Source organism: Numida meleagris, chromosome 10, assembly GCF_002078875.1.
Source record: "Numida meleagris isolate 19003 breed g44 Domestic line chromosome 10, NumMel1.0, whole genome shotgun sequence".
Taxonomy (NCBI): Eukaryota; Metazoa; Chordata; class Aves; order Galliformes; family Numididae; genus Numida; species Numida meleagris.
In genome coordinates this window covers 2118330-2187689 of record NC_034418.1, presented here as the reverse complement: position 1 = coordinate 2187689, position 69360 = coordinate 2118330, and the positions used below count along the sequence as shown (strand labels likewise).

General features: G+C 48.6%; 4 protein-coding genes across 6 annotated transcripts in view; 1 reads left to right on the top strand and 3 right to left on the bottom strand.

Annotated features, from left to right (window-relative positions):
* On the bottom strand, positions 14314-35497 carry AMFR (autocrine motility factor receptor). Of its 2 annotated transcripts, none has more exons than XM_021407971.1 (14): positions 35265-35497; positions 34814-34906; positions 33461-33625; positions 31711-31863; positions 28543-28583; positions 27664-27796; positions 27000-27133; positions 25225-25335; positions 23187-23377; positions 22308-22411; positions 20462-20596; positions 19365-19448; positions 17288-17472; positions 14314-15883 (listed from the first exon to the last, which is right to left on the bottom strand). In XM_021407971.1, the coding sequence occupies exons 1-14, from the start codon at positions 35454-35456 to the stop codon at positions 15736-15738; spliced, it is 1869 nt and encodes a 622-aa protein (XP_021263646.1). In that variant the 5' UTR covers positions 35457-35497; the 3' UTR covers positions 14314-15735. The 2 variants fall into 2 exon arrangements, with proteins under 2 accessions (XP_021263646.1, XP_021263647.1); XM_021407972.1 differs by lacking the exon at positions 35265-35497 and adding an exon at positions 35076-35094.
* NUDT21 (nudix hydrolase 21) lies at positions 36202-42393 on the bottom strand. The gene is made up of 7 exons (XM_021407975.1): positions 42189-42393; positions 40339-40539; positions 39049-39112; positions 38312-38401; positions 37759-37834; positions 37272-37386; positions 36202-36481 (listed from the first exon to the last, which is right to left on the bottom strand). Exons 1-7 carry the CDS (start codon positions 42302-42304, stop codon positions 36460-36462), a joined length of 684 nt encoding a protein of 227 aa, XP_021263650.1. The 5' UTR covers positions 42305-42393; the 3' UTR covers positions 36202-36459.
* Positions 42534-51501, top strand: OGFOD1 (2-oxoglutarate and iron dependent oxygenase domain containing 1). Of its 2 annotated transcripts, XM_021407973.1 has the most exons (13): positions 42536-42716; positions 42791-42936; positions 43380-43426; positions 43493-43593; positions 44297-44413; positions 44850-44941; positions 46869-46997; positions 47368-47481; positions 48108-48187; positions 48317-48612; positions 49447-49569; positions 50242-50300; positions 50790-51501. In XM_021407973.1, exons 1-13 carry the CDS (start codon positions 42563-42565, stop codon positions 50949-50951), a joined length of 1620 nt encoding a protein of 539 aa, XP_021263648.1. In that variant the 5' UTR covers positions 42536-42562; the 3' UTR covers positions 50952-51501. The 2 variants fall into 2 exon arrangements, with proteins under 2 accessions (XP_021263649.1, XP_021263648.1); XM_021407974.1 differs by lacking the exons at positions 50242-50300; positions 50790-51501 and having other exon boundaries at positions 42534-42716; positions 48868-49563.
* Positions 55570-69360, bottom strand: part of BBS2 (Bardet-Biedl syndrome 2) — a 14806-nt gene continuing 1015 nt past the window's right edge. The window contains exons 3-17 of the mRNA XM_021407970.1: positions 68659-68784; positions 68327-68389; positions 67698-67775; positions 65366-65470; positions 64787-64873; positions 63422-63557; positions 62359-62498; positions 61665-61809; positions 60676-60847; positions 59619-59748; positions 58648-58779; positions 57974-58111; positions 57413-57525; positions 56618-56766; positions 55570-56021 (exon numbers count right to left, since the gene is read on the bottom strand). Of these exons, the coding sequence (XP_021263645.1) occupies positions 55915-56021; positions 56618-56766; positions 57413-57525; positions 57974-58111; positions 58648-58779; positions 59619-59748; positions 60676-60847; positions 61665-61809; positions 62359-62498; positions 63422-63557; positions 64787-64873; positions 65366-65470; positions 67698-67775; positions 68327-68389; positions 68659-68784 (1821 nt within the window). The 3' untranslated portion in view covers positions 55570-55914. The remainder of the gene's footprint in view (positions 56022-56617; positions 56767-57412; positions 57526-57973; positions 58112-58647; positions 58780-59618; positions 59749-60675; positions 60848-61664; positions 61810-62358; positions 62499-63421; positions 63558-64786; positions 64874-65365; positions 65471-67697; positions 67776-68326; positions 68390-68658; positions 68785-69360) is intronic.

The window sequence follows — 69360 nt, the reverse complement described above, 5'->3', positions numbered from 1 at the left end:
AGAAGCATTGGTTACAGAGGCAGCAATAGGAGTATGTTCCTTTACATAACAGCACAGGTTGCTGAAATCTGAAATATGTGCTGAGTTGTCCAGTGGGCTTCTAAATCCCTTGGGTCTTGGCACAGCAGGACACTGATGTCCCTTCTGTCTCCCTGCTCAGTTTCTGCCCACCCCATTAGCCCCGCAGGGAGCTGAATGTCTCCCAGTAACCTTGGTGGTTGCACTGGGTAGAGGAAGTCCAACAAAACCCATAGCTTTATGGGAGAACTGGAAAGGCCAAAGAAAACCTGAGCCAGTTTCAGCTGCCTTAGATTCTTCTTCATGCCATGTTTTATGTTTCCTCTTTCCTCCCTGCCATCTTTCTCCATCCGCTCCCTTCACACTAACCACCTGTCCACATTTCCCTGTGCTGTTCCCCAGGCTTGGCTCCTGCTTTGGATTCCTGCTCCCCTGCAGGAGAGCAGACAGGGAAAGCAGTTGGGCTGGAGATTGCAGCCCGCACCCTTTCTGTGCAAGGCTGGGACCAGCCTGTGACCCCCAGATAAGAAGCCCCACGTGAGTTCCTATTTCAGTGTGAGCTCCAATTTCAGCATGGCATGGGGTGCCGTGGCCACCAGTGAGCAGGAGCCCTGCTATCGGAGCATGTCCTTGCTATATCTGGGAAGCTTTTATCTTCCAAATGCCTCCAGCTTAAATTTTTTGCACATCCCGTGTCTCCTTGCTGGGCAGTTTTCCTCGCTGACGTCCCTGGGTGGAACGGCATTGGGGCACAGCAATTTCCTTTCCAGCCAGGGCAGCTCTGTGCGCTGCCATTGCTGGCACCAAGGGCCCCACTTATGCCCTGCGGGGAGGGGAGCTGGAGGGGCAGCAGTTACCCAGATCTCCTGGTACATTGCTTCTCTTGCAGAACACTGAGCTTTCAGACCATGCAGGCTGCATCAAGCTTCATCAGCCAGCGTCAAACCTTTTTGAAGTTTCAATTGCTTCCTTGCCCGAGATGGAGCTATCATTTTTATTGCTTTGGTTGCTTAGGCAGGGAGAGGGAGAGATGAACGAAGCAGTGCAATCCTCTTGAATTAGGATTGATTTTCGCAAATTCTTCATGTTGATTTTTTTCCAAAGCATTTAATTGATTGCCATTTTTTTCCTCCTTCCTCCTTTTCAGTAGTGTTTGTCCTCAGCCGTTTGCCACTGCTGGGAGAGAGAGAGAAAACAGAAAGCCCCGTGCGAGATCGAGATTTCAGGGCATTACGCACCAAAACATTTGTTGCTATTTACTTTTGGAAGTGCTGTTCTGCGGCGGCGGGGCCGCAGCGACCATCTGTTCGGGATTACGCTGCCAAGCGAACCTGGCGCAGGTGTGAGCATCCTCCTGATGGGTACTGCTCGGGCACCGGCAGTCCAGGATGGAGAGGAAATCTTCCCCTCCCTCACCACAATGCGTGCTAATTATTAACAGGGCAGTCACCGCTTTGCAGCTTCAGGCTGCTTGTATCTTGTCCCCTTACCCCGTGCCAGCCCCAGGACAAGCAGCTGGGGCGGGCAGCAGCTCTGCAGGGCTGGAGATGGGGCTCCATCTCTGTGCACTATCGTACACGCTTTTCACCTACGCAGGAATTGTTTGCAAGGTTAGCAGAGGGTTCGCTTCCCATGGAGGGGCAGGGAGAACGCCATGTGCTGCTCTTTGCACAAGGGATGTGCTCAGGATTTGGGCACGCAGCACAGCTGCCCCCGGAGCTGGGCCAGCTCCATCCGCGCTCCGCATCATTCATCGGTTTATTGCTGATCACTTTATGTAAGCGCGGGGGAACATGTGCGAGGCTGTGGGTTTGGCAGGGTTTAACTGTCATAATGCCCCTGAACACAGAGGGAAGGAATCATGAATTCATCCCTTCTCCTTCCCACTGGCTGCACACAGCTGGGATGAAGCATTTTTCAGTCAGGACTGACCACATTGGGCAGCAGAACATACCCCAAGGAGTGCACAGCACCTGCACATCCCAGGAATTTTGGGCACAGCCCGGGCATTCTGGCCATGCCAGCAGGACGCTGTGCTGCAGCCCGGGAACCTGCTTGACAAGGTTATGAAATCAAGGCTGGGGTTGTGATAGGGAATTAATCTTTTCCAATTGCCCTTTAGCCTGTACAGTTCTGACCATCTCAGTATTAATATTTTAAGTGGATTTTATAAGCTTGTTGGAAAAACTGTGCTGAAGGGGGGGGGGAGATTGCTTTCCCCTTGCTGGGACACGATGCTGTTTAACCCTTTGTGTTCCTTCATTGTCAGGCAGTGCTTAAATATTTAATTAGTTTTGCAGCTTTGGCTGGAGGTTTTTTGCACATCCAAGCCATTGCTTGAGCAATTAAGAAGCTGCCCTGATGAGCTCCCAGCTCTGGTCTGTGTTGGATGAAGAAGGGGTGTTGGATGAAACTGAATCCCTTAGAGCATTATTGATGTCAGGGTGTCAGGGGGGGTTCCTGCACAGGACACACTGTCAGCTGTCAAACTAAGCAGAAAGCTCCAAGTTCTCAGCTGAATGCTGGAAACGTTGTGTTGGTGCTTTAGGGGCAGGAATGGCCCTCTGGGCAGAGCAGCACAGCCCGCAGAGCTGCTGGGTGTTTTGGTTCAGGCCAGCATCAGAGGGCCCAGAGTGAACTCAAAAGCTTTGATTATTGGTCCTTTGGAAACCAATTCACCCCGCAGATTGCCCTTATAAAAGTGTTTTGTTTTGGTTTTTTTTCTCAGCTCTTAATTGCTTTAGCTTGTCAACTTTTGTTTGATGGGAAATCAATCTCATTGCTTTTGCTATTGCTTTTCCAAGGAAGCCTCGCCATTCTCCAACTTACTCCATTAATATTTATTTCTCTGGCAGGTAGGATCCTGAATTAACGTTTCTGTTATTTCCCCGTCTCCCTGATGCTTTCTCTGTACTTTTGATCAATGTTCAAGTGCTTTCACTCTATACATTTATTGCCCTACATTTCCTCTAGCAGACTCTGAGCTGCAGCTGTATTTTGCTTGCAGGTCCCTTAACCCACGTCTCCAAGAGCTGCCTCTTCTTTTCAGATCCCCCATAAAGAAGCAGCTGCTCTGGACCCTGTCACCCACAGCTGTGATCAGTGTTTGAATCAATGCTGGATTTGAGCCACGTGTCCATCAATGTTGGAGACAGATTTCATGTACAACGGTGATGAAGACATCTCCTTGGGGGTGGCTTTGCTTTGAGATGTGTTCCTGCCCAAAACAGAAACCCCATGTCAGGCACAGGATGGATTTTGGCATAGGTGACTGGAATGGTCTTGGTGAGGACAGCGGTCCTTGAGATAGGTGATGGGAATGTGGAGATGCCCTCAGGGAAGGCTTCGTTGCTGTGCCTGCAAGATGCTCTCTAATCCACCGTGGGAACAATACTTTGTTCCTCGTGGAAATCCTTCTGTTGGGCTGGGAAGGGGAGAAATATGCTAGGTGAATCTGCTGGGAAAATTTGCAGAGTGCAAAAATACAATTCCTGCCCTTTGGAGCCAAACAAGATCCTGCCTGTGGGCACCTGAAGGTCCTGAGCACCAGGACATGGATGCTGTAGCCCCAGCTCTGGACATGGCGTTTCCCCATTCATGCTGTGGGCTGGGACCCCAGGAGACATGGCGTCCCAAAGCATCCTGCAGCTTATTGTTTGGCTCCGCTTCCTTCCTCTCGATGGGGCCATCAGGGTGTGGTGCCCACCTCGGGGGAAGGCATCTTCCTGCACAGGATGGGGATTTGTCACAAAAGTCAGCTGCACCAGGCTGAGGTTGGGCTCCTGCAATTAGGGGACAGACTTTACATGGTCTGATAGTGATAGGATGACGGGGAATGATTTTGAACTAAAGGAGGGGAGGTTGAGGTTAGGTGTTAGGGGGAAAATTTTCATTCAAAAGGTGGTGAGGCACAGGAACAGGTTGGCCAGCAAAATTGTGGATGATCCATCCCTGGAAGTGTTCAAGACCAGGCTGAATGGGGTCCTGGGCAGCCTTATCTGGAGGGGAGGGGCAAGCCTGCCTACAGAGGAGGGGGTGGAACTAGTTGGTCTTTGAGGTCCCTTCCAACTCAAGCCATTCTATGATTCTGTGGTTCTATGACGATCCTGTCCCAGTGTTGGATGCAGTCCCGCAGGCTGGTGGATATTGCACACTCACCCATGGCCATGGGGAGGTAATGCAAGCTGGCATGATCCACAGAGAGAGGAACTGGGAGGTTGGTTCTTCCTCCCTGAAAGTTCTCTCTGAGCACAGTGTTACTCCAGCTGTACTTTTCAGTGTTTAATATCATATTCCTTAATAGAAAGGAAAAATAAAAGCAAAAACATTTTGTCCATCTTGCCTCGTGCTTGTTTTGTTTTCCATTTCCTCTCTTTTTGCCTCTCCTCGCACTGCAGTTTTGCCACAGAGCAGCTCAGCGTGCCCCACTGAAGAAAGTTCTTTTAGAAAAATAAAATGCAAGACTTTACTGTGCATCCATCCTAAAAACCACTCTGTGTGTCAGAAGCATCTTGGAGCTGCTGGTTGCAAAGCTATTTGAAATCCTCAACGAATGGAGCTCCCAGCTGGGAGCACTGGGCGTGGCTTACTGGTGGGACTGGGTATGTCAGGGAAGGGCTGGACTTGTTAACCTCAGGGCTCTTTTCCAACCTAGATGATGCTGTGATTGCTGACCATGAGAAGGCCGTGGTGTGTTCCCCAGCTGCAACCAAGTCTCTATTTCTAGATCTAAATTGGCAGGTTTGGTTCCATGCATCCTACCACTGGTTCCCATCTCATCTTTCACTTGCAGGACACAGCCTCACCTTCTTGCTTTGCACAGCAGTGGGCACAACAAGGCTTTCTCTAGAACCCCACAAAAATAAGAATGCCCTAAAATTAGTGTTCTTCCCTAGAGAATGTCATGTTTTAGTGGAAGAGGAGCTGATTCCCATGCCCCATGTGGCAGCAAAGCAGTGCGAGCACAGATCCACAGGCAATGTGGAGGTGTACAGACCCTCCCTTGCAGCACTGCATCTGCATGAAAACAAGAGAAAAGAATTCAGCATCTGTGCAAAAGCCTCAGAATGAATTGCATGTACCAAACAGGCTTGCAGAGGTTTGTTTCTTTCTTTCTTTTTCTTTCTGCATAAAGTGCCCGGCACAAGGCATTGCAGGCTCCTTGGAGCACCCAGGCACTGCTGGGTATTGGGTTGGGGTTTTGGTGAGTGAAAACGTTTGGGGAAAATGGTCTGCCTCTCACAGAGGAAAACATGGATTTTTCTTTGTCTCAATAAATGCCTGGAAAATAAGATATTTTTCTCTAAACTCAACCGTCCCCTTCCCCATACCAATCAAACACTAATACTTGTGTTACATCCTAGTCAGTGATAACAACGCTTACAGAAAATGGCCTTGAAGTGGCACTTCAGAAGTGAAATATTTTCTTTGATTCTCTGTGAGATGCTCAACATTTTCCATGCATTTTTGTTGTCAGAGGCCATAAATGCTGGGGTTGGAACACTCAGTCCCTCTTTGGGGCATGAAGCACACAGTGGGTGCAGATGTCATCCACCCACTCACCCAACATTCATCTGTCCATCCATCCATCCATCCATCCACCCATCCATCCATCCATCCATCCACCCATCCATCCATCCACCCATCCACCCATCCACCCATCCATCCATCCATCCATCCACCCATCCATCCATCCATCCATCCATCCATCCATCCATCCATCCATCCATCCATTCCACCATCCATGCATTCACCCATTCTTCCATCCACCCATCTCCTCCATCTGTGCCTGGAGAAGAAGCAGAAAGCTGGTGTTCCAATCACAATTTAGCCGAAATCTGGTAACAGAGATGGAGAGAAGGAAAGCTTTTAAGGGGAAAAAAATCCAGGCTGCTATGGTCAGACACAAAAACCAGAGGGGAGAAATTTGGGGAAAGCAATTTTTTTTTTCAAACCTGATTTTCTGAATTATTTTTAGAGCTAACGCATGGATTTGACTCACGGGCCTAGCCATAGGAGACATCCCTTTCATGTTTGTACCTTATCGTTATTCTGACAAGCTCAATTTTATCTGCAGTTTGACATCTTTTATATCTGGCCTTGAAGACGGTAGGAACAAGGGAGAATCCACTCACTTGCACTTGGAGTGCTGCATATTCAGGAAATGCCAGTTATAAATTAAAATCCTTTTTGTCATATTTCTGCCTTGTATATTGTTACCGCATCTGCTCCTTGCTGTTTCAGTTATTCTAAAAGTTGTGGCTGCTGCCCTGGGTCTGTGTGGCTTTTCTGTGCTGCTGGCTCGTCATTATCGTGTCACTAATTGCCATGCTGCCTGGAGGGTTTGCATGGCCTTTCCCCCCTGCAGTTCAGCATAGAGCAAAAATATCCCAAATGTGTTGCTTGTCCCTAATTCGGACAAGCCCCACTCCGCGCACTGCCATCCCAGCTGGATGTGGGGAGCTGGGTGCCGCTTCCCAGCAGCACTGCAGGACCTCCGCCTCCTCCCATCGCGCTGCTGGGAGCTGTGGGCTGGGATTACACTCCTCCCATGGAGCCCATCACCGTAATAACAAGGAACTCTGCTTGCCGACTGCCCATTTAGCAGATTACCATTTTTCCAATCTCATTTCTCGCAAAAGAGGATTGCTGGCTGCTCCCCCTTGCTGCTGGCGGACACGGGTGGGCTCACGCTGGAGAAGTGGGGAATCCCCCCTCAAAAACATTGTGCACGCACCAGATCCACACAAAGTCAGCGAGCACCCACCAAGTAATTTCTGGGTGGAGAGGGATGGTTTCCGCAGCTCCAGAGAACTTCTCCATTTCTCTGTCCAAGGAGGACACAAGGGCTCTGGCTGCCTCTCAGCCCTCATTCCAGGCAGGGGGAGCAGCACGCGGTGTGCGTTCTGAGGTGCAAACAGAACCCGATCCATGGAGTAATTAAAAAAATTCATCTCCTGGGATCAGGCTGCGCAAGGACATATGCAGGGCATGGGGCAGCAGTGCTGCCAGCAAAGGGCACTGTAAGAGAGGTAATAAGGGAGCGATGAGACTCATGTTACTGATGTACAAGCATGGGAAGACAGAGATATACATTGCCTGGATATTAATTGCCTCTAAAATGTCTTTTTTTTCCCAGTGAGTGGTACTTTAGGGAACTGGATATGCATTGGGAAGGAGAATGTGCTGGGCAGCAGGAGGATGAGCTGCTTGGGATGCAGCCAGACAGCGCCGAGACCCAGGGGAAAACTGTGAACCTTTGGATTTAAGCACACACTGATACCTGTCCAGAGGGGAGGAAGGGCCCCACAAGCTGCTGGAGCAACAGTGGCAGTGGTGGGAGATGTGTGCCACCTCCCGAGCTCCCACTTGGACATCCTCAGAGTGGGCATTTTACAGCACCGGGGCTGCACTGAGTGCAGGCATTGGAGTTGCCTTCCCCATGTGGTTTGGAGTGACATCTTCCAGTGCATGGCATTGCAGGGCTCACGTCAACTTGGCTGGATCAAACTTGCAGGGTTTTTTGGCTTAGCTTGGCATAAAATGCCTTCTGTGCTGGGGCCAGCACGCAGAATGTGGAGTGAATTGTTTGCTTTTACCCATGGAAGTGTGGGGTTCTTTTTGTTGGTTTTTTTTTTTTTTTTTGGATGGCAGTGGAAACACTGAAAACACAAAGTTACATTGGCTCACCCTGAGCTGACTTTTTATTTCAGCTTCCCGTCATTAAATGTCAGTGAGCGAAAGAAAGCAATTATTTGAAGAGCATTTTTGTGACATTAAAGCAATAACAAGCGCATGCACAGGTCCCTATCTCTCCCAGGCATCGTACTTGTCCACAGGGCTTCCAGAAAGATCTTCCTTGTCCTTGGACACAGCTCAGAGTTCCTGGGGGATGCTGGTATACTGCTTCTCTGTGCACCCCTCTGGAGCACCCTGCCATGCAGGTAGGCTTGTTTTTCCCATGCAAATATGGCAAACGTAGCTGGCAGTGATTATAGCAGCAGTGCTACGCCGGCTATTTCTGTCTCCCTTCATTGCTGTCGAGCGTATGGCTCGCTGCCACTTCCCACCAGCAGCATTAGTCAGACCCAGATTTCAGCGCCCAGGAATCTCTTTGCATGGCTATTTTTATGGGATCCCAGTTATTGCAGGGATAAAAGCTCTTCTCTGCACCCAGAGCAGTGCTGGCAGGGCATGGACAGGAGGGACGTGCCGTGAGATGGATGTGCCATGGGACGGAAGCAATGAAGATGCAAGGAGATGGAATTTGCCATGGGATGGATGTGCCATAGGATGAACATGCCCTGAGATGGATGTGCCATGGGATAGACAGGATGGAGATGCAAGGAGACAGATTTGCCACGGGATGGATGTGCTGTAGTATGGACATGTCATGGGATAAACAGGATAGATAGGATGGACCTGCTATGGGATGGATGTGTGATGGGATGGACAGGATAGATGGGATGGACCTGCAGTGGGATGGATGTGTGATGGGATGGACAGGATAGATGGGATGGACCTGCAGTGGGATGGGCACGCTATGGGATGGATGTGCTATGGGATAGATGTATTATGGGACGGATGTGCCATGGCATGGATGGCCCAGTCTGCAACTGAATGGTGCAGCTCATGCTCCAGCCTGGGTCACCCCAGGCTAAATCCATCTGAATAAGCTGGCCCAGAGAGATGTAAGCACAAAATCCCATCCTGACCCTGAAGATGGATATTCATATTTCACTCAACACAGATATTTACCTACTTAGAAAAAATAATACAGCGCTAAGTGCTTTCTTCCACGGGCATGCTTTTGTCTGTCAGTATGTAATCCTAATCTTTTGGCATGGCTCAGCCTGTGTCCATGCAGGCAGGTGACTGACACAGAGGGATTGTGTGGGGAAGTGGGAGTGGGGAGGGCACGAAGGTGGGCACTGGGAGAAGTGGCTTCAGCAGGAGGAAGAGGAGGATTGGCTGTAGCCAGGGGCTCTGGGTCCATCATCAGTCCTGTAGGGATGAGAGAATTCAATGTGCTGAGTTGCGTTCCTTGTCTTCCGAGCATTCTAGCACCTAAATCTGAACACCCTTTTACATCCCAGCCACAGTTTATGATATGGAGGGGTGTGGATCTGCCCAGAGTGTTAGGATTCGACCCTTGTCTTACATTTCCAAACCTGCTACTGATGAAAGGCAATGTAGCAGTAACCGGATGTGTTAGCCCAGGCAACACCAGCAGAGCCTCCTTGTGCTGCATGGGGATCCCAGATGGAAGTAGCCTGACAAGAAATGACAAACCCATGCGAAATCATGGTTCTTTGAGTTGGCAGAAAGTGAGCTAGCTCCTCAGCCCACTGGGGAGATGAGAATAGCATCCTCTGGGCTCTGCTTTGGAAAATATTTGGAATATTTTTAGAAAAAAAAAAATAGGAAAACTCAGAGTTATGTTTAGTAGCAGAAGCCAGCCTGCTCCCAGGCTGGAAAACAGCATGGAAATAATTTCTGTGCTCCACCATCACACGCAGGCACCCGGCAGGACTCAGGTCATGGCCCAGTGAGGCCATGAGTGTGGTGCCAACCTGCGAAGGGACAGCGGCGACGGGTGGCCCTGGGGGGACATGCAGCGGAGCACGGGGTGGTGGCATGGGCAGCCAAGTGCCAGCAATGCCAGGATGCTCCTCGGCATCAGCCGAGCGTTTCTCATTAAGGTCATTCATATTTTATACCTGTTTCAAGGCTAATGGTGCGGGAATCCTGTAGGCTCATAAATAATGTCTGCTGATGCAAAGCAGCATTAAAGCTTTACGAACTTCCTTCTGTGTCAAGCAAGTGGCCTCGACCACAAACTGCATCCTCCATCGCTGCCCTCTCATTCCACATCACCACCCTCTGCATCCTCCATCATTTCCCCCTCAGTCCTCCACTGCTGCCTTTTCAGTCCTCTATCCCCATCATTTCCCTCTCCATCTCCATCATTTCCCCTTCCATCCACCATCATTTCCCCCTCCATCCTCCACCACTGCCTTTTGCATTCTCTATCCCCATCATTTCACTCTCCACCCTCCGACCCTCCCCTCCCCATCCCCTTTGCTGTTCACTCCAGCCTCCATCACGTTCCCCCCATTCTCCATCATGTCCCTCTGCATCCTCCATCCCTGCCCTCTTCTGACCCGAAATCCAGGGCTGTCTCCTGGACTCATTTACAGGGAAGCAGAGCCAACTCACTGCAGTTCCCTAGCAACACCGCTCACTCTCACTTTTTCCTTTTGGGATCCTTTGGGCGTTGTGCCCTGAGCTGCAGCAACACATGGCCCCTGGCACAAGACCCGCAGCCCACGGTTTGTACCCGAGATGCCTGCTTTTGGGAACGGATGCCATCCATGGGATGGGGTCCCACAGCAAAGGTGGAGGATGCAGAGGATGGTGCTGCACTGGGGGATGCATTGTTCTGATTTTTACTCCTTTCTGCTGGGCAAAGCCACAGGGCAGGAGCTGGGGATGAAATTTTCAGCAGTCATGGAGAACGGGGTCTTCCCCTACCTCTGCACCCAATGCCACAGCTCTTGAAAATATAAGTTTGGAATTTCATCGTGGCTTCCACCCCAAAACTCAGGATTTCCTCAAGGAGCTCAGAGGCTCCTGCTCCGTCTGCCTGCCCAGAAAGTAAAACCAGCCCCAAGCCAAGGCATTCCCATAGCCTGGACTACTTTCTGAGCAACGTAATGCACTTTAGTACAAAACCATATCCTTGCTGTATATTTCTGCTCTGCGCTATCTATAACAGCCAGCCAAAAATGTCTGGCTTTCCTCTTTCAAATGTGTAAATAGGCATTTGCATGCAGACTTGTAACTAAAAATTGCAAAGGTAAAAGTGCATTTTGCCTTTGCTGGCATTGTTTTCCTCAAGTCAACAACATTATCCCAATCATCTGACCAAAACCTGCTGGGATTTTCGTAAAATAGAATCACTAAGGTTGGAAAAGACCTCCAAGATCATCCAGTTCAACCATCCGCCTACCGCCAGTATTGCCCAGTGACCATGACCCTAAGTGCTACATCCACCCTTCCCTTGGACACCCCCAGGGACAGTGACCCCACCTCCTTGGGCAGCTGTGCCAGTGCCTCACTGCTCTTCGCGAGAATAAATTCTTCCTAATTTTCTGCCTATGGAAGAAATGTTTCAGCAAATTTGGGTTAATTTCACAAGAATCGCACCTCCAGCACTTTGCGTGTGTGCACGTGGAAGTGAAGCGCCAGTAATTACCGGGAGAAGAAAGACAGAAAAACAATCAGACGCTCACATTTCTCTGAGAGGGTCTTGTGGTGATTAAATATTTCAGTGCGTCTCTCTTTGGTGATGCAAAACTCATCGGCCTCCAGGTGATACTGAAAAGGCTCCAAGCTGTGTCTGGTTCGATGTCCCAATTTCAGCAGGTGGTGATGGCAGCGAGCGATGGGTTTGAGCTCAAATATCCCCAAATGACCCCAAACTCAAACAGGTTGGCCGGGGGATTTACAGGGCTGCGGGAGCCGCTGGGTGAGGCACTGGCTTGCAGTCACGCTTCTATGGTCAACAAAGTCAATACTGTGGAATCAAATCACCATTTTGCAACCATGCTCAGGCACTTGGACTGCAGAGAGTGTGAATTTTGCAGACTTCGGGAAAAAAGAAGATAGCCATTTGTTGCTGTGCGCATGGGGCTGTGCAGCACCTTGGGTCAGGGCCACTGCTTTGGGGCCGAACCCCACTCCTGCTCGCAGGAATTTGCCCTTTCTTATCTGCAAGGCCACTGCTGGCGTTTTTTACACCCCATGTCATGCAGATGGGAGAGAGCATGGGGGGCACTGCACTCAGCCCCACAGCAGGATGTCACGGCGTTCTGCCGATGTGACACGTCATGACCGTGTTACTTATGTTTATTATTTTGATTTTGATTATTCTTATTCATTTTTATTTTTGCTTCATTTCCACAGGACACTCCAAGGCACAGCTCCTTTCCATCTCGAAAGCCCATCTCTGGCAGCCAGCCCGCAGCCTGCTCCATTAATCCGCTCCATAGATGCCACCAAGGAGCAGCTCTGGCTGCAGATTTGGGTCCCGTAACAGCCCGGCAGTACCCAGCACAACCCAGTTTTTCCTGCGTGCCCGCCTTCAGAAACCTATTCTCTGCTCCCCCTCAGCCCTGCAGTGTGCACACTTGGGGTGCTAACACAAACCAGTTCCCCCTCAGTGCTGGGGCTGCTGGCCTTGCTGGGGGACTGCTGGGCACCATTTACCAGCGGGGCTGAGGGGGTGGGACTACAGCATCCCCAGGGCTCATCAGGCCTTGGGAACTTCCCCAGGACCCTCCACCCTGCTGGCTGCCGGTGGCCCCCTTCACCCCCACTGCAGCGGGGCCAGGAGCTGCTCCAGGATATCCTGCATCTGGATCCAGGAACCATGCGCAGCACTGGGACGTGACCTTGGATCTGGGCTTCCTCCCCAGGCCCCACCCGCTCCAACCACTGGCTCTGCGCAGCCTCATTCCAGCCCATTCCCATCCCCAACCCCATTTCCATCCCATCTCCTTTTCCATCCCATCTCATCCTCATTCCAATCCCATGCCATCCCAATTTCATCCCCATTCCAGGAAGGGAGACCAACATTTTACACCATCTAGCAGTGAGAGAACAAGGGGGAAAGGCTTTAAACAAACAGAGGGGAGGTGTAGGTTAGATGTGAGACGGAAATCCTTCCCTCAGAGGGTGGAGAGGAGCTGGCACTGCTGCCCAGGGCTGTGAGTGCCCCATCCCTGGAGGTGCCTCAGGCCACGGATGGGCTCTGGGCAGCCTGAGCTGGGGGGCACCCAGCCCATGGCAGGGGTGGGGCTGGGTGGGCTTTCAGGTCTAACCCAAGCCATTCTATGGTAACGATTCCATAATTTCCATCCCATCCCCATCCCCAGTTAGAGGACCTCACTGTCCCAGTTGTATCTCCTTTACCCCCACATAATGACACCCCCCGGCAGCTCAGGACCATCTTCCAGCCAATCCCTGCCCCGCACTACATCGCTGGTCCCGCTGCAGCCCTTCCCTCCTCGGGAAGCCCATTCATTATTCGCTTCCGATGGGACTCAGCCCGTGCGGGCCTCCAGGCCGGGCTCTACGGGAGCGCTCAGCCGCGGGCACGGCCGCCCCCCAGCGGCCGCTCAGGGCCCGGGCCCAGCTGAGCGCCGGGAGCACGGCGGGCGGGGCGGGGATGTGCGGAGGTGGTGATCGTCTGCCCACAGCCGGGCAGGTCCTGATAAAGAACATCTGGGTACATCACAGGCTGAGCAGTGCGCCCAGGAGAACCTCATGAGGTTCAACATCTACAGTGCAAGGTCTGCACCTGGGTCATAGCAACCCTCAATATCAATACAAGTTGGGGAATGAAAGAATGGAGCACAGTCCTGCTGAAAAGGACTTTGCGGTACTGGTGGGTGGCAGTTGGACACGAGGCAGCACTGTGCCCTCGCATCCCAGGAATCCAGCCATAGCCTGGGCTGCATCCAAAGCAGCGCAGCCAGCAGGGCAGGGAGGGGATGTGCCGCTCTGCTCTGCTCTGTGAGACCTGACCTGGAGCTCTGTGTCCAGATGGGGAGTCCTCAGTACAGGAGAGACGTGGAGCTGTTGGATTGCATCCAGAGGAGGGCCACAAAAATGACCGAGGGATGGAAGAGCTCCCTACGAGGACAGACTGAGAGCTGGGGCTGTGCAGCCTGGAGGAGGGAAGGCTCCAGAGAGACCTGAGAGCGGCCTTCAGTATCTAATGGGGCTGTAAGAAGGGGACAGGCTCTTTAGCAGGGACTGTTATGACAGGACAAGGGGAAATGGTTTCAAGCTGAAAGAGGGGAGATTTGGATTGGAGATAAGGAAGAAGTTCTTTGCACTAAGGGCGGTGAGGCAGTGGCACAGGCTGCCCAGAGAGGTGGTGGTGCCCCGTCCCTGCAGACAGCCAAGGTCAGGGGACGGGGCTGTGAGCACTGATGGAGCTGTGGGTGTCCCTGCTCAGTGCAGGGAGTGGGAGCAGATGGCCTTTAAGGTCCCGTCCAACTCACACCACTCTGTGATTCTGATTCTGCACCCCCAGAGCCAAACTCTGTGTTGTTCACACACCCAGCAGCACTCACTCTACCCCAGCAGACTCTCAGACAGCCCAGAACCCATTTTATTTTCACAGCCCCCCCAGGCATATTTCTCTCCCACCTCCATGCCCACACCACAGTTGGATTCTCATCACACAGGAACACGAGGAGACAAACCACAGGAATTTGCAAACAATTTCCAACACTGATCAAGATTTTATTTTTTTTAAACAATAAAAACAAGCTGTGCTCTGAGCAAAACCAATCATCTCGAAAAAAAATCTTGGAAGTTTCCTAACAGCATCGCAAGGTAAGGCTTCCCAAAAGTCTTACTGACATAAATTATTTTCACCTAAACATCAATGCAACGCCTTTCGTTAAACTCACTTTTAAACGTCCCTAAAAACCAACAGTAAAAAAAGTTACCAACAATTCTAGATAATACTGGGCTCCTTCCAAAGGACAGTGGCACTAGAACTCACTCATCAGGAATTTAACAATGAAGTCGCTGCCACGTAAAACTCTACTACGCAAGCTGGCATTGCCAGGTCCAGGTGCATCCGGTGTCAAAAATTCTTTAGAAAAATCCCAGGTGAGCAGATGGGGCTGCGTGGTGCCTAAGGGCCGGCTGCCCCAGTGCTTCTAGTCTCACAGTGAAGTCGTGGGGTTAAAAATGAAATAAAAAGTGAGATACCAGAGCTATCTCCAGCCTCTTCCTTGAAGTCCGTGCTGCTCTGGAGTCCAAAACAGGCAGGCTTCTCACTGGAATTCCATCGTCCTTGTAACACTGAATTCTGGGGGCTGCAGCCTCCCCCTGTGCCCCTTCTTCTTCACTCCACTCCTCCCCGCTTCTCACTTCTTTCTGGCAGTAAAAGGAAAATAGCGCAGCCCTGGGGAGCGAGCAGAACTACAGGCCTGCCAGCGCACAAGAGCCCAGCGATGGTGAACAAACTACTGTGTGCTGGAATCAGTGGGAATTAGCGCATCACTGCACAATTAACAGTTTCATTTTTTCCTACGTTACGTTGCTAAACAGCGTCCACCCAGTCTACAACCTGACTTCCCAGCAGGACTCCAGCAGCACTGCAGCCAGCCGGCGCAGCCCCTTCCTTCGCCCTGGAGATGAGCAGGGAGCTGCGAGCGGCTGCTCACCTGAAGCAGGGTTTGCTGCCAACCCCTGCGCTTCCCTCCCCTCTTGCAGTCATTCTGCCTGCCCTCAGGCTGAACGTGCCAGTGCCCTTGGACCTGCACCCACAGCTGCTCATTTTGAACACACTTTCCCTCAGCTTCTGCTGTGCAGTCAGGCTAACGCCTCGCACGAGCTGCGCAAATCGCGCCCCTGGTTTACAGATTGCCTTTGTCTGTGGAGGGGATGAACGTCACATAGAAAATATTACAAAAAAGGTTAATTTGTCAGCTGTCCGAACATGATTAGGCCACATGCTTTATACAGCAGAGCGGCAGCCAGCTCGCTCAGCAGCACAGCTAGCTGAACTCTGAAGTGACACTTTCCTGCTGGTATAGAAAGCGCAGGGTTGTCTTTTTTTTTTTTTTTTTTTGTATTTCATTTCTTTATTCAGCATCGCTCACGAGGAGGAGGAAGGAGAAGCAGCGAGCGCTAAGAGTTCTGCTGCATCTGAAGTCTCCGCTCGGCGGCGGCCGCCAGCATCCTGCGGCGCAGCGTGACCGGGTCGGCAGAGGCTCCCTCGGGCACAGAGGGCTTCTCCGTGCTCACCTCTTCATCCGAGGTTTTGTTCAGGTAACGCCTGCAGGAGGAAAAAGGAAGATAAGTGAGCACAGCCCGGCTCGGTCTGGCTCTGGAGAACGCTCGGTGCTTTCGGGAAATGAGGCGGCAGCTAAAGCACACCGAAAGCTGGAAATGCTTTGCATGGACACACTAACAATGCACTCAAAGGAAATCTCTGGGTACGCTTCCCAGGGACGCAGAAGCTCACAGTGTCAGTGCAGGGTTCTTGTGCACATGGGACGGGGCCAGTTCTGAAGGTTTGGGCTCTGCTCTTAACTCAGAGCAGTTCACTGAGACTTGAGGTGAGTCCCCACCGCTGCACCACGTGTAAGTGCAGGCAGCACCTGCAGCTGCCTCACTGAGGACAAGGAAAGCACAGACAGACGGGCACTGGGGCTGCAAAGTGCCACGTCGTGCAATAATACAAGGAAGCAGCTCCCAGAGGTAACAGCCCAATACTTTTCTGAGCTTAGAGACAAAACACAGTAGTTGGCAGTCCCACTCTTCAACACAGAAAAGGAACGAGAAAACTGGAAAGTCAAAAATGCTTCTGTCGCCCTACATGACATTCTTCAAAGAAAATGATTCTAGGAGCAAGCCTATTTACAGACAAACTCTTCAAAGGCACCGTACCCCCAGTTATTCATAGGAAGGCATTTCAATATGGGGGAGGAAAGAAAAGCATAGCTCAGTGTACTTTTGTAGATCCTTTCAGCAGCCTCTCTGAGATAAAAATGGGTAACACTGGTTACAAATGCTATTAAGTTTTATCCACAGCTCCAAAGTGCTTTTCCTTTCTTTTCTTTTTTAAACCATCAACAAGATTCTATTGCAGTTCTCCAACATGACTGTAACTCGTAACATAAGATGCTACATACAATACCCATTAGTAGTTGAGCTGAAAGAAACAGCTGGCCACGCTCACTTCGGCAGTGTTGACTTGTTAATCAGAAGCTCTTCTGGTCTGTCAGCCCTACGCAGCTTAATATTTGCTCTTGCTCTGTATTTGGAAAGTGGTGCCTGACAGTAAGCTCAGCTGCAACAGCACACAGCGCAGGCTGACACCTAGGCCCAGAGATTAGCTAGAAGTGTACTAAGAGACTCAGCACAAGTAGCGTTTCCTCACTTACTAGAAGCTCAAACTAAAGCTCATTGAAGCTGGAAAAATCACCCTATGATTGGAAGAGCTTTGGATCAACCACTCGGGAAGCTGCGCGCACACTGCGACACAAGATGCTGTTTCAGAACTGGGTTTACCAGAGGCACGTGTCTTAAAGAGCACCAGAGCCTGCTGCAGCAATGTATCCATCCCTCTTAATACTTTTTGCACCAACCCAGTCTTGCAGTGGTCATAATCCACGTGACAACCATTCTGGGGCATTCTAACCCAGTGGCCAAGCTGAAGCTTTAGGAAGGCACATACTTTCGAGCTTGCTGCAACAAGTCCTCCTTCCGCTGAACCAACATGCGCTGCCTCTCATCGGCTGACTTGGAAAAGCGACTTCCCCTGGCTTCGAAATCTTCTGCTTCACCGGGTTCCGCCTCCATTTCGCTCAGTTCTCCCATTTCTTCCAGTCTTGAGTTGAGTTCAAGTGGCACTCTTTTGGTCTAAGAGAAAAAGAGGGGAGAAGTTAGGAAAAGAGGTGTTTTTTTTTTCTTAATTAAAATAAAAGTCTCAGGTCCGTGCAAAATTTGCTAACGGGGCTTCTTTGCATCAAACTAACAAGCTGCAAAGAGCTGTCACTTTCTAAGGCACTGAAAGAAGCTAGGCTCTCACCTGCTGCACCCCATCCCACCTCCTTTGAAAACCCCAGCCGAAATACAGAACAAAGCTAATCAAAGCATGTTCAAAGAGCTGGCATTCTGTAACGCTGCGCCTTCCACACCGTGCGTGGAAGGGATCTCAGAGACATAAACGTTAATTACTCATAATTAACGCTCTCTGAAAATGAGGCTCTTGATGTAGCTAGATTCAGGAGAGCTGACTCCATCAGCAATGTAAAAGTAAAGAAGGAATAGCAAATGTGCCAGCAGCACATCCCCAACTGCCCTCGTCTCGTATCAACACGGAACCCCCAAAACCACCAGCAGTATTTAGGGGGAAGGTATCACTATCTCCATCTTATGACCTTTGATTTCTAGATGGAATTAATGCACAACATGACAGAGAGGAAAGCCCAGCTCAGTCGTGACAAAAGGTGCTTTTATTTGAGCATGTGAGCTCCCCTAACAAGCCTGACTGCCAACAAGCAGAACTCCGATGCATTTGCCACAATGCTGGACATCTACCACAGATTTAAGTGGGCATAAAAGATTGAATGCTTGTAAAACCTTCTCTAAAGCTGCAGCACAAAGCAACGAGAGCTGCCTCACTCCCTCTCGGAGGCTGTGTCATAAGGTGCCAAGCTGCAGCTATCCATTATTTGGAAACGCAAGTCTCACCCGCAGGAGATGACGAGGGCTTCTGACAACCCTTCCCTTTTGCATTTAAAAAGCTTCTTACATAATTATGTGCAATCTGCTGCAGTAGCTTGTTTGCTGCTAGATCTTTCCAAACAGACAAGAGTTCGACTGACCACAGCAATATACTCTCCTGGTAAGAAGAAACAGAACACCCACCATACACCAAGTGCTTGGTTAAACACTGAAATCAAAACTGAAGAGACAGAAAAATAGACAGGAGATTCCTAGAGGATGCCCCTAAGCTCCCAAGTCTTCTCTCAGCAATTGAAGCAGCGACAGAAAGGAGCTAAGCAGGTTTGTCTCCCAGGTTGACCTCTGTGGCTGTGTAACACGGGTGGCCAGCTTGTCCTGCGCCAGCTGAACCGAACACTGAATGCACAGAGCTGCTGGTTTGGCCTGACATCCCTGGAAAACCACTCATCTCCTGCCCTGCCAGGAGTTCAAACACAAAGACCTCCCAATACAGCTCTTCTGCAGCAAGGTCAGCAGCAGCAGAGCAGTATTTCCATGCCAAGGACATGGCACTATGTTTGGAGCATGGCGTACGTAAAATTCCTCCATGCAGGAGAGCAGCAACAGGACTCTCCACAGCACCACAGAATCGCAGGGGTTGGAAGGGACCTCTAGAGATCATCAAGTCCAACCCCTGGCTAAAGCAGGCTCCCTGCAGCAGGTCACACAGGTGGGAGTCCAGACAGGTGATGAATATCTCCAAAGAAGTAGGCTCCACCACCTCTGCGGGCAGTCTGTTCCAGGGCTCTGTCACCCCCACGGTAAAGAAGTTCTTCCATATATTTCTGTGGAACTTCCTCTGTTCCAGTTTTTGGCCGCTGCCCCTCGTCCTGTCACTACGCACCACTGAAAAGAGTTGGGCCTCATCCAATTGCCTGCCACACTTCAGATATTTATAAGCATCGATAAGATCCCCTCTCAGCCTCCCCTTCACGAGGTGGCCTTTCCTCACACAGGAGATGCTCCAGGCCCTGTACCATCTTTGTGGCCCCCTGCTGGACTCCTTCCAGGATGTGCCACGTTACCTGGGTGACTGTTTCAGGAGCCTCCTGGTCAGTGCTGTGTCGCTCCACAGAATTGCTCGAAGCCGGCCTACCAGCCTCTGCACGCTGAAATGCAAACATCACGGGTTTAATGCAGCACGTGAAATAACAAAACCCAAACAAGTCCTCTGAACGCATTCAAACTCTGCCTTCTGCAACATCACGTGTTACATTCCATTTAGAAACACATCAGTTAGCCATAAGCAGAAAGCACTGTGCTGAAAGAGAATTCTCTCTGCTTCCCCACACGCAGGCTGAAACTGCACTCCAGATAACAGCACTATCCGATGTGCACGCAGCCAGAATTCAATATTCTTATTAGCAGAGCTGCTGTCCCCAGACTGCTTTACTGAGATGTGCTATCACTAATTAAAAACAAGGCACCCTTCTGCCGTCTACTTTCTTTGTGGAAAGCCTTCCTAAATGGCACGATTCGATTATCTGTCAGCAAAGAAACCAACTGGAAATGTTCTAAAGGTTCTGCACATGAGCAATGGAGAAGAGCTGCTTTAACTGAACAAATATTTGTTTCCAGCTAGGACACTTTCAATCCGTATTTTTGGTATGTGACTGAACATACTGCATTTATGGAGCTTGAGACTAAGGAAAAAGTAATGCCAAGGTGTTTTTTTCACTAGCATTTGGCACTCTGTTGTGCACTGAACCACTAGGGACAGCCTACAGCCCTCTCGTGACAGTCTACAGCTTTCCTGCATAAACAAAGTGTCCTGCATTAAACATGGACAGTGCTAAAGCACACCTGAGAGCCATTCTAACACATCAAAAGGCCCTTCCAAGAGCTATGGCAAGGAACAGATGCATATACCTCAACCATACACAACAGAGAAACATTCTGATTAAGTCAGACATCGCAACGTGAAGATACAAGACATGCCAGGCAGCCAAAACTGGATTGCATCTTCCAACTGCAACGTGTTCATACAGATAAAATCTGAAGAGTAACACTGCACTGAGCTAAGCTGGGTTCACTGTGCCTTTACCTGACGCCGCTCACCCCTACAAGCTCAGTCCATATGTAAGACAGACACACATTTTAGGTGCACGGTCTCATGACTTACCTGCGTGGGGAAAGGCACCTGGATGCGCCCTTCCAAGATGTTGTCGGTGGTTATCTCTACAGAACGGGTTAGCTGCAGATCCTGCAGAACTACATGATAAGGAACCTGAGGGAACATCTCCTGAATCTGGTGGGCCTGGAGAAAGCAAGGTTTATACAGGCAGTATTAGGCATATAGAACATTAGCTGGTGAGTGTCTTACTAGAAACAGAAAAAAAAATGAACAGCTCAAAGTTTAGGTTATAATAACTCACATGCAGAAAGAAAAAAAAATGAAGGGAATGAAAACCCACGCTGGCAGTGATTTACAGGACAATATTTCAACTCCACTGAAGCCAACACCAAAACTATAATTCCTATGGAGGCACCACACGATCCTGAAAATGTACGTTCCTGTTCCCCTGTGCTTGTACATAGACAAAGGCTTCAAAAGATTCCTAACCTTTATTTTGTGACAGCACAGATGCAGATATATATACATAAAGACCTACACAAAATTCAGGTGTGACTGAAAGTTAGCTCAACATTAAAAAAAAAAACACCCAAATAAAATCATTTTTCTCTGCCCCAGATGCGTTTCTAGATGGAAAGGACACGTGGAATAGGTTTTAATCACATACTCTCTCCTGCCAGCCTGCCTACAGACCAGCCTTCATACAGTCTGAGAGCTCTGAAAGTTACAAGGGAAAAAAAAAACTGAGAACAACAAATAAAACTGAGTATGAGGTGTTTGAAAAGCAAAGTAAAAAACTGTGCACCAGCTGACAGTGTGTTGAAACACAAGCAACTGCAGCAAACTTCACTCTCTGTAGTACTTATCTGCGACAAAAACAACTGACGTAGCATTTCAGCCTTTGGCCTTTCTCTTGAAATACTTCCCTAGGGTTTTATTCAGTAACACAAAGGAGAACTTCTCTTCGTTTCTATTAAAAATGTGTAATACTTCAGTGGTTTGCTGACTTTGCCTTTCCATTAAAGCAGATATTTCAATATAAGTTGCTACTCTGAATAATGCACAGTGTTAAATCATTATTCATCCTTAATAAAAGCCATTTGTGTCACCCTGTCCTGTTAAAAACCTAAGCTGACTTCACGTGAAGAGTCCCTGCAAACTTCACTTAGCAAATCATCTGCTGACACTTTCCCACCCCCTGACCCCAAGCCCCTGAATAATTGTGGCCTTATCCTATCGAGCCTTAAACCATTGTGAAGGCTTGGACAGATGTCACATTGGGAAAGCTTTGTCACCTTCATGTCATACCTCACTGAGCACTTATTAACTTACAGCACACAACGGTTCAAAGAACTCGAAGGAAATGCCACTCTTCAAACTAAAGAAGTTCCATGAAGCCATCCCCTTCTCTTCCTATACTACAGTAGAGAGATTATTCATGGTCAAACCTGGGCCTTTATCCTCAGCACTCCTATCATCGTCATGAATCATCAAGTCAGTTGTGCAACAGAGAGCTACTTAATCAACCAACAGCTAAATTTTCTGATCACTCTGACCCTTCACTACTAGAAGTTGTGAGTGAAGCCAAGTACTAAAGGAAAGCTAAAGTCACATCAAGCAAGCTAAGAAAAGGTCTACCCACCTACACCTACATCATGCAGAAAGTACATACAATTTTTCTCCATCGCTTACTTACCTTTTGTGTTTGCACATCCCAAACAACCTTCAGCCCTAGCTTCATTGAAATGAAGCTTCTCATTCAGGAGATAACTTCCATGTGGCACCCAAGCACTGTTCTGACTTCCTTCCCCTTCTGTTCTCTATCTACATGCACCCCTTTCCTCCCACAGTACAAACAGGAAGGCTGAGGTCCAAAACAGCCAAGCAGCCTTACCATAGCATTGAGCTGGGAGTTGCTGGCTTGTGTGATACCAAGGATGTTGGTAGTATGCATCACTTCTACTGAAAAACTGGGCAGCCAGCTGGCAATTCGAGAACCTAGGGATAAAAAAAATCACAAGGGAAGTCACAAGGTTCTCAGCACACAAAGTACTTCTACATGTGTTTAACACAATTCGTCATGTTTCCACAAGGTACACATGGGGAGTTCTCACTGCAGTCTTCCCTAAGGATGGAGATGGCTGGAGAAGATCAGTGACAGCTCCTAGCAGATGCTGTGACAGAGACTTAACAAGCTGAAGGCTAGAGAAGGACCATGAAAACAAGAATCTCTTGTTCCCATGAGAGGGAAAATTAAAATTATCCAGAATCAAATTCAGTTCTGGAACACATTAATAATTCCAGCAATTTTACTAAAAACAGGCCTGTTTCTAACCAAGCTGAAACTGGTCCCAGAGCGAGTCGGGTCCAAGTGGCCTGCGCCACTGAGAGAATTCCTACCCGGGAACACAGTAACTGAACAACATGGCTGCTGCAGTTACGTGCTCAGGCTCAGAGCAGGGCACACGGCCGACTCCCTCCTCCTTCCTTGTTTCCATGTAAATAAATGCATGATGTGCTATTCCTTCTATCTGCCCAGCAATGTTGCTGGTGTCCGAGCCACATGAGAGCACTACCTCCATAGCTCTGGGAAATATCAGAGACGATTCTGTGAGCTCTTGCAAAAGAGCAGTAAGAAACACGTAAGTGTCTGACAAACTCATGCAGAAGTGCAGCTTAAGTTTCAGTTGAAACACAGAACGCTCTCCTACAGAAGGCTGTTCCCTTTGGTTTTTTGGTCAGCAGCATCAGACGTCAGATCTGCTCAACTCACCATCGAAGTGGAAGAAGTGGTTGTGCTGGTTCAAGCGTGGTCTGCCTTCTGCTACTGCCACGGGGACCAGGTTCTCATCCAGATTCTCCCTTTGGTGATCCTCCCTCACGTGATGGCTGTCAGTGATATTAAGAGACATTCTGCACGTTGGGCAAGATGTGTCTTGTTCGAGCCAGGACCGCAGGCAAGAGCTAACAGGAACACAGCAACATTATGGTGAGTTTGCAGCAATTTTCCAAGACATCATTATCACAAGTACCTCAAGTAGCTGTAGCATATTCTGTATAGAGCACTAGCAAGTGCGCACAGACTGCTCAGAGATCATGTGCAAGGCACGCCTGATGATCTCCCAACGACTGGCTGTGTTTCTTTTCCTTCCAGCTGAAAGTACACAAGTGGTGCAGGTTTTGTAAACAAGCTCACAGATTTACCCCAAACTCAACCACCTCAAGCACGATGCCTGCCTAGCTCAGAACAAGCAAGTTCAGCCTGGAAGGAGGGAACAAAGTGTCTTTTCTCTCACCATCTTGAGCTGAAAAAGGACAAATAGCAACTGAACAAATATTTAAAAGATAGGATAAACTTTCATAGCAGTTCTGCCAGAGTGATGTGGATAGGAACCTTCAAAGTTCTCAAAAAAGTCACGAGCCAAACCATCAAAGTGAGTACAACTCTGGAACTTTATAAATAGATTAACATAAACCAGCGCTCTGCCACTGCAGCATTCCCCTAATTCTGAACATTTGCTGTCTTGCAGAAAGAGAGGTGTTTGAAATGCAAGTTTAAGCACTCAGAGCTGTACTATGTGTTCCCTATCTTTGATATACAAGCCAAAGTCATCCAGTGTAATATGTTCCCTCCCTAAGTGCACCAGTGAGGTAAAGGTAACTGAGCTTCAGAAGAAAAAATACAAAAGGGTCATTTTAGATACAGAGAAGATAACTTCCTGATGAGGAGACCCTGTGCTTCTCAAGTGCTCAGGAGGTGATTAAATATTCATTGATTCAGCAGCACTGGAAGAGGAGTTTCTGCTACTGAGGCAAATTATCTCATTAGAGACTTCTTGGAACACAGATAAATATTTATGGCAAGGTTGTTACAAATGACAACAAATTAGCACACGGATTCTAATCTCTGCTCTGACAGTTACCAGAAAAGTAAAAAGCTGTTTGCAGAAAGGATCCTGCTCAGATGACACCACAGGGAGAATTTAATTGACCGTCCACATTAACCAAATGGCACTTCAGAAATTCCCACCTTGAGCCCCATACCTCCTTCCACCTTTAAGCAAAAATGTAAAGATACAAGCGCTGCCACAAAAGATCTAAGAAAAGGTGCACTCCACCTCCACAAGCATCCACTGTGACTCACTACCAACTGAGTGCAAGAAACAGTGCAGAGAGTGATCCTCCGGTGAAGAGCTTCCCAGTTCCAACTAGCATTGCCCGGTGACCTCCTCAGCTGCTTTGTTTAAGCTCTTTCATTCACAGCCCTGAGGGACTCAGCCCCCCACGACACCATCTAATTACATGTGACCTCCACAAGTGTCCTGGAGCATTCATCACCATGTAAGGGTCTCCTGTACAAAAAACATTTGCTGTTTTTCTCCTTAAAGTTGGTATCTGAAGAGTACGTAAGGGTCTAACTCTGATTTTTTTTCATCACTTGAAAACCAGCATATGCTCATGGAGGAAGCAAAGGCTGGGACAGAGGGTGGGGAAAAACAGAAAGCCTATTTTAGCGAGCATTTGCACGGCAAGGCAGGGTACACACTTGCAGCTGAGGTACCGTAACTCAGTACTACCTGCATAGCAGCTGACAACACACGCACTCGTAGTTCGGAGGAAAGAAGGCAGCAAAGGAAACAACTCAAACATGGAAGTGAGGGAAGCGAACACCACTTTTGCTCTGCAATTAGAAGCAGACCAAGAGGGCCCAGGCAGTAAAGGCTGACTGCTGGCTGCTTGTCATCCTGCTCCAAGGGTCAGACCTGCCCACATAACCCTTCTCCCCACGTCCTGCAGCCCCAGCCACGTACTTGTGGAAGAGATGGCCGCAGGGGAGTTTCCGTGCGGACTGCATGGAGTCCCAGCAGATGGCACAGTCGTCATTATTGACTGCTAGCTCCTCGGGTGTTGCAACTGCAAACCTACAAAAGGAAGAGACAGAAGTAATGATTACCCCAACTCGGCACGGCCTTCTGCCCAGAGGATTCTGCACTGAGGAAACCTTCCCTCCACATTCACTTTTCCTTGAGGGAGGTGTGCCAGGATGTTTGTTATCTTTTCCATAACTAGAACTCATACTCTAAAGGAAAACTGTCATACACGTCCCTCCCATGCTTTCTTACAGTGTCTGTTTTGGCACACCTTGCATACACCCTAAGCTCAAATAGCTTTGGCTTATTGTCTTCCAAGGAGTATGATCATTAGGTCGAGAACCACAGGTTATAACCTGTACAGATTTGGCTTACGTCATTTTTCTAAATGAGCTTTAATAGCTGTACCCATTAAAATGTCTTTCTGGGATCCTAAGTACTTATGGTTTGATAAATTTTGCCCTCAGATTTCACCAACCCCTACTTGTCTTTGAATTATTATACATTTAAAGTACAGTGTCATGCAAGTATCTATTGCACAGTACCCAAAGACAAACAGTACAGACAGTACAGAGATGAGTGGCACAACAACAGTTCACAGTACTGCTACAGTGCAATATACCCGAAAACCAACTACACAAACAAACGAAGCTAGCTTGCATGCCAGCAGATTCACCAAGAAGCCAGAACACGTTTTTTTCCAAAACAATCAGGATGATGAGAACACACTAAGTCACTCAGACAAGATGTCCAAAATATTTGCAACTCAAAACGCCTTTGAGAGCCATGTAAAGGGTTTAGCAGCTGCACCTTACCGAAAAGAAATAATGCATTGTGGATGAGCTTCGCTATGCAGCTCTTAACCTGGTATTACAGCACTACCTGACCTTTTGCAAAGAAAACACTGGGAGTCTCCAGGGAAGACTGTTTTCTCTACCTAGAGAACAGCAGCAGGCATCAGAGCTGGTCAAATCCACTGGAATCTAAAATGAAAATGGTACAGCAACGTACAGAAAAACTCCCCGCTGCTCTTCATTTTACTGAGGACACAGCTGAGCTATGAAAACACTGGATCAGAGATGGAGCAGCACCTGGCACACTCTTAGGTTTTAGCAGGCCTCTCCACTTCTCTACATTGTCTTGGTATAGGGGGATGGCCCAAAGTAATCCTGAATGGCTCTCAGCTCCACTCCAGGTACAAAGCTGGCTTGAAGCTGGCCGCACGTTTAATGAACAGATTTTTTTTAATTAATATTTTGATTACATTTCAGGCAGCAACTGAACGGCAAGGCCCGAGGAAATTAGAAGCATTAATTTCCATCAGAGCCAAAGCCAATACATGAAGTAGGCTGAGCTCTGCAGACCTTACGCCACCCCTACCACCTAGGGCAGTACATAAGGGCAAACAGAAGAAATTCTGGACAGGAGAATTAACTTGTGACCAGCATTACTCGTACAAAAGCAGGATGCCTGGTAAAAGTCAGCCCTATGTATTCTGTTAAACTGAGACAGAGTCCCTCGTCACAAATACAATGGAAGCAAAGAACTTGTGAAAACACACCCTCTAGAGCAGGAAGATTTCAGAGCAGGATTTGGAAGACAGTATCTCTCCAGCTCACAACATGTATCAAAGGAATGCAAGAGAACCCCAATTTCTTGACCGGGCTTCTCTACACACGGTGCAATCTGTACCCTAGAGCAAGCAGGCAGCTCACCGGGCCTCCATGTTGCCCACCACGCGCAGGTAGTTCTTGTGCCGCCGAATCCTTCGCTGCACCTCGTGGAACAGGTAGCGCAGCTGCATGAAGATCACCAGGCTTGCCATCGACAGCCAGATATTGCCAAACAGCTTTGGGGAAGGAAAACAACAGCAGGGATCAGAATGAACGCTGTGGGAACCGGGAGGCAGCCACAGGAAACTGCATCCGTTCTTAAAAGAACAAGAACCCAGGAAATCAGTACTTCTGCTAAGACCAAACTAACCACACTAGTTCACAGGAACTGCTGCTCTTCACCCCCTCAAACACAACTTGAGCAGCACAGCATTCACAACCAGGAGAAATGGTGTTCGAGCCCTGCTCATCTGAACGTCCGCCATTGCCAGTGAAAATAATTCTGCCTGACTGCTCAATAATAAAGCCAATTAAACAGGTAATTACACAGTAGTTAATACTCCATAACAAAGCTATTTATGAAGATTGCAATTACACAGGAAGAAAGAATGCCAGAATCCCCGTGCTACGCTTTCCTCTTCACTTACTGAACTTCTCTACAGCAGCCGGTTCGTGAAATAAGCAAAACGAAAACAAATTTGAAATATCCAGCACCCGCTATTTTAAGGCAAGTCCATTGCTCAGCTTTATCTCCAGTTCTCCATACCAGCATATGGATATGATGCATCAAGTCCAGCGAAAGCAAGGTCAGCTCCATGACAAAATCCGTGTAGTACACATATGTGCCTTTACCCTCCCACGTTCCTTCATGGTTGAGATCCCAGAGATGAATTACATATCTGCAAGAGCACAGGCACTAATGTTACTTGCTGGTTTTCATTAGCTAAAATCTCTAAGCTATTTTACCTTCTGGATTTGGATGCTTTGTCCTGCCTAGGCCCAGCGCTTTCTTTGTTTTCTCTAATGTTACTGGTTTCAAACAGCAATATCTGACAAAGGCAAAAAGCAGTGAGTGCTTGGCCCACACTGGCACTGCAGATACCACCAGATGACAGAAGGTACAGTGGTGCTCGCTAAGATCCTGTGTGCTCTCACAGCTGCTTTTAAGATGACAGTATGCATGCTGCAGACCCACATTGTTCAGCCTCTGAGGTGTGCATCGGGTGAGGCATTACAGCTTAATGACAGACCCAGAATGCAGGTGGTGACCTGGACAAAGCTACTGCTCTGTATGTCCTGCCCTACATACACCTTGCAGATGCATGTGCGTGCTTTTTCTTTAGAGCAAAAGTTAGAGAGATTAGGATCTTAGAAGAAACACAGTATGATGATATCAAGGAGCATAAATCAGTCCCCAAACAGCAGCACCAATCCATTTTAATCCACATCTTAAGCACTGCTCTATTACCAGCCTCTAAAGCGATCTGTAGAACTGTAGATACTGTAGAACTTCTATTTCAAAAACAGGAGAGGCCCGTCCCCAAATACACACTTGCAATTCAGCAAGGTAACTGCACACAGCTCTTACATCCACACCACATGCACAAACTCCTTGAGCAACCACCACAGGAGCTCAGGTACTCACCGCAAAATCACATGAGCAGTTCTGACAGTCACCAGCAGAGACTGCAAAAGAGGAAACAAAGACGTTAACAGCGTTCTGGCCTGGGTAGCAGTACTAACTGCTAAAGCACAGTGCTTCAGTGCAGCTTGAAGTCCTGTGAAACAGCTGTGTGCATGACATACCTGTGACAATTTCTCTAGGCGAAGTACAGAGAACATAACTGAGCGCACCAGAAAGCAAAGGAAAACAGCAGTCTGAAGACAAGCCATCAGAAAGGTGCTTTTCTGGACTACCTAAGCACTTCACTATGGAGGAACCACGGCCCCATCACCCCCCTCAGCTGTGGGGCCCTTTGTTGTGCCACACCATGGGAGCAGAGGAGCAGGACAAACCCCCAGCCTACCCTCAGCCCCCTGCAGCTAGCAAGTACCAGGAGATGCCACAGCACAGGGGATTTACAAGGAGCAACTGCACACTGTGCCTGCAGAGCTGTCTGCTGGCATGCCCTCAGCACAGCACTGGAAAAAAAACTGTCCAAAACACAAACGTACCATTGCAGCAATAAAAGTGGGTTTGAATGTTTTTCCATTTGTGAGAAGCCTTCTGTCCAAAGGGCTTCAGGGTAAGACACACAAATCAGTCAAACAGCACAGAAACAGCTACGAACGTAGCAGCAGGTCATCCTGCACTGTGCGCTGTGCTCAGCGCAGGCACCGTTCCCCAGACAGAACTCAGTACTCGGGCTGCTCCGTGGGGCTGCCAGACCCCCCTGTCTCCTCCTACCCCAAATGTGGGTAAGAGAAAGAGACTCTGCTCTGTTCTCAGGGTTTTGGCTACAGAGGAGCTTTGAGCAGACCACAGAGGAAAAGTAAACACGTCCTCGCGCTCACCATGCGGGCACGGAAACGGAACAACCACCCGAGCTGTGGGTGGATGTGCCACGGAGCGTGGAGTGATGTCAGAACTATGACACGTGGCAGGAAGCCTCCAGCAAGGAAGACGTTCATCCGCAGGAAATCTGAAGATTTTTACAGCCTTGAAGAGGTTAAAACCTAAGTCAGCATTTGGAATCTGGTATTCCAGTACTTGCCTCCAACCCACCGTTTTGCTGCCAAGACATTTTGGTGCCGGTTAGCGAGGCAACAGCGCAGAAAGCGCAGCGCTGCGCCAGCAGCGACCCAGCTTGGCGGCCCCAGGTGCTGCCAGTGATGGCACTTAGAGGAAACTGCTCCACGCTGCGCACTGCTCCCAGGAGGATGCGGCACAGGGCAGGCAGCCGGCAGCTCTGCACCCACACGCTGACACGCGCTGCTGCGAGGCACTATGCTACAGCTGCCTGCAGAGTCAGGAGGGAGATGAACAGCTTAATGCAACTCAGTGTAATGAGATACATGCTAACGGAATACATTTGGCAGGGCCCCTCTGGAAGCCACCACCAGGAACACATGTCAGCCTTCAAGCTTTAATGCTCTTTTGCTGAGAGCTTGAGGACCATGAGGTGTCACTACCAGCACCTGGAAGAAACCTGAACATTCTAATCCACTGCCATGAGTGTTGGCTACTGAAGTCAAAGGAACTCCTCACGGTCATCCACCCAGGGCATACTGAAAAGGCACAGGAAGGGGCAAGGTTAGACAGTTTCACGTGGAAAGGATTAAACAAAGAGTTCTTTTGCTTGGAAGGAGCAGGAGCAGGAGAAAGATCCATAAAATTATAAATGATGTGAAGAAGAGTAAACAGTAAACAAATTCTTTGTTATTTTTCATCACCATTGTATCAGACAATAGCCAGGGATGGTATCACACAAATGAGTCCCAACAACTGGAAGAGCTCATCTGTGTACACAGTGCATAGCAAAAGGCAGAATCCACTGCACTCGAACGCCGCGTAGGCCAAAGTATAGCTAAGGTCAGTGAACAACAGGACAACCTCCCAGAGTCTGCCCATAGCTACCAAACCCAGCCCACTGCACAGCCCTCAGCAAACACCAGCTGAGAGGAGGGAGGGGAGGGCAGGAGACCCTTTCCTATACATCCTCCACAAACCTCTGCAGCATAGAGGGCAGCACGGACCAGTGGCTCAGCTGAGGACCACACACTTATGCTCACCTCTGTCAACGAGCAGACAGAACAACTGGAGTGAATAGCTGGGCCCCATCCGGTCACCCAAAATCACCAGCACCAAGCACCGTGCAAACAACTCTTGGAAACCAGAACGCTCCCTGATAAACCTCCCCCATGCCAGCATGGGGCAGATACACCGCTCTGCTAAGCCAAGATAAGAGATGCAGCACTAACGAGACACTACCTATTAGAGACAGCAGTAAATCTTCAAAAACTGCAAATCCAGCTGTGCAGCATGTTCTCGTATTTAAGAGAAGGTACACTGACGTGTTCAATAACCGAGCATCATATTATCCTGCTATCAGCCAATCATTTTCTTTCCTCTTTGCTAACTTTGAGTATGAATTCCAGGTAGTGGAGAAGAAAAATAAATCTTAGGTATTATTTGTTATCTGAGCTAAGGATGCAGGATAGTGACTTAGTTGCAATGACACTGGTTAATACCCCTTCAAGAATGTCACTTCCTCAGGCAGAGTGTAAGACCATAACATCACAAGCACGCTGATTTCACCCCACAAACATACAGATGCGTACTTCACAAACAGCCTGATGTTTACAGGGGTGCACAAACACGAATTGCTCGCCTCACCTGGGATGCAACTATTCACACAAATCCCGTGGGCATGCCTTAGGGAAAGGATGTTAGTCGTGATCCTTTTAGGAAGAAATGAAATAGAAAATACAGCCTAGAGGGAACAGGCTGCAGTGCACGTTACATGTACATTCCGTCCCTCTCCCTAACTGCCATTTCAGCTAAGCCTTCTTGCAATGCTCATGAAGCACAGCCATTATTTTTTCATACACTGCCTTTTGATTTCAGAGTCATCTTACAGATTTATCTTCTCATTCTCTTCTTCAGACAAAGAGTATTTGTGGGCTTAAACTCTAAACAGAGAAAGAATGCATATCTGGCAACTACCCTAAACCAGGAGAGGGGTTGTACACATCTTTGGAGCTTCTTCTTGTGGGAAACTAAAAGAAAACCCACCATGAGCCAAGTGTCACACAGCCCCAGCTGAGGAGTGAAAAGCAGTGCAGAAACAACACCGTATGAAAGCAGTCTCACCTCTGCTGCCATGAAAGCCAAGGTGTGCATCCCATGGGTGTAGCCAATAACACCACAGACGACTGCCAGCCCGCAGCACGACAGCAGCATGGCGACGAGCAGGGTCAGGACTCTGACGTGGCTGCTCATGGGTGTCGTTGGAGAGAAGGACAGCTGCAGCACAAACACATAAGCACGTAACAGGTTTGAATGAGACTTTCATCCTCCCTGCTTTCCATGTTCACTTCCACAGACAATTTTTCCTTGCTCGGGAAAACCTTTTGTTTCCCAGTTTCGTGATCTCAACCACACAGCATAGCAAGGAGCACTGTGGAATAAAGCTAGAAGGACCTATCCACCAAGGCATCGCTCATCTCCCTCTCATCTACATTCACAGAGTTTTTTTGAAGTCAGAAAGGATTGTTTTGATTATTTGATCTAATGTTTAGGTCATTTGTGTGATAAAACCACAGGCACTTTCTCATCCAGTAGATTCTGTATCAAATCCACAGCATCTGGTTAGGATGAACTCAACAACACTGGAAGAATGAGACATCACCCTACAAAAACTCACCTGCAGCTAGAGACTGCTGGACAGAGCCTACTGAAAATGGTCTAATTCAACAACGTATATAACATATTAATTATCTAAGCTACCTTGACAGTAGACTACATCTAGACCAAATCAGAAGCTACTCAAGAGGGGTCCATGTCCTTATTTTCAGGGCAGGAAGAACAGAATAAGGAAAGGAGTTGCCCAAAGCTTCACCCCACTCTGATTAAAGTTGACTCCCATGCTTTGTTCTAAAACCGATTCCTTCTTCCTTGTTTACATTTGGTTCAGTTTCTCATCCAGCTGAGTCTACAAGGCAGATCACACAAGTACCATTTGTCCAAACAAATAACTACGATACACACTTTGAAGGCAGAAGGGATATAATAAGGATTTCTTCCCACATGAACTTTGGTCTCTTACCGCTTTCTGAACAAGCCCAAGACTACCCGATGTCTGCCTGGTTCATTCCTGCCTCGATTTCCCTAGCCCCAGTCCATCTCTTTTCAAGTTTGGTGCTTAGTTCCTTGAGAATTGACAGGCCTTACTGGATACTAATAACAAAATAAAGAAATTAGAAAGCTACCAGGAGGAAATTCATGGATTCAGTTTAGTTCAAGCTTTTTTATTTCCGGACAGAGGAGCTGAGGAAAACATATATGCATTATAGATGCTTAAAGAATAAGATTTACTGCTCAAATTCCAATTCCATCTTCCTTGCCTAGCTTTCAGTTTCTGGGTCTCTCTACCAAATTTGTTGCTGGTATTAACAGAAACTGCATAGAGTTTATGAAGAAAGTTGTGCTGTATATTGTAAAGACTCTGGGACTCAGCACTGGGTAGATGTGAGTTTGAAGCATGAGCGCAGAATCCACACAAAGAGCTTTTACGGATCAGTCTCAAAGGACACCATTCTAAGGGAAGTTCTGCCCTCCGGATTTCTCCACTAAGAGCTATGAAGACAGGACGCAGAGTTACACAATAGTAATTGCAGGGTCTATAAAAGGAGCAATTCATTAAAGAAAATAAATATCTTTGGCTCTACTTATCTGACGAGAAGACTGAAAGAGTAAGATTGACACAGCATTTCAATCATTTGAAGCTAATGGAAGCTGTACACGTTCAGCACCTCAGGTGGGAAAAAGGCCTAAATGATCTGCTTGCAACCTATCCTAAGCCAGCGCTTCTAAATTTGTATAACCCTTAATCAAAACTTACATATTCAAAGCGATCCTTGCAGAGCTGAACCATGAGATGAAGAAACACAAGCCCAGAGAACCAGAGGCACCACATGACCACTTCTTCCACTGTCTGAACATTCAGCACACCAAAAATGAAGATGAACTTGTAGAAGATGAAATTCCAGAACTTATCCTTGAGATGCTGAAAAGAAAGGAACTCGGTTACTGCGGAGAGAGCGCTGACAATCCACACACGTTTTGTTAAAGAACATGATGAAACCACCAGGAGGACAGTTAAGACATGCCCAGAATTCCTTCCCGATGCTGATAGTGTTGGGTCACCAGTAACAATAAACAGCCTTTCCCTAAAACACACTCCCACTATCCAAAAGTGAATGAATTCAGTCACTGCCTTTCAATTCTGTTTTTAAGAGAGCAGAGAACAACTGGTTAAAATTCCACATCCTCGCTGTCAACATGTATGACAAAAGAAAGTCTGACCCAATGGCCTGTTTGTTGTATACTTCACTCAGAGGCTCAGAGGGAGCGAATCACATATACAACAGCCTTTGAGGGACCCGTGGCTACTCACAAAGCCTTACGTGCCCTAGCTCTGCGTGCCAGAAATGATCATGGCCTGATTTTTCCTAGAGAACTGCGCTTACATGCTTGTTTTTAAAATATCTACTATTCCAACCACTGCTGCTGCTTTTATCTTTTGCAGGACCCTGCTTTCAAAAAGCCTGGGCTGTAATGGTCCTCTAGCTGCATTTTTACAAACCTTCTCACCCATGCTAAGTGCAGGAATGGACAATGTGAGCTTTCAGTCCCAGTCACCTCCCATCCCCGGGCACATGCCTGCCTGTTCCCTCTTAAACCATCCCCTCCATGTCATGTCCGAGGCTGGAGAGCACCAGCACTTGTGCAGCACGCAGGACACAGAGCAAGGTGTGGGAGTTAGCAGCACCAACACTTCCCTAACTGTGAAACGCAGTGGAGAAATGCCGCCACATACGAATGAGGCAGGGAAAAAACACAGATGTTATGAATACTCCGAACTGAGATGCACTTGTAAGAAATCCGGCAATGCGTACAAAGGGTTTTCCAGTTGACCACGGACTTGTAAAATACCACTAAACAATGAAGAAGTTCCCTCCAAAAATAAACTGGAAGCTTGTAAACACAGATAGAGCAGGTAACGGCGAAGGGTTAACTGGGGGGATAGTTTTCTACATGGTGCTATTGGATAGCACATTCAGCACAGAGAACCCGAAGCTGCAGGGCTGAAATTTGTTTTAAAGCCCACTTATCTTGCGTACCTTCCAGCAGTTCCACACAGAAAACGCAGCAAGGTGTGCCACAGCTGCACAGCAACGCGCAGCCGCCTTACCTGCCTCTCGCTGACGCGCAGCGGGCCGAACACCACGCACTGGATCAGCTTAGCGACCAGCATCAGGACGCAGCACGCCGTGTTCACGAGCACCTGGAGAGAAACAAAGCAGTCAGCCACAGATCCCTCTGCCCTTCTCCGGGAGGGAGGGCGGCAGGGGAAGGAACAAGCCTCACAGAGCCTCCCTTTGTGCTCCGCGCAGTTTTGGTGAAATGTAAGCCTGGGCTCTCCTGAGAGCGCAGCTCTCAGGCGGACAGCTCACCTCACTTCTTTCTAGAAAGATGAACCCCTGTATGGCAGAACGCCCAGCAAACAAAGCTGCCGCTTAGCGATGAGCCGTTTACACGGACCAGCACATTTTAGCGCTAAGGAGCGCGAGGTCGGCACTTGGGATCAGGGCAACGGCACCGAGCGGGCCCCCCGCGGCCCCCGCCCCGCGGCCCCGGCTCACCCAGACGCAGAGGCTGTCGGACAGCAGGTAGTAGGCGACGTCCAGGGCCCGCGGCCCGCCCGCCCGCTGCTCGCCGGCCGCGCTGAGGGCGCGCTGGGCGCTGAGGGCGGCGGCCAGCAGGGCCAGGCCGCTGAGCGCCGCGTACGTGCGCAGGCTGGGCCAGGGGAAGCGCTCCAGGAACAGCAGCGGCATCGCGGAGCCCCGCGGCCGCCGCCGCCGCTCGGCCCCGCTTCCTGCGGCCTAGCGCCCGCCCGCCGGCACCGCCCCTCCGCCCGCACCGCCCCGCGTGGGGCCGGGCCGGGCCGCGCTGAGTCACCGCGCGGGCCTCCGCCAGCGGGAGCCGGCAGCGAGCGGCACGGGCTGCGCTCCTTCAGCACCGAGAAGAGCTGCGGGGAGCGCGCACGGCTCTGCAGCCCTGACGGGAGCTGTGGGGGGTGGGCGGCCTCTGTTCCCGGGTAACAGCGAGAGAACCGAGGAGCCGGCCTCACAGTGAGGGTCAGCTTGGCTACCTGGAAGAATTCTCCCCAAGAGCGGCGCGGCACTGGCACCGCTGCCCAGGGAGGGGGGAGTCCCCATGCCTGGAGCTGCTACCACCCATACCACACGGTATTGGTAAAACACTTAGCATGACCCACGTTCAGTCCTGTAGCTACATTAAGTAAACACATCTACAATCAGTGACGTTGGAAAAGTCCTCTGAGATCATCTAGCCCAACCGTGCACCTGCCACCAACGCTGCCCACGTCCCTCAGTGCCACATCCCCACAGTTCTCCAGCAGCTCCAGGGACAGGGACTGCAGCACCTCCCTGAGCGACTCGGATCCTCCTCTTGCTTTCAAATCTTTTGTGTATTTCTGAAGGAAACAAGAAGTTTAGAAGTTCTACTTTCAAACTAGAAGGCAACTAAAGGAGAAATAAAATCCACAAAAAAGACCAGTCGGTTCCATTTTGTTTAATGTTGTACAAAAAAAAATTGGTGAGTATTACAATGAAAAGTGATTAAATCACCGATACCGCATTGCCATCCCGCTACCTAAACAGTTGAGATTCATTTCTCTATTCATACAATAGAAACTTAGTGGCCTTCAGGAAAAGAACAAAAAAGAAATCCTTGAGTCACACATTCTTTTTTCTACATCATAAAGCTGTGCTCACAGAGACGGCTTCTTCTATCAGACTCCAGGTATATGGGAACTCAGTTGTAAATAAAGTTGAACCTAAAATTAGAAGGGTTATACCAAGTTAGAGAATTCTATTCAGTTTATTTAACTGACATTTTGGAATGTGAACAAGCAAACATTTTGTTTTTATTCCCGATAAGCCTCCACCTGACACAGCAAATGTGATTTTTTTTTTTTTAAGACAGATTTAGTGTAACAAGCAGCAGTATTTTTAAACAGCTAACACTAGACTAGCATTGCACATCAGTCTCTTAAGGCTGCAAAAGAAACAACAGCCAACATTTCATCTCTTAAGAAACCTCCATTTCTGATGAACATGCCGGTGAGATTTATGTGACCCACCGGCAACTCTTACAGCATTTCTGATATCAGAGCCAACCTTATGCACTCTAAGGGTAATAGACATGTTTAACTGAAGAGCCAGTTCTTGTCATCCGTGTTTCACTGCAAACATAAGAGCACTGCATACATATTCCCATGGAAAAAGTAAGCATCCATCTCCCTGATGTCCTTCCTTTGGATGCATCAGTTGCACTGCTACCCAAGTGGAATCTGGCTGCATAACAGCCAATGTTTTACAGGCACTCAGGAGAACTCATCTGCTGCCTTTAGGCAGAGCAGAGTGAAGGGAACTGTTCACACCATCTGAGGAGTCCTCATGTCCCTCAGCTCTTCACCTGACATGATGCATCCATCACATCTTGTCTGAGACGGACTCTAAGCTCTCTGGGACAGCTGCATGACCGTCACAGTTTGTTTAAGCAGCCCCTAGCCTTGTCTTAGTGCCCAGGCTCCCAGAACCACAGTACAAGCAAACACAGTATACCTGCTCAAAAGCTGAGGAAGGCTGGAAATAATGGGTCCGTATCCTGGTGCATTGTCATAGAGCTCAAACAACGGTGCAGCTACCAGCTTGTAATTTTTGGGGACTGCAAACAAAGCTACCAATAAATACAAGTTGGTTAGTATTAAATGAAAAATATCACCAAGCATTCAGCCAAGGTACTCCCAGCAGACCTCAAAGCAACATCACTACAAGTAGCACTACACTACTAGAGTAGGTTTATTCCTTTCAAACTTAATTGCAGGGCTGTGCACATGATGCAGGAGCAGGAATGGGAGCTTACTAAGAACCTGTGTTCAAACAACCACCCAGCTTCAAAATCGGTATCAACATTTATTTTTTTAATAATTAACCATAAGCAAATAAACTACAAGAATATGAAAACAAACTTGCAATCACATTTCCTTGCATGAAATACAGGCATTTGTAGTTTTGTAAATAAAATCCTCTGCTGCAAAGAAACACTTACCCTTTTCTTGAAGCTGGACTAAAAAAAGCTTCTTGTGCTCTTTTGGTTTAGTAATATGAGCCGGGATATAGGGATACTGGAAGTAAAAATATGAACAGAGCTTTGAAAATGCTGTAGGTACTAGCGCTCATTATCAGTTAAATCAACCTGGGAAGACAGACATGCATAAGAGCAAACTGAGCAAGTGTTCTCAGCATTTAGAAATAGAGGGGACTATTCATAGGGCATGTGTTACATATGCACCAGCGCTTAAGTTTCCATCGTGGCTAAAACAGGAATTTAAACAGTGTGCCATGCTCAGCACAGGGCAGGGAACTATTACATACAGTGGTTTCTCATCCATCAGGACAGGCGTAAGTATGCAGAGGGAGTTTCCAGAAGAAAAACTTTGTAGTTTGTCCTCAGCCACAGAAAGAAGACTAAATAGGTTAAGAAAAAAACCAAAAAACTAATGGCTCATGCAGCAGGGGCTCCAAAAGCTCAGCTGACTCCTTGGAGGCTTTTGGAAGAACAAGCTGTATTTAAGAAAATGAAAGTCAACGTAAGTACTCACCTGTGGAGGTTCAAAGTTTGGTCTCCACCAGTTACCAATGCAGTCATCAATCACCCAGTCCTGCTGGACACCATCCTGACGGCCCAGTATCTACCAAAAACAGCTACAGTCAAAACTCTAAATACTCCAAGCAAAACTGTAGAAATGATGTAGTTCAGAGCTATTCTGGAATAATTTTTTTAACGTTCGTTTGGTTTTATAAAGTGGCTTTTTTTTTTTTTTTTTTCATAAAATCCTCACCTGACAGGACAAGGACACGAGAAAATATTTTGAATTCCACGCCACATTCAGCCGAACTGAATGCTATAAGACCAATGGGAAGAACGAAATGCAGTGTGACACTACCTGGCAGCATTCATTTTGATGAAGTTATTAAGTGTGTTGAGAAAACTGGTTCAAAAACAAGTCCTCATCCTCACGTTGTGCACAGCAACACATCCTACTGTGCATCTCAACACTTGCTTGCCTGAAGCCAGCCAAACGTAAAATTGCACACGAACGCAGGACTTGGGGGGAAGATGGACCACTGGGTCACACTCTCATGAGGAGGATAAATGAGAACTTACTGTTTTACTTTAGTTGTTAGCAACCTGAGGACATTTTACAGTCAAACACAAAAGCATCAAAATGAAGAGTGATGAGGAGACTACTGCAGTTCTTTGGCTATTCTACTAACTCTAGCATAATTCAACATTCCACAACATTCCAGTATTGCAACGTAACAAAAGAAAACAGACCTCTGTCATTAAGCGTTTGAGCCCCTCTACCTCATCTTCTCCTGGATTGAGTTCACCACCAGGTCTGTTAAAATAATCAATGATTAAAGCTAGAGTTATGCTTTACAATATTCACAGACTTTCACAGGTAAGTTTGGACAGGTTTCCAGGCACAGAGCTACAAATTCACTCAAGGCTCTTGCATCTGAAGTTCCAAATCTAACTTTGCCAAATCTGAAGACAGTAGGGTAGCTTTCACCAAGACCATCTCAAATGCCTGCTATGTGTCCCTTAAAAAAACAAAACAAAGCAGAACAAACCAATAATAATAAATAACTTCAGTAGTACAAAGCATAACAGTATACATATGACTGGGACACTTGAAAGGTAAAGTCTTAACAATAATATAAAAGCACTGAAGTTGAAGAAGGGTTTGCAAACACCAGCTGTAATTGTTCTAATCTCAAAAGCAGCACTTACTGAAATGTAAAGGAAGCATAAAATACAAGTGGGGAACCATCCTGCATTTAACACAAGGTTGATGAAAAAACTGATGGTACATTTTTGCCACAATTGTTTGCAAAGGTTTCAGAGCCTTGCCTATTTAGTCCACATACGTGCCCCAAATCAGGAGGTCAAGAAAGAATCTGGGTATAAAGATATTTTTTCCCCCCACCTAAGACCAAACACTGCAAATGTTAAAAACATACAACCAAGAACACAAGGAGAATAACTTGTCTCAAGTCTAACCATTTTAAAATAAGGAAACAACCACCACCACCACTATAATCATATGTCCAAAACTAAAACTTCATCGAATTGTGATAATACTAGACTAATTGAAGCACTTTCCTCACAAATTCAGATGCCTGTCCTTCTTGTTGTACCCAGCCTACCTAGCAGTTTGTAAATTGATACCATTTTGCACTTACTGCATTTGTGCTTCACCATTTTTGCAGCCACAGCAAAAGTGTATTTAAGCACAACAGTTTCCACAACCTAAGACCAAACTCTGACTACTGGCAGGGTTTTCAACAGGAATCTATCAGGGCGATGCACTGCAACAAAGATTTCCAGCAGGTTTAAAACCAAACTCCCCAGTACTCATGAGCAGAGTCAGATAAATACATTTGAGAGGAAAATTTCATCATTTTAAAAACAGTTCTCACAAACTATGCTCTTGGAACAAATGAATCCCATTAAAAACATCTAGCAAAGCTGGCAACATTTTACTTTCTGATATGCGCATTCAGAGAGCTCTGTGATTTTCTGGTTGGACTAAGAAGGTGCTTTCAAGAAGCAGACACTTACAGCTTGAAGAAAGTCGTACCCAGCTGCAGTAACAAGACGTGGGGCAGCCGGTGCTCGTGCACTATCAGAACCCCTTCCACCGTTCGCCTCATGCCGATTTTGTCAAACTCTTCTCTCATGCGTTGGAACCGAGCAGCCACTGAACTGTCTTTCTCATAAAGGGGTTCCTTTGTGCCAAATGTGTAATTGGTGAGAGGATACCTATAAAGGAAAATTTTAAAAGTTACTAAATAACAAGAAAGCTAGATTTAAATCTCTAGCACACAGCGTTCACTCTGTGGCTGAGCCTTCCATCTTCAAGGGAGCAGTAACTCGCTCACCGCGATGGACTACAAGTTCTGGGTTACACGCTGCACTGCGCACCCATGCCACACCAAGGTCTGCATGATGATACACGAGGGCAGGAAGTCATGCTGGCGGGACACACTGCCATGGTGCCAATTCAGAAGTAGGCAAAAACACCCTAAAGCACATGCAGCAAGTGCTACTCTGCCGCCACCTGCTTTGACTCCACAGCATGGAGAAAAGGGAGAGAAAGCTCCACTGGGAAGGGAGGAGACTGTGCAGGACAGCTTTTGTTTCTGCAGGAGCAATGAAGAGCCTGAGAACCAGGTTATTACAAGGAAATGCTGAGTGTCTACATGCAGAGCTGATAGGCTAGTGCAGGAATTGCTTGGAGATCCCCCTGTTGGCTCAGGTGCAGGACCTCCACCTCCAGAACCAAGGCAGCGTGCACACAAGGGATTTCTCCAGGCAACAGGAATGGAGTGGAGAGAGAAAAAATTGTGAAAAAAGGAAACCTTAAGAAAGAAATCAGGCAGTCCTAGAGGGCACACAGGGCAACAGGCAAATACAAGTAACAAACACCTGATATCACAAGTCACTTCCTTGTCAGAGCCCATCCCCACATCCACAAGAGAGCCAAAACGAGTTTCCTAACTGCAGTACTGTGCTGCTGGCTACACATAGGGTGCTCAAAGCCAGCAGGAGCCTGTTCCTCTTGCTGTATGGACAGGGGAGGCCTGCAGGTAGCTCACAGAGAAGCACCCGTGAGTCCCAACTCTGCCGCTGCTCAGTAAATTTGGTGCTTTGGGGTCACACCCTCGAGTCAGGTGCACCACTGACCTATGGAGTCAGAGAGTGGTTCAAGTGGGACCTTAAAGAGCATCTAGTTGCAGCCCAGCTGCAGTGTGCCAGCTTTCTCTCATCCCTTTAAGCCTTCACTGAGAGCAGCCCTGCAGAGAAGGACTTGGGGTTCTGGTAGATGAAAACTGGGGAGCCAGCAATGTGCACTCACAGCCCAGAAGGCCAGTGGTATCCTGGGCTGCATCAACAGAGGAGTGACATCAGGGTGAGGGAGGGGATTGTCCCCTTCTACTCTGCTCTCATGAGACCCCATCTGGAGTGCTGCATCCACGTCTGGGGCCCCCAGCACAATAAGGATGTGGAGCTGTTGGAGCGGGTCCAGAGGGAGAGTGATTTTTTACACATGCAGACAATGATAAAACAAGGGGTAGCAATTTAAAACTAAAAAAGGGGCAATTCTTTACTCAGAGGGCGGTGTGGCGCCGGCACTGCTACCCAGAGCTGTGGGTGCCCCATCCCTGGAGGTGCCCGAGGCCACGGATGAGGCCCTGGGCAGCCTGAGCTGGGGCGGGGGGGGCAGCCAGCCCACGACAGGAGGTGGGGCTGGAGGGCTGTGAAGCCCTTCCCAACACAACCGTTCTGGGCTATCTACGCGTCGCGAACCCCACCCCTCCCCGCAAGCTGCGACCACCGCGCAGTGCTTCAGGCGGTGCCTCCCGGCCCCCTCTGCCGGCCGCAGCCCCACCGCCCGCCGCGGCCCTCACAGGTTGATGGTCCTCTCCAGCGTCAGAGGCTTGGTCTGCTGGATGTACTTGTTCCCGAACTGGTTCACCCCGCGGGGCCAGCCGGTCTGCGAGCGGTTGGGCGGTACCACGGACATGGCGGGAGGCAGCGGGAACGCTATCCGCCATGCAACTCCCGGCGGGCCGCGCTGCCTCCGCTCTGCCGGAAGCACCCGCCTCCCACTTCCGGCGGCGCCCACCATCGAGACGCGCCGACCCGTCCCCTAGCAGCGTCCCGCCTGACCAACCGCGGGGCTCTGTGTGCCTCGCCCCGCCCTCCTCCTGCTCTCCGATTGGCTCAGCGGGGGCCTCCCGCAGGGGCCGCTGGGAGCCGTAGTCCAGTGGGGAGCGGGAGCATGGGAGCGAAGCGGCGCGGCACGGCGGGCGGCCGTGGCGGGGAGAAGCGCGGGCGGCGGGAGGTTGCCGCCGAGCTCTGTGCCGCCCTTGGGGACGCGGCGCTGCGGGAGCGGGCGGCAGCGGCTTGGGCCGGCGGGGAGCCGCTCCGACACGGTACGGGCCCCCGAGCCTCGCGGTTCTCAGCCCGGTTCTGCGCCGCTCGCTGACCGCCGGCTTTGTCCTCGCAGAGGCCGTGGCGGTGGAGCAGGCCCCGTTCCGTCATGGCGTGCTGCGCGGCCTCCTGGCCAGCCCGGCCTTCGCGGCGGCTTTGGGTGACGAACTGCTGTGCCTGGGCTTCCGAGAGCGGCGGAACGACCTGCTGTCCCTGCGGCAGGTGGGCCGGGCTGGGCTGGGAGCGGGGCTGAGCTCGGAGCGGGGCTGAGCTCCATAGAGCTACAGAATCATCACAAGCGGGAAAAAAACCTCTCAGATTGTCACCTCCGACCCCAGCCCACCCCCGCCATGCCCACTGCCCACGTCCCTCAGAGCTACATCCCCACGGTTCTTGGACACCCCCCGGGCACGGTGACTCCTCCACTTGCCCGGGCAGCTGTGCCAGTGCCTCACCGCTCCATCAGAGCAGAAATGTTCCCACTACCCAGCGTGGCCCTCCCCTGGCACAGCGTGAGGCCATCACTGTCGCCCTATTGCTGTCACCTGGCAGCAGAGGCAGACTCCCCCTCACCACCACCTCATGTCAGGGTTTGCAGAGAGCCGTGAGGTCTCCCTCACCGCCTCCCTCACTGTTTTTCTCCATCTCTCCCCACGCCACCACAGTCCGAGGAGCTGGGGGCCAGACCAGAGCCCCATGTCAGCGCGCTGAGGTAAGGCCGCGGGGTCCGTGGGGCAGTGTGCCCTTGGCCCACCTCACCCTGTGCTTCGCTCCCCAGGCGGGCGCTGAGCGGGGCCCTGCGAGCATGGCTGGAGGCTGTCACCCGCATCGAGTTGGAGCCCTCCATCGACATCTCCTGCGCCAAGTACGAGAGCACCGGTCAGTCCGCCCGCTGGCCTCCCGGCTTCACGCAGCACCACCTGAACCCGAAGTCTGAGAGTGGTGTCTCAGCGTTCCCTGAGCTTTGGAGCTCGGGGCCATGCCCGCTGCCCTTTGAGGCTGTGCCATGCACCTGCTGGGGCACAACCTGTCCTTAATGCCCCCTGACTCTTCCCTGCCAGAAAAGCTGTTGCTGTGGTCATGCTGCTGGCAGCTGCAGCAGAGCCCAGGGCTGTTGTGACCCCTGCCCTGTGGGGTGCTCAGCCCGGGCTATCTCACCCCTTGCATGCACGTTGCCATGGCAGGCAGGGAATGCTTGTACTGTTTTTAAGTCTTCTGCACAACCAACTGTTGCTCTGTACTCAGGGATTTCCCTTCCCTCTGTTGCAGCACAAACGTCGCACAGGGCAGCTGTGTATCACAGAATGGACCTTGGTTAATCCAGGAATGTCCACTGTACCCAATGACAGCTGCTGGGGTGGGTGACGGGAATTGTAACTCCACATCTTCACAGTGGGCTAATTAAGTGAAATCCCACAGAAATTAACCTTGCTGTGTTAGTACTGCGCTTCCCAAGAACTGCGCTTCTACCTTTCAGCATGTTCTTTCTTGTACTCTCACAGAGAGAAAGCTGGGTAGCAACCACTGAAATTAATCATACATATACTTAGAAAAGCTTTTAGCAAAATGCGTGTGCTTGCAGATGTACTGCTGTGCCATGACGATGAGCTGGAAGGTCGGAGAATTGCTTTCATCCTGTACCTCGTGCCACCCTGGGAGAAAGGCGATGGGGGGACACTGGACCTGTTTAGCACAGATGGTAAGAGCTCGGCTTCGGGTGGCTGAATGAGATGAATCTTGTGCACACCTTGCAGCAATTCTATAAAGAGTATTTTTTTAGTTCAGGGAAGCTGATGTATAGATAAAATTTGCGCCTTGCAGAGGCGTTGTAAGTCTTTGCAGACAAGGCCAGTGGGTGACAGCAGGGGAAAAGGAGAGAGCAGTGAAGAGGGGAATCCTTTTTTTCCAAGAAGGCAGGATAGAAGTGATGCCAGTAACTGTGCTTGGGACTTAAAAGTGACAGAGATAAGTTCCCTTTCCAGCAACAGAAGTCCACTGATTGCTCATCAAGCCCTGAGCTCCATCCCTTACACTGAAGTGTCCTACCAGTCAGTGTCATGAAGTCAGAGAGAACCGTCAGCTGCTAGTGAGTTCCAGTTCAAATCTAAACCGGAGTATGTTTTCTTCTTCCTCAGAACACTTTCAGCCACAACAAATCATCAAGTCATTGATGCCTTCGTGGAACACGCTGGTTTTCTTTGAAGTGTCTCCAGTCTCTTTCCACCAGGCAAGGAGCTGCCTTTTTCTTTCCAGTTTTTGATTCTTGTCGTTGTGGCTGTTTGTTCTGTGTGTTATTACAGCGCTGATGGGGTGGAGAAAAGGGGAAGGGAGAAGCATGGGCAGTCAGAATAGATACTCATGCTAAGTGCTGTGCATTAAAAGCTAGTGACTTTAGGGAGAACAGGAGCTGGCAAAGCCAACTTTAAACTTTAGTCAGCCTAGCTCCATCATCTTGGGGAAAAATAATCCATTTCTATTTTTTGTTGTTACACTGGCAACCCACTGTGTTTTGTTTGCTTACTTGTTTTAAACTAGATCACATTTTTCATGCAGATGCCATTAATTTGCTCCAGGAGTGCTCCTCAGCACATCACCTTGCCAACAGGGGGCTGTGCAGATGTGGCCATGCCACCACAGATGTAGTCCAGAACCCTACGGTAGAAAAGCTGGTATGCTTAAGTAGCACTCTGTGGCATTTACCAGGAAGATGGCTGGAAACAGAATGAATTATCTGTGGAACAGCATGATAAAAATGCCTGGCTGAAATCTGAAGCTCCTGTGTACTTGAGAATACCACGGACTGTACAAACAGTGCCAAAGAAAAGAAGGCTGGAAGGGAAGAGCAGTGAGTGCAGTGATGTAGGTCAGGCTATAAGCTAGCTTGCTTAGTGTTTTGCTTTTCTGTTATTGATGTCTTACGACTAATTAACATAAACAGTGTTTTGTCACTGCCCTAGTTGTTTTCAGGTAGTGATTTAATCTTAACAGAAAAATCCACATTAGCCTTGTGACAGTCTCACACTGACACTGGTAATGCGGGCAAGAAACGCAGCTAGCTTAACTGGGGCTGCTGTGAAACAAACTATCCAGATCATGCCCTAAGAACTGCAGCTGGGGCCTATGTCAGACCAATGCAAAGCCTCCATGGCGCGTGCCAGCTGCAAATCCCTGTCCGACGCTGGACGAGGAGCGTTCAGTCATTACTTCTTAGCACATCTTCAGGTGTTGGCCTTCGTGGTGTACGTGTCTTCAGCAGATCCCAGATAAAGCTTTGGACGTTTGCTGAGGATGTATGCACATCCAGGAGCTCCCAGTGACAGGCATTTCTCTCGTTTCCATTTCCCAAGTGATTTAGGATACTGCAGCCATTCCCAGTAGCCTAGAACACCTCAGAGTCATGCAAGGAGTGAGCTGCTACATGCACTTCAAAACTTAACAACGGTTGGTGGCTAGCAACCAGTTATAAGGGGATGTCTCTCTCTTCACCCTACCATTACAGTACAACACCCTGCAATCTGAAATAGTTCAGGGTAGCCCAATTTATGTCAGTGCACAATTTAATGAAATATTTTAACACTGTGGATTTCCACAGACCAGGATAAATGCCAGGATAAAAGATGAGCTCTTTGTCTGAGAGGCAGAATGTATCCAGAGCCAAAGGCATCAGACAGCTGCCCTTCCCTGTGGCTTGTATTGCAGCACTTTTCAAAAAGTAGAAGACAAAAATCAGACCAGTGTAGCCTGCTTTGGCCTACATGCTCATAATGTTTTCTGCATTTCCAGATTAACCTGTGCCAGCTAATTTTTGCAACCTGTGCTTCCCAGTTCTTCAACAGAACCAGTGGTAGAAAATTGAATGTTATTTCTATGACAAAACGACTCAATCTTTGCTCAAGCCTGTCAGAGGCAGGAAGCGGATTTTGCTGGGAGCATAGAATAAAAGGTCAGACTGGGATTTTGGAGATCTGCAAGGGACTTGAGCATCAACATTTGTTTTAGCCCTCTCTCAATGAACATAGAATAATCCAGCTTCTTGTAGCTCTTGGCTGCCTCCCCTCTGCAAGCAGTAGGTTCTCATAAGGGATGAGTCTGTGTAGCTGATTACAGCTACTCCTTGCATGTTAGGTGTAAAATGCTGCTCAATGTTGTTCCAGGTGTCAGAGATTCTGTCAGAGGAGAAGTGCCGCTTGTCAGTGAGTGGCTGGTTTCATGGCCCACCAATAGAGCGACCTGCACGCTACGTCGAAGCTCCCTTGCCCAGGAGCCCACACATCCCTTATGATGTGAGTAGCCAGCCTCTGCTGAACTGCATCTCCATTTCTTTCATGTCCCTCAATTACCTGCTTGGGATACGTCAGTGGTTGGGGATGCTTTAATCTTTAGCTTATCCAATTCTCCTTTTTGATTCCTGTCCATAAATTTGTAGCTAGTTTCCCTCTTATATATCTTTTTTTTTTTTTTTAGTCTGTCCACTGTGCATGACAACAGTAGTGCAGAGAGGGCAGCAAGTGCTCTCGGTGCAATTAAAAAAAAAAAAAAAGAAATGAATGGAGTGTGGGAGTGGAATCTAGCCCTGTGGGCAGCTGGGAAAGAGGAACTGGGGAATTGTTTTCACTTTTGCAAATTCAGTGTTCAAATCCATTTCCTTTCCAGCATGAAATCTTGTATGAGTGGGTCAATCTAGTTTATTTGGAGATGGACTCCCAAGCTCAAATCCAGGAGGAATTTGAGGAGCGATCAGAAATTCTCCTGAAGGATTTTCTTAAGGTGAGCCCTGCACTTCCATCCAGTGCGGTCGCAGGGCTTGTAGTGTCTTCGTGTGGCCTCCCAAAGTCCCTTCCAGCCTCACCCATTCTTTGTTTCTGCGGATGGGTCACCACTGCCTGCCTGTACACTGCTGTGCAGGGATACATCAAAACCCATAAGCTTTGCTTCATCATTCTCGTTTCCTGTTGGAAGCAAAGCAGAAGGATGGAAACACATCGTCCTTCCTGTGATGACCAGAGTGTCCTTACGTGTCCCCTAAGCTCTCACAGCTTAGGGGAACTCAACCTGTATGTGAAACAAATGACTCACAGTGATTTTTGGCTTACTTGAATGGCTGTTTCTCAGGGCTGATTTACCCCTGGTTTACTGAGCATCCATATCTCAGTGAAATTGCATTCTTACTCAGCCAACAATCAAGTAGCAATTCATACCTATAAGGTCACTGGCATTAAAAATTCAGTGCCTACCCAGACTATGCCCTTCTATTCACCAGTCCTTAGGAGACAGGCAAGTTAAAGAAAATGTTGAGAGTGCCTTACACGAGAGTGCAGGATGGCTGCTTGCAGTGCACCGCGGGAGACCTGGGGGCTAAGTGTTAATGTTTCGGCACTATCTTTCTCTCCTAGAAAGAGAAATTTCTACTTCTGTGTGAAGCTTTGGAGAACAAAGACATCCAGTGGAGCAGTCGGGGGCCTCCCAATAAAAGGTAGGAAATGACACTCCTGTTCCATTGATCACACCAAGCAGGAACTGCCACGAGGCTGCACTGACCAGTGCTGTCCCCACAAATGTGGTTCTTGTCAGTTCTCTGCTGCTGCTATCTGCTGTCTTTCAGACTCTATGAGACAGCAGAGGAAGACAGCCTCCCTGACATCCTGAAGAACTTCCTGCAGTTCTTACGCTCAGAGGCCCTGTTTTTACTGCTTTCCAACTTCACTGGCCTAAAGCTGCACTTCTTGGCCCCCTCCGATGAGGACGAGGATGTTGGGGAAGGAAGAGCATCAGACAGTGCTGGGCACAGCAGTTCAAAAAGTGAGGAGGAAGAGACTGAACAGCATGCTGATAGCAGTACCCGTCAGCCAGACCAGCCTGACAACATCTCTGAGGCACAAGACAGTGAGACACAGAATGGTAAGTAGGGCAGCAGCAATGTGAAAGGACTTGAGCAGGATCCTGGCGTTAAGGTTGTTGGCAGCAGACCCAGAGATTTTCATGGAACTAGGATTTCATCTTGTACTGCAGTGAGCACAAGGTACAAGCATATCAGTTTTCTTGAAAATGCTCATCTTCCAAGTTATTAGACATTAGAAGAAAAGGTAATTTAAAACCCAAGTCTTGCTGAAAATTATTTTGTACAAAGACTTTGTTTTTCTTTTATTTCCACAGCTAGTCATTTTGCCTCTCCTCTTGCCATACTTCCTGAGTAATTTTAAACTCACATATGAGGAGGTCATAGTTTGAGGCTGCATGGATTGAAAACTGATCGGAGCCATGAGAAAATGAAGACATTCTCAAATTCTGATGTACCTGCATGAGAGTTCAGAGCACTGCTTTTTCTCCCTGAAGCACCGGGTAGTTTGTGTGCTTTCAGAGCAGACAGGTTGCAGGCTTTTGAAGGTTAGAGCTCTACTGTAAATCCCAAAGGAGGGGGAACAAAATAAAAGGAAGAACTGGCTGGATCAAAGCACATTGCCTCTGGAGCTCTCAGAAAGCAAATCTTGCATCTGTCCATCTCCCGCCCCACACTGTTCAAAGAACATGATTTAGAGCCCCTTCTAGAAAAGAAGTTAACACAAGATCTGTTTGACTTGTTCTTCCTTCTGCTGGGGCCAGCAAGGACAGCTTCACAGTGGTGTGAACAGCACGGGGGCTTCCCCCACACGTGGCTCGAGCTTAGCGGGAGTCAGCTACTGCACATCCTCATGGTTTTCCCTGGCTGCTGAGATAATCTGCTCCCTTCTGTAGGTTCAAGTACCCCGACGTGTGCAGGAGAGCTGCGGCGCTGGACCACCGGGCACTATACTCTAGTCCACGACAATCAAGCAACCGAATTTGCTCTCGACCTGCTCTTCTACTGTGGCTGTGAAGGTAAGCACACAAGAGAAAGATTTCATCCTCATCTTCACTCCTGTGGTCCTTACACAAAGATTTGGGATTGTGGCCTTGCCTGAGCGTTGTGTTGCAGCCAGGAGGTGGCGTGTGGTTTACCTGGGGCAGAGGGAAAGGATGGGGCCCCAGTGTCTTTGTTCTGCTGGGTGGTGGCTTTGGGCACGGTGGAAAGGCAGGTGGCCAAAATTCCTGCTGAAAGCGTTCCATTTTGCCTCCTTTCTCATCAAAACCATCACTGCCCCCAGTTCACAAAGCCTAGAGTTTCTTGAAGTTACGTTAGGCGTGTCTAGGCATTTTAGGTTGATTGCTAGTTAGATAATGGCAAAAACAAAAATATAAACACAAACATGTTTGACTAGATGAGCCGAGAACTCATAGCTGAAACCACCTGGCACGTGATTGTAATTATACTGGAAGTTTGCTATCTGCTAAGGCAAAACTGGGGGGAGCAGAAAGCCAAGCTACCTTAAATGGCCTGTCTGTGGTAAAAGGCAAACCTGGTACATTCCCTTCAAGTCAATTCTGAATGTAAAGGGAAAAAGACAGACCAGCAGGAGGTGAACTGGGGATAGTGCTGCATCTCAAACAGGAGGGCTGTATGGAATCTGGACAGTGTTCAACTTTCTAAGAATCTCTCTTTCCTCTTTTAAGACTGGGATCCAGAGTATGGTGGCTTTACTTCCTACATTGCTAAAGGTGAAGATGAAGAGGTAAGGAGCTTGGCTGCTAACTGCAAATTAGATAAAAGTTAATTGTTTAGGGTGGAGAGACATGATTACACTTTGTCATAATGCTAACGCAATCTCAAGATGAAGGTGTTGCACTGGAGCCTTGTGCCTACCCTCAAGCTTCCTGCCTGACTGTAGCTCCTGGGGGCACAGCTCTGCATTCGGCTCCAAGAGGTGAGCGATCACTGACCCCAGTGGGCACAAGGCTGTAGCAGAGATCACACTTTTCCAAGGAAAGGTGTCACATCCAGTTGAGCACTAACAAGGCTGCTGAACAGTCACACCATTAAGAAGTCCAGAATCTCTTCAAACGAACCTTGCCATCTAAGAAATCAGGTTATTAGATATCTATCTCACTTGCTATTAGCAGCCCTTTCTTCTCACTAGTTTTTAAGCTGTTTTTCTTCCTAAGAATGTTACAAAGGACGTGTTTTTGAAACTAACTTTCTCCCTTACTCTCATCTCTTCTAGCTGTTGACCGTGAATCCGGAGGACAACTGCTTGGCCCTGGTGTACAGAGACAAAGAAACTATGAAGTTTGTGAAATACATCAATCATCGCAGCCTGGCACGCCTGAAAAAGCACCCGAGCAGAAGAGGATTTTGGGATTTTTCATTTGTCTATTATGAGTGATGGCGCAGTGACCATTGCCACACAGAAAATAGCAGTGGTGGCTTTGGGCAGGGTTCTGTCCAAGAGCTCAGCTGGGCCTGCCTGGGCCCAGGCCAACCTTCCTGATGCTGACTTGATCACGCTGTATGTGAACTGTACCCTACTTGGGGAGCCCAGGTGACTTTTTTTACTGACTGTAAATGGAAATCATGTCTCCTCCTGACTTGGCTGTAACATGCACTCTTAGCTGCTTTTATTAGTACACAGAGGGTGCCGTCCCCATGCAATTGACAGCTGCTGTGTCGGCTTCCCTGCTGTTCTCCTGTGGAAATGAGATGTGTGGGATGAGTCTCTCATCTGGCAGGGTGAAATTTACAAGCGTGCATGGCCCCAAGCTAACGAGTGTTTTGTTTTGTTGTTTTTGTTTTTGTTTTTTAAAAAAAGAGGTCAGTTAACTGCTTCAAACTGTAGTTGAGCAAGTTCTGTTACAAAATACCCAGGATATTTTCTGGAATTGAACTGTGTTCACCTTTTGTAGTGGCAGAAATAAAGGAGCTGCCCAGGGAAATAAGAGGTTTTTCCAGCTGTACAGCTCTGTGGAATAGCGAAGGAAGAAAGTGAGGCTATAAAGCTGCTGGCACTGGCAGCCTGGCCTTGGCACTGAAACAGGAGCAGGACTTCATTATGCTAAATGCAGTGCAGACAGACCCAGATGGAGCCCCTGCTGCTGTGAGTTTACAAGTTAAGCAGCAGATGAAAGAAGAGACCTGCTCCTATGTTCTTCTCTGCCTGTGCATATACTTGAACAGCTCCATGCTTCAGATCTGAAAGTGCTCTGGCTGCAGTCTCAGACCAGGAGAGGTTGGGCTGGTAGCAGGAACTACCAGCTTGCCAACTCACCTCTTTTGGCTCATCGGCCACAGCAGGAGGATTGCCAGCAGCACGTCCTCTTGTCGAATTCTAGCTTTGCCCTGCAGTCTACTAGGCTCCAGTGTGGTTTCTGTCACTGGAAATAGGATGCTCAGATCTTTCCAGGTAGCAGGTATCAAAGGAGGATGGCCAGCTGGACAGCAAACACGTGCTGTAGGCTTGGCCCTGGCATGCACGCACTTGCCTAAAACCTTTCTGCACTCAGGAGAAACACAGGTGTACTTTCAGGTCATCCAAGCCAGCCAACAGAGGCCTTGGGCTTGCAACAAGCTGGGAAGTGTATGCACATTCATTTCCTCCTTTCAGTCTGGAGAGGGTGAGCTGCTCAGAATCTGCTATCTGGTTCCAGGCATAATGTCACTGTGACAAGGGGGGTTGTGTAAGACCTAGCAGCAGGGCACCAGCAAGCTCAAAGTAAGGCAAGTTCTGTTGGCACAGGCAGCAAGTACTTGGGGCATGACTTCATGACTATGAAACGGATTAGGAAGCACGTAGGCTTGGGAGATCAACGTGATCTTGTTTGTTCTCTGACTTGTTTCCCTGTGTGCTGCAGACACTTTCCTGCTCTCTTTTAATGTTCTTTTGCTGTTTTAAGCTGCTTACAAAGATAAAGGGATGAACCTAGAAACAGATGCTGCAAAAAACACAGAACTCTGTGAATTACTAATGTAGGTTAATTTCTGAAGCACTCTGCTACCTTTCCGAGCAACAGCTTTTGTGGGGAGGAAAGTCCTTACTCTGAGCCGCTACAGTAGAAAAAAGACAAGTAATGGGAGTTTTCAAAAGAAAACTCACAAGTGTTTGGGTAGTTTCAAAATAAAGGTTACAGGCACCACAGCTACTCACAGTACAGTCACCTAGCCAAAGCTGGGAGTAAGTTAATGAACAAAAAGAAACAGCGTATTCTTCTGCATTGTCAGTCTACGAGAGTTTGGTAGGTCTTGGAACAGCCTACCAGAAGATTGTGCCTTCTGAAGCTTTCTGCTTTTTAATAATAAATAATACACTAGAGGGCATACCAGCCCCTACTTGAGCAAGGCAGTTATCAAGCCCATTGTGCAGGGAAACACCCTTCTGCCGCAGGAGTCGGAGATGAAGCAACTTTGAAAGCCAAATTTGCAGTCAGCATTGGAAAAAAAAAAGCCAACAGAACGGAGAATAGCAGGTAAGTGACTAACATGGGACAGTGTGAGCAGCTGAGAACACCGTGCACGCGTGGCTCCAGCACATCGCTGCAGCAGGAAGCCTCTGTCTGATGCAGGGGACAGCAGCTTTTGTGACCGGAGTGCTGCGTTATTCCAGTGCTTCACAACACATTTCTCAGGATCTGGTTGTCGACAGGACTGGAAACGGAAGCAATTCAGTGCAGCTTAACTGGATACCTGGCTGAAGGAATGATTTCTGCAGTCACAAAGGCACAAAAATAAGTGCTGACACCAGGTATGCCGTGCATTAGGATGAACCAAGGTGAACAGCAATCCCTGGGACTTGGAGAAAGCGTGGGTAACGTGAAGTAACCCGTTGCCAGCTGTCAGTTCCCACTGTTTTGTTTGTTCTCAAACTCCAAACCGGAACCCGAATTAGGTCATGGAAAATCCCTGGTACACAGCTCCCTGGTGAGGGCACAGATCCAGCAGGGCACTGCTGCAGCACGCTTCTCAGGCAGCAAAGGGACCCCGTGGGGAAGCCAGATACCTTTAAGCAGCTTCGGTGCAGGGCTGAATTCCAAGCAGGCGCTGAATGCCCCAGAGCACGATGGCTTAAACCCAACTGGCAGTACACGGCCTGAGGCACGGTGCCCTCCAAGCAGATTTTCACGAGCCTCCAGAAACAAACGTACAGTTCTAGTCGTGTGATTTTAGAGGTTATTCTGTGCTTGACAAATGGCTTAACAGGCTGTAAATAACTCCCCTCCCCTTCCTGAGAACTGGATACTACGCAACAGCCCCGGAGGACTGACCCTTCCCAGCACAGACTGCTGGCCAATGATTTTTTGGTGTGGGTTCAGCTGGGCACTGTGCTTATGTCAACTTGCTGCTGCGTGCCAGCCAAGGGCCGCTCTATTTCAACATGCAACTGCAAACTTCGGTGTATCACTTCAGCTTCCTGGACGCAGATTTCACATTTGGCAAAGATAAAAGCTGTTTTTACCGGAAAATAAATGACAAGCTTGTTGTTGGAGGAAATCAGCCACAGCAGAGGTCGGGACTGTGACCCAGGGACTGACAAGCACTGCAGATGGGCTGCCAAGAGCAAAACAGAGCTGGGACTGGAAGTGCCCGCTGCACAGCCCTGGAAATGAGGCTGATGAGAAAGCTGCTTTCTGATTGCAGGCACTCTCTCATCACTGAATGGACTACAGAAGTGTTACTAAGCAAGCATTAGGATTTTGAACATAAAGAGCAAAAGAAGAGCTGGAAACAGTGAGAACAAGTACAGCAGGTGGCAGAAAGCCTGAGACTTGTGCCAGGAGACTGTTCCATAATCAAGTCTTCCAGTTTGCTCGCTTAGAACAGCATGGGTGGCTCACCACCCTTCTCACTAAGCAGCTGGATTTGACTAACAACCAGGTTCCTAAAGGATTCAAACGAGCTCCTGCTGCTGATTTGAAGCGACAGAGATCCGTGCATTTGGCAGCGCAATTTTTCATCTTGAAAGGCTGAAGCCCTGGCAAGGGACTGTTCTGGAGACTAGAACACGCTGCAAGAATTAATTTTCCCATTCAACGTGTCGCCGGTGGCTGCTCAGTGGCAAACGGTGGGCTGCTGCTTTTCATTCAGTGTCAGCGTGTAAGGGACAGACCACTTACAGGAGGGGAGTGCTGCTGACACGCTGAGAAGCCACCCAAGACCCCCCCCCCTCCACAGAGGTGTTGTGCTGCACCACAGCCAGGATGAACAGGGCAGGAGCTGGGAGCGCTGGTGCGCGGCCTCCCTCCTGCTCAGGGTATTTTTAGCTTCCAGGAGAAATTTGTTTTGGCAAAGGTTCTACAACATCTTCAGCTCTAACCTACAGCTTTACTCTAATTTATTGATCCAGTTTAAAAGATCCCACAACTAATAAACAGTTTCGAGCAAGGGGACGAGAGATTTCTCAAGACCCTCTTCTGATCCCATTACTTACTGCCAGTTCTTTATTACACGCCAAGCCTGGCTGTGTACTTTGTTTTCTTCGTTCCTGAAATACCCCCTCACCCACCCCAGCATGTGGAGCTTTACCCAGCAATACCATGGACCAAGCAACCGAAAGCAAAGCTTCCTGCAGTGTGAGTGTGGGGAGTGTCAGGTATGAAACCAGCTGCTTCCTACCTTCCTATCCTGGAACCGAGCAGCTTTCAATGACCATCTGGCTGAAAGGCCAGCAAGAAGTTAGCCCTTTGGTGCTTCTGGTGCAGTGGACTGCAGTTTACCTGGGAAGCAGCACATCCCTGCAATGAAACCAGGAATAACTCTACTTGGGAGCACGAGCTGACAACAGAAGTTAGAAGCAACTTCCAAAAACTTGATTCCCAAGTTAGCAGGCTCGTGGTCCCGTGTTTAAGATTCACAGTCAGCTCCAGGTTCCTTAGCTCCAATGCAAATCCAGTGACAGACGTACCCTCACCACAGTCTGTGCAGAGATCAGACGGACTGTGCAGCAAAGCTAGGGAAGCGCTTCATCTTTCAGCAAATACCGTACGCATCACCCCAACTAAATCAGAACAAAAGCAGCCAAACCAGTCTATGTTTTAATGGAAAAAAAACGGATGCCCAACTACAAAATATATTAAAATACATAAATAAGTTACTGTATGAAAAATAAACGCATCACAGATATACCTCTGCCTTACATACATACCACGCTTGCGCTTAAATCTGATGCACTCTTCAAGAAGGCTCCTGTCCTCTGGCCTGCAGAAATAACATTTCTGGACTGATGCCTTAACTAAAACCCAACCTTTGCAATTACTTCACTCTACAGGGGAGCAGGGGAATGAATTAGATGCTCGTCGTTTTTGGTCCTACTGCCTGGAAGCACCGCCGCTACACGACTGCTGCTCCTCTGCCTGGCTGTTCTAAGAAGATGCGATCCCCGAACGCATGATCTTGAACAGCGTGTTGAAGTTGTTGCTTCTTATTGCATCCCGGCAAGCAGCGATCACTTGTGTCTTAGGTTTGCCAACTGTGATGTGGAAAAAAAAAAAAATAGAAGGAAAAAAAAAATCAGTTACGAGGAAAAAGAAAACGCTGAAAATATCTCTAAGGCTCAAAATCCAGGGGTCTCTTTCAGACAATTTTTAAGCCAACAGCGAAGTGCCGCCTTGCCTTTTTCTTAAAATGAACTCCTTTCTTGTCAGGATTTTCCATAGCTCTGTTACAAGACAGACTGAAGGACTTGCTGAAAGGGGAAAGCCATAAATATACAACAAAATGCGTCCTTCACCAAAGGCTGATAGAACCCGTAATAAAATAATAAAGACAGACAGCTTTGCTTAAGTTGATAGGTTTTTTTTTTTTTTTTTTTTTTTTTTTTTAACTGAGCTAGCTATAAATGAAGAACTGAAATGAAGCCATTGAGTTCTACACCACCCAGAAAACTGAAAACTGCTTTGAACTTTCTTTCCAAAATGCCAATCATGGTTCCCTGACATAGGCAATGGCCGTGTCTGGGCAATTAAAGGCCACTTCTACCACTTAAGCAATGCAGGCAACATCGGAGATATCTTACCAGCCTCAGTAGGACCCAAGACTCCCATCCCCCCCAACACACACACTCACCACGTAACCGCCCAGCCCTCTGGATTGCTTGATTCACTGCTTTCAGATTGCTCAGCAGCTCCGTGTGATTGTTGCATCGAATTTTGTATTGATTTATTAAATCTCTGTTCAGATCATACAGCTCGATGTACCGTGTCTTCATGTTTTTCCTGGGGGGACAATCAGCACAGTGAGCTGAATCTCTAGGGACAAGACAGTAACTCCTGCTCTGTCCATAGGAAGGTGCAACAACACGCAGTTGTGACGGCTGCCACGGTTACCTGCGCGTCTGCAGCTACAGGACCTGTCTAGACATGTTGGTTAACCTCATTATTTAACAGGAGAAAAAAAAAAGAAGCCTATTTTTGCAGACACTTTATCCAGACAAGAGATGCTGCATTCCCCAGTGAAAGTAAAACCGCCCGGCAGGATTCAGACCTCTTTACTGCTGCCCTTGACAGAGCGAAGGGCCTGGAACTCAACATTTCCTTCTTGGTATTCTCAAAGGTATGCACACCAGAGACAGCTTTCAGTTCCTTCTCCCCTTAGTGTGTCTTTTCTAATGTATTACCTTCTCAAGGCCAGTTCAAGGCCAAACCCTGCCCTTCTGCCTTCCCCACGCTGGCTTTCCCCCAAAAAACAGGACGAGGCTCAATAACAGCTCATGCTGGGACCAGCCGAGGTACCAACCCTGCTTGAAGAACTGTAACTAGGCATCCCACCCCACCACACAAATGCTTTTGTGCTTTTTTTTCTGCCCGAAAAGCAGAGACTGGCTGTTCTACACCCAGAACACACAACGTGGCAGCTGCTCACATGTCTCCCAGCAGCCGTGCGTCTTCTGCCTGAACCAACATGATGCGGATGAGGTTGGAGTGGTCAGCCATGTCAGCAGTGAGCCGCTGATTCACCGAGTGGTGCTCGTCCACCTGGCCAAGGCAAACACCCATCATGAGAAAAGGCCTTCAGGCACTCTGGGCACAAAGGTAATTGTTTAAGCTACACCTCATCCTGGTGTAATAGGAAATAACATCCCAGCTTAACCCACCTACGACCACCCTCCTTCCCCTCAACCCCCGGCTGCTGGAGCAGCACCTTCTACCCCACAAGAGGGTCCTCAGGATGCGATGCACACCTTACACCCTGGCCCAAATCCACAGCTCAGTCTCCCACACAACACATTTACATAACTCTAAACAATCAGCTACTGAGGACCGAGACCCTGCTCCATATAACAAACAGAAGGTTGAGGGGACCTCTTTGTCCTTTGCACTGAATATTTAGCAAGCTACTGCTGGCCGATTTACACAAAGAAAAAGCAGTTTGGAGATCCTTAGTCTTTTTCCCCTCATACCAAAGCTCTCAATTCCTTCTCACCTTTACCAGCACTTTCCGCAGCTCCTCAAAGTATGCAGGGAAATCTGCTTCCACCTGCAGATCTTCAATTGCCAGAAAGGAGGCCATGGACTGGATAATGTCACCAGCTAAATCAATATCATCTGTGCTGATAGAAATCTGTCAGAAAGGACAAGAAAGCACTTAACATGATCTTCCATGCCAAAATGTCTCCTAAAACTACTCAGCAGGGCTGCCTGGAGAACAGCTGCTTAGGCTCAAAGCAGTTCATTCTAAGAGACAAGACTGCTCCAAGGACAAGCTCTAAGGCTTACCGGAGATAAGGAGATACTGATTTCAAAGGGGCTTTTACTCAGGTGTGGGGGAAAAGGGGAATTTGTGCATATAACAACAGTGTAGAAGGTATGGGCCGCCTCTGTGTCTCAAACTGCAGCCCCCTGAAACCACTCCATGTGGGAACAAACACCTCCCTACTGATTTGTAGGCTAAACAATTCACTTTGTTGACTGGCACTGGCATTCTACCCACTAGCAGTAACACAGACTCCAAAGTTGCCAAAAGACATCCCCATAACTTGAGTACTTCCTCTGCCCGTTCAGTCCTCCTTCCATCTCACGGCCCTGTGTTGGAACCACCCTTAAGATTCAGTGGTGTATAACTACGTGGGCATTCCCCCTGCCTGTGAAGTTACTCACCTCTCCACCTGGCTTGATTTTGAGGAGGAGCTGGCCTGCATTACGAAGGGAAGTGAAGCAAACCTGAAAGGGAGCACTCTGAAACTCCACATCCTCTGGTAGCAAGAAGTTCTGATTCAGCCACATAACAATCTTGCAAAAAATAAAACAAAGAGCATAATCCATCAGCTGTGCACGAAGTATAGAGAGACATGCAATGTCCCTACGTGTGCAAATGACACCAGGGCTCCATTCAGGTTATCCCGGGAACTTCACTCACTACAATTCAACCCTTAAATGAACGTCAGGAACTTGCTAGGATGGGAGCAGTTGGCCCCCTGCTCCAAAGTAGAATATTTGCAAGAAAATCAAATCTGACAATGGGACACCGCAGCCCAAGGTCAGAACATAAGACCAGGCCCAGAGACTGGAGAAAGCTGAGAAGCGAAGCTAGGTTCCACTACAAGGATTTAAAGGAAAGTTTTGTTCAATCTTTTTTTTTTTTTTCCACCTTGACCACTTAATATGGGAAAAGCCATGCAAGTATGACAGAGCGTCATAGTTATGTGGGAAAAGACAGGCTGTAAGCACTGCTATCTCACAATTCAAATCTTCCAGAAATGAAGCTACAGCTGCCAGGTATCCGAGCCATTCTTTCAGTGCTGCATTGCCTCTATTCCATTCTCTGCTCATTTATAAAATTCACCACTCACTACAGGGCTGTCAGCAAGCAAACAAAGACCTGAGATACCTCATGACCTCACGCCATTAGTTCCTGCAGCCGCAGGAATTCCTACAGCTGGGAATGCCTCGAGAGAGGTATTTTTTAAAAAACAAAAGTACCAACTCAGGTTGTAATACGCAGACTCCAAAGGCCAGAAGTGCGTATTAATATTTGCTCTTGGAAATCTCAAGCTAACTGCAATCCCTCCATGTACTATGAAGAGCACTATCAGCAGGACCAGGAAACAGGCAGCAGAGCACACACTCACCCTTTGCGGCCTCTCATTCGTTGCACAGCTCACAAAGCTCAGCGGCTCCGTGGCCGAGTCCGGGCTGCTCAGGGCGTACATGGAGAAGCGGGGCAGCTGCCTGGTCAGCTCAAACACGTGGAACTGTGTGCTGGGAGAATCCAGAAGGAAGAAGGATGGTTACTAACATCACAGTGATTCGCCTCCCACAAGGGCTCCTGGCTCTGTTTTGGTGGAGTATTAGCATCAGCAGCTCCCAGCGATGGAATCAACTGCTTACCACTGCAAAACAGCTGGAAGGAGTGGGAATGGGAATTCATGTCTCTGTATGAGGTTGAATGATTCCTCCCCATTGCCTACGTTTTCCGTAATCCTTCCAACAAAACATATTCTTAAATATAAGATTCTACTACGTAACTGGGTCATTTATTAACATTTTGGCGACGTCCTACTAAAAGCAGTAATAAGGAAAAATAGAGGAAGCAAAAAGGGAATTCAGTTCCATGCATTCTTTCTGCAGTGGTTGGCTCGCACTCAAAAGACACCTCCCTGCTCAGGTGCTGCTTCCTGGGACACCGTCAGATGCAGCAGATGCAAGCAGGAGGGAGAAGGGTTTCTTTAAGTGTATATGAAGAGGAAACTGGAAAAGCATTGTCTTGAAAACGGGTATATTCTACTTGCCCCAAAGTCAGACGGGCTTAGTGTCACTTGTAGTTTGCAAGATGGCACAGTGCCTCCAGGTTTGCTCATGCACTATGGGCAGAGCTGCCAGCATCCAGGCCCCTAAGAGGCAGAGGCACAGCAAGGCACACCCTGGACTAGAACCACTCACCGCTCCCCTAAAGGCAGAGCTGGAGCACAGCAGGTCCCTACGAGTGCCTGAAGAAGAGCCCAGCAGCACAGGATAACAGCATGTTCAAGAAACTATTCCAGCTCTCCTTCCAGTAACAAGAGAAGTGAGGCATCAGGGGATTAATGGTACAGTTCCAGTGGGACAAGTACGAAGCCACAGCAGCAGTGTTTGCTGTCACACACTGCCAGCTCTGGGGACCAAGAGAGTTCACAGCACAAACCTCACCTGTTCCTGTAACCCACAAAGGCTTTGATGTGCAAATCCACAGGGACGTCTTTGGGTGGAGTAAGGGGAACCCGAACGCAGCCAGAAAGGTTCTGGAGACTGGGGTGTACCACGTGGCTCTCTCCTTCAAATATGCCTTCAGCAAAGATCAGCACAGCGCGGATGATTGTGTCTTAGCAACAACGAGAAAAAACAGTTTCTACATTAACAGCTGTCCTCTTGCAACAAGCCACCATGTTTTTCAGACTTAAGCGCAAGCAGCTCTCCCAAACTGTTAACGTATCCCAGGTGAGCAGCACCAGGCCTGGAACTGCCTGCATCCTCAGCACACCTGGTGCTGGGTGACTTTGCTGGCTTGTGTTGGCTCCTGCCCCGCAGCTGAGGCCCAGCTGCATTCACACAATGCCTGCACCAGCACGGTTTGCAGACACTGAACGCAGCCGGAGCTCCGCGCCACGGCAGCCTCTGCATTCCTCACCCTGTTTACCTGCACACTGCACAACCTCTCATGGCAAGCAAGACTGTCCATGAATTTCCAGGACAGGCACTCTGCTACTGCCTTGGTGGGTTGCCTTTGAATGGTTGGTTGGTTTTTATAACAAAAATGCTGTTACAGATGTTTATCCCTCCATACAGACCAACGCAATTAGTGGTGGGCACTGGTGCTTTCACTGGGAACTACGGCGTTCTTCACTAATGTTTACAGTCAACACGAGGCGTGTTGCAGGGATCACCAACACTCATTTCATCCCAGAGTGAATTGCCTCGGAAAACAAAACACAACTGGAAACAAATTCCACCCAACTCCTCTCTCCCGAAACCCATCAAAGAGGAGCACAGCTCGATCCAAAACCGTGAAAGGAAAGCAGCCACAAAGGGGAAATTACAGACAGCGAAGGGGAAACAGGCAAATCATCAGCTAAATATAACTACACGTTTGCATGAATTTGCATGGAGATCAATGCCGACGGCTGCAGATTGCCGCTCACCGTTTGTGGTGGAGATGCACAGCTCCACGTGAGCAGAGTGGCTGTCAGAGCCCAGGTTCACTGACAGGGAGGTCTGCAGCTGGGTGTTGGCTGGAATCACACCTCTCTGCCCGTCAGCTTCCTTCAGCTGAGAGCTCAGCTCAGCCTGTTCCAAAGCACAAACCCTTCAGTACCACAACCTCCACTTTCACAATTCTCATTGCAGCAAGCTAAGAGATGCGCGTTTTCAATTTTCAGCACAACAAAATGTTTTTGCTACGGTGCTTGTTTACTTTTTCAACGCGAGCCTGCTTGCTCCTCAGGCTGTTTTTCAAAGCCCTCTAATTCTGCACCTTCCCCAAAGCACCAGCACACCTATACCCTGCCTGCGCTCTTACACAGCCCCTCTGACTCCCAAGTTGGCTTAGGCTTTGAAAATTACAGTTTTCAGACATAAGTCAATGCACGGGGCTGAACCAAACCCCGTTCTGTGTAGTTGCTCCAGCAGGCTGACAAAGCAAGGAGAATGTGACATCCTAAAGTAAGAAAAGCACATTCTGCACTTGCACGAGGCACGAGCAGGAATCCCAAGCAGACAATCTCACTGCTGATTACAGGTTACAGCTCTGACTTGTCCAGACTGCCCCACGACCTCCGCCCACATTTATAGCAATGGGAAGCCAGGGTTTGGCCCCACGCACTGTTTAAGTAGTACCTTTGCGTTTTCCTCATAATTTCTTAATTCCAGCAGCAGATTTTGTTTCTTTTGACTAAGTTCCCGGATCATGTCCTGCTCAGCACACGTATCCATCAGGTTTCCCTTCATCTCCTCACCTCCTGGCAGATAGCCCCGCACTGCATGGAAACAAACACACACAAAGATCTGACACCTGCACAGAACGCACTGCCCTGCAAGGACAAGGCACCTTCACAACTGCACACAGCCCCCTTCTGCCGGCTTGGGACGGGGCTTATGAGCCAAAGCCCAAGCGGAGCACTTCCCAGCAGCCTGAGATTAAAACAGGCAGCAAAACACTGTGCTACTTCACAGGACAGGCTCTTGTTTCAAATGGGTTGTACTAGATTTGTCTGTCTCAGGCCACTGAAGCCAAACAGCTGGATAATCACACCAGTGTCTCTCCATCACAGTGTCTGCCATCACACATCCACGTAAAGTCACACTGAACTCATTTAAGTATCTACGGTCCTATCTGTTTCCATTCACAGCAACCAGGTGTCACTTCTTGCAAGTCTGGTGGGATAAAACCAGCAGTCTGCAGCCTCAGAAGAGCATTTTCCTGGAACCAAAGGGCTATTAAAATCCAACATTTCTAATACAGTAACTATTCACAGAACCAAAATGCATACATCCTTACTTCTCTGTCCCCCTTTAGTCACTGTTAAGCAATCAAAGAATTATACAGGAAAAAAGATTTCCCATATATTCATCTTTCATGATGTTGCCTGGAGAAGTATGGCCTTTACTGAGTATATTTCTTTTTGCATTATAAGGACGGGACTTTTTCATTTAGGCAAATGGATTTTGATGGCATCTTGGATCATAAATGAAATACACACTGATTACCACAAAAAAGGCAATGTTCGGCATCCTGTTTGCAGATAGCCTAACACAAAATTCCCTTCACTTTGTATAAAGCAAAGGGAATTTGGCACACAAAAATGCCTACGGAACAGAATCAGCAGTTAGCTAATCTGAGACGACGTGACATGCCTGACACCGCCGTGTATTAAATTAGTATCCTGAACAACCCTCCTACCTTCACCATCAACTGAACAGCAGATTAACTGGGTGCTCCCGTCCATCCTGTAATCCCCCTCCACCACTCCTGCAATCGATGAAGCAAAGTTGTCCTTAAAGATGACCTCCCCAGTTCGGTCACTCCGTGCATCAACCTGGAACAGCAAAGAGTTCCAGGACACAGCATAAACAGAAAAGCTAGCTCCAAAATACACGTCGTGGTGTTGTTCACCACCAGCCAGCTCCACTCACTGAACTGCGGGTCTGCTGAGCACAGAGCCATAGATGGAAAATATTTTATGAGGAAGCGACCTCTAGACAGGCTCAGCCAAAAGGAACTGCTCTTCAGAGGTGCTTCCCTGAGTTACAAACAGCAGGAAGGAAAAAAAGGTGTTTGCAAGCCTGCACAAGGAAGGTTGTGCACATGTGGGTGCAGCAACGATGGAAGCAAACTGGACAAAGCCTTAGTGCAGTATTTACAGCCTCTTGGCTGAGCTGCCATCCTGGACTGATGAACAACCTTTAATTATCTTTGAAGAGAGGAGGATGGAGCAGAGGGCTCAGCTCTGTGCAGTGTGTCTGTGCCAAAGCACAGGACCCAGCAGTGCTCTTTCCAAGAGCTGGGGGCTGTTTCAGACCAGCAGGCGGTAGGGGCTGCAGCTGAAAGAACAGCAAAAGGCCTACAGCAAGGAGGGGTTCTCACTTCAACAATGTAATACACCTAATCCAACATAAGTTACAACATATCTGGGCTCTATGCTGCCAGCTTGATACAAAGTTAATTAAATTCCCCTAGGCTAATGAGAGTAATGAGAGGTGCTATGAAAGGAGATTTACCAAAAAAAACAAACTGGCAAGCCGAGTCCAAGAGAGAATTGGCAACTAGAACAGTCGTTTTTGGCAAACGGGAATACCAAGCAGCAGGCTTAAGAGACCAGACTGAGCTGTACGGAATGCCTTGACATCAGATTAAATAACACTTTGATGGATTTACGCTAATCCTGCCACAGCCAGGACCGACGCTGCTCCCCTCCTACACAACCACTCGTTTTCCCCTGTAGCTGGAGAACGTTCAGGAAACACGGCAGGAGATGATTAGCATGCGCTCAAGACAAAGCTGAAAAGAGACATGGGAGAGCTCTAGGATGTTGCATATGATCTTTGCTACCATAGAAACAGCTTACCACACCTTAGCAATTCACTCTGAAGTAAGCAGAAGAAGGTTTTCTCTGGCTGATCTTGCATTTGGCGAGGACTTACCAGACAAACTACGTTTACTACGACAACTCCTCAGCAGTCTTTTTAATATTTTGTCCATTTAGCAGCCTGGTTCAAACACAGCTTCCAGGCTCACAGCCCCTTGCTCTTGCCAGCACAGACTCACCTTCCCGTTGGACCAGCCGGTGATCAGCTCGCACACGCCGTCGGCGTTCAGGTCAAACGCATGGATGCTCATCGCGTGGTTCTTAGACTGAGGACAGGAAACAGCACAAACTATGCTTAGGTGCACTTTGTAACCTGACACATGTAAGACTCTGGAGAACGAGTCTACAGAAAGGAAAAATTAGCTCTGAACACACACAATGTAAGATGCATTCGGTGTCTGGAAAACAGTTCATTGATTTAACAACACAGCCAGAGGCATTTTGCAACAACAAACCTGCATTTCTCTGCTGCATCTCTGGTTGTTCAGTGACCCTAGAAAGCTGGAGCATCCCTAAACTTACAGTTTTAGCAGTGTTACGTCATCGCCAGTAATCCCAAAAGAACTGAAGGAACTGATATAACTTTGCTCGTATCTATAAAAATGGGTAACTTTTGTAATACGACAATTACATTAAGTACTACGCTCAGCAGAAAATTTCAAATCATCTAAGGAGTTTGGATAGCATCACCAAGCAGAGATCAGCTACCAGCTGGAGGCTTCCAGCTCTCAGTGTTGACATTCCAACACGGGACTGACCTTAATCCTCCAGTAGCGGGACGTCTTGTCGTACACTCCCACCGTGCCATTGGAAAGAGCGTAGCCAAAGCGACTGCCATGCATGGGGCTGAGCGCGGTCACAGTCTTGGGGGGGAAAGGGGAGGGACAGAGAGAGAACACAACAGTGAGAACACACTGACTGCTGCACCTCCAAGCGTCAAAGAACAGACTGCACACCATCTCCTCCACATGAACTGCACTCCGTTAGAATCTAACTGTAATTGAGACCTCCACGTGGAGCACAAAATACCAAAGCAACTGTTTATAAAACTCAGTTTAACACAACCAAAGGCCTTGCAGGGTTTCCTCACACAAGCTGTGTTGCCGGTGTGAACACACAATTCAGCAGAGACTGCAGAACTGCCCTCAAACTGTGTTCTTTGACAAAATATTTATTACCACAAACAGCAGCACAACTGCTCAGAGGATTCCTGCGGTCTTTGGTGCTAGCACCCAAAAGCTGCTCCCCACACACAATGCTCCCTAGAGCTCCAGGACCCGAGGATGCCAAGGAGTTCAACATTACACAGGCTGGGAAAACCCTAGAGATATTACTGGTAGAAAATCTTTGCCCAAGATCAGCACAATAAAAATTAACAGCTCCCACAGTTGGACTTCTTCTGGAAGACAATGAGAACATCAGGCCAGGTATTACCTCAGTAACAGCTCCAGGGAAAGACCTGAGAGTCACGGCCCAACTCGTTTCTCACTCCTTTTAAGGCCCATTACCTCACAACTCCTCACTGAGCAAGGTCTCTCAGTGCTTGGAATGAGGCCTTTTTCCATGCACAAACACTGGAGACTTCAATGCTGAAGGAACAGATGCAAGCAGCACGTCTGGTCTCCTGTACAAGGCAGCTCACTCCTTCAATTAAATCCTTCACATAGGAACCAGACCTTCCCACTGTGAAGATTCCCAGGGAATCTACCCGAATCTCCCGGGAAGGGACCACTCATCGCCACCATTTCCACGAGCACCCTGCTGTCTGGTTTAAGGTACGCGTGGCCTCCTATGTCAGAGTCCTTGTGCCTGTAATTCAGCCTTGCAGGAAGTTATCTGCAGACAGCCATGAGAAACACAGGTAAGCCAAATCAATCTCAGCTGACCGTGCTCCTGGATTTCTTGCTATAGAATACGGTTTCCAAACCCTCCGCCCTTTCTCTCATGGACCCTCTCCAAAGCCTTTCCCATGTAACAATGCTCTCCAAATCGTGAGCACCCAGGGAGGACACAGACCCCAGCGACAGAGCAGAAGTCACCCAGGTAGCAAAACTCCCTATCCACCCAAAGTGTCCATTTATCAGTTCAAAAATCACAACAGCCTTTGTGATCTGTTCCATCAGAACTAAACACCGAGAAGGCAAACTATTCAAGTCTTCCAAAAGGAGCACAGTGTGCACAGCCATTGTCCCCTGTGTTTGCCTTTGGGTTTAGGTGAAGCTGTGTCCTTTCAAACGAGAGCAGAAAGCCTGCTCCTGCAGCAGGTCTGAAGGCTCCACAGGTGTGACCTTAAAGCAATCTGACTGCAGATCTGGAAACAAACAGCACGTGAGAGCGATGGTCCGTTCCCTTCCCCCGAACTAGAAATCACAACACGGCTCTGGATTGGTTATTACACAGATAGCAGGACATACCATTTACAATGCCTGGTTCTAACCCCACCTACAGTCACAGCTTCCTCTCCTGGAACACTGCCTGCACCTCTCTTTAAGAGCTCTCTGTAAGCGGTTTAACAGCTAACTAAGCCTTCCAGTCCTCACTTGGGCAGCAGGGAGACCTCAGTTTCTCAAGGACAAAGCTCTTAATGCAGTTGCCACACAGGCGCAGCCCCCTTCATACAGCCTGTGTGCAACTCCAGCTGCAACACAGACCCCCTCCGCCCTGCCATGCCCTGTGGGGACACACGTGGGACAAGTGACTTCATCACCACTGCAACAATGAATTCGAGGACAACAGATTTGCAGCAGAGAACGTTCTGTAGCTTGGAAGGCACTGAGCGTGTCAGCCCCTGGGCCCCTTCCAGGAACACACATTACCTTTGGCCGGGGGCCTCATTTCCAGTCAGATCAGTTATTCCCTCAGCCTGGTTAAAGGTTTGTAAACAAACATGTCAGAAACCTCGTGCAAGTGTTGTTAAAGACGTTGTTAAACTCTGACTTTTGCAACTCCAGGAGGACAGACACGGTGCCAAGTAGTTAACTATTTAACTACACAATACATTTAAACCAGAGCCACCAGAGAAGCGTTACAGTACACAATGCTTTCAATTCCACCCGCAATTACAATAAACATTGGCTAGAAGGAACTTACCTCTGTTTCTGACATTTCTGCCACTATCTCATCTTCTTTAAACACTCGGATATCAAAGTCCTCAGAGCCAACGAGAAGCTGCAAAAATAATGTAGAAACTCAAAACCACCAACCCAAGCACCAGAGCATCACGGCCCCTCCTGCGGGTGGTGGCTGCCCTTCCACTAAGCAAGGGCCAAACGCGCTCTGCCTGCATGCAAAGGAGCATGCAAGGAAGACACTGGCTCTTAAACAGGTCCTGTCTTCTCATTCCCTATCATGAAACAGGTGCCTTGTGAACGATGATAAGAGGCATTATAATTCTCCTGTATTTCTGGTGTGGTACAAGAACGTAAGAGAAGGTTCCATGATAGCCGGCCACTCGTTCACCAACGCACGGCACTAACACTGCCAAGACCCCAAAGATGCCTCACTTCCCTTGTTCCAAGTAGTCCCAGAGAGCAATGCAGCTCTGAGAATGTGGACCGAGTCACCATGCACGTTTCTGCCAGGCTGGAGCCTGAAAAAGGGACAGCTTCCACACCGGGATCCCTCTGTTGATCATCTAAGCCAGACGTACTTGCTGATCTCCCCTTCACTACAATACCATGAAAACAGCTGAATTCACACAAAAATGGGTGCAAACCAACCTCAGTTTTGCCATCGCCATCAAAGTCGCATAGTGCTAGCGACCGAACGTTGTCTCCTGTAACCTGAAATGAGAAGAGCTGCCTTCAGCATCGACTACAGTGTTCAGAGGGCAAACCGTTTTTATTATCTCAGCAGCAACGATCACAGACAACATTTGGGCAACACATGAATACAGGTCAAAACACAGTTTAAGCTCCAAAAGAAAATAAGAAAGATCTAAGCTGTTCAACAACCCAGTTATTATTTATCACATTTATTAATAAAAAATTCCATGGAAATCAGCGCCGTCAAGAGTCTTTTAATAAAATCAAAATGTTATGTGTAGCCCTACCGTCCAGAAAAGGTCATTTCCTTCACAATCAAAGCCTTGCAGGGCGCAGTTGCCACCAATAATAGCAAGAGGAGATGGAATATCTCCCAGCTTTCCAAGAACAATTGCATTGGCTCCATCCGAAACCTACGGAGAGACATTAAAGGAACAAAACGAAGCGTGAGACATCGGAGCACGCAAATGAAAACGCTCCCGATGTCACCGCGCCTCCCTCCAGCCGCGTTAGGGACGTGCCATGACACCTCCACACGCACACCCGTCCCACCCCGTGGCTCTGGTTACAGCAGTGGCATCACAAGGACACAGCGGACAAGCACCAGTTTGGAAATGGGCTAATAATAAGTGACCCACGAAGTCCGGCCAGCAGCTTAACCACGGCGAAGGCTGTGACTCGGAGAACCACGTCAGGCCCGGCTGTGCGCACACACACAGCACACTTCTACTCTAAACTGAAAAGTCGTACTGCTGCAGGAATCCAAGGCCTCCTCAGGTTTCTCCTAGCAGCCTCCAATTCCTTGGTAGCTCCTACTGCTCTTGGCTATTCCACAACTCCTACCGCTCCCCAGCGCACGACCCGCAGAGATTACAGTCAAATGGTTCCACCAGTTGAGCTGAGCTCCAAAGGCCCATCGAAACGCCCAGATTCTGTCCTGCTGGGCGTTGCGTGACGTACGGTGAGGGCTGGCTCTCTCTCAGGCACGT

Bases quoted from the DNA above. Each gene is read 5' to 3' on its own strand.
- AMFR (XM_021407971.1), bottom strand. From the start codon at position 35,456: ATGCCGCTGCTGTTCCTGGAGCGCTTCCCCTGGCCCAGCCTGCGCACG. The intron at 19,449-20,461 runs GTAAGTCATGAG...TTTGCATTTCAG, and splicing joins AGGTGCCTTTCCCCACGCAG to CGTGCAGAGGCTGGTAGGCC. The intron at 15,884-17,287 runs GTATGTGCCTTC...TTCCTCCTGCAG, and splicing joins TTGTTGCAGCAAGCTCGAAA to GCGTTACCTGAACAAAACCT.
- NUDT21 (XM_021407975.1), bottom strand. From the start codon at position 42,304: ATGTCCGTGGTACCGCCCAACCGCTCGCAGACCGGCTGGCCCCGCGGG. The intron at 40,540-42,188 runs GTGAGGGCCGCG...TTTCCTTTATAG, and splicing joins CTGGAGAGGACCATCAACCT to GTATCCTCTCACCAATTACA. The intron at 38,402-39,048 runs GTCTGTTTTCTT...TGTTTTTGGTAG, and splicing joins TCAAACGCTTAATGACAGAG to ATACTGGGCCGTCAGGATGG.
- OGFOD1 (XM_021407973.1), top strand. From the start codon at position 42,563: ATGGGAGCGAAGCGGCGCGGCACGGCGGGCGGCCGTGGCGGGGAGAAG. The intron at 47,482-48,107 runs GTGAGCCCTGCA...TTTCTCTCCTAG, and splicing joins TCCTGAAGGATTTTCTTAAG to AAAGAGAAATTTCTACTTCT. The intron at 48,613-49,446 runs GTAAGTAGGGCA...TCCCTTCTGTAG, and splicing joins AGACAGTGAGACACAGAATG to GTTCAAGTACCCCGACGTGT.